Source organism: Sinohyriopsis cumingii, chromosome 16 (genome assembly GCF_028554795.1).
Source record: "Sinohyriopsis cumingii isolate HCF-2022 chromosome 16, ASM2855479v2, whole genome shotgun sequence".
NCBI classification, from domain to species: Eukaryota; Metazoa; Mollusca; class Bivalvia; order Unionida; family Unionidae; genus Sinohyriopsis; species Sinohyriopsis cumingii.
In genome coordinates this window covers 2,616,954-2,689,042 of record NC_142976.1, presented here as the reverse complement: position 1 = coordinate 2,689,042, position 72,089 = coordinate 2,616,954, and the positions used below count along the sequence as shown (strand labels likewise).

Here is a 72,089-nt window from a genome sequence, read left to right as displayed (position 1 = left end):
TGCGAAAATGCCTTTCTGAGTCTCGTTGCCCTTGTGGTACTGTTCTGTCTTGGGAAGTGATAAATTTCGTACACTTCTCACAGTTGGTATCCAATGTAAAGAGACTTTAACAATTCCACGCTGACCCACGTTCCCGTCAAGGCACGTTCTTCCTGAGTGTGCTGACAAGGCTAGTCTTGGTTGCAAGTTTCGGCACAAGTACGGCACAAGGGAAACATCAGTTTTCCTTGGCAATACTGAGGTAAAACGGGATTGTACAAGTCCGTGGGAGGCAGGACTTTGCACTTGATCAAAGCCTTCGTACTGTCGAATGTTGTCCAGGTCGATGTGTTCCGTCAGCAATTGCGAGTGCCCTGCAGTAAAGCGACACCAGTTGTAAACGTAAGGATACAGTGAACACAAGTCCAAGTATTTGATTTATTCTCATTTCTCTTCGTCAGCGTGGTACAGCAAACAGGTGGCATTTGTCCGTCATCCATACAAACTGTCTCGCGGTTTCAGTGGGTCTACCAACTTGTAACTTTCTACGATACGTTTAAACTCAGGATCGGTTTTAAAACGGTGATCGTACTCGTATTCCCATATTTCAACCACTTGGTATCCTTGCTGTTCTAACTTCAAGCGTCGCTGACAAGTGGTCTGGTACAAGTCTTCCATGGTCCGTTGCAAAAACTGATTTGTAGTGTCACGTTCAAGGTAGCAGAGGGGACATCCGTGAAATAAGCAATCGTTAAACTCGTACACGATCTTGAGGTTTTCTAAGTCCCAACCATCCACTGAATACGTTCCGATGGTCAGTTCGCCTCCTCTGTTTCGGGCGTGCTGGATCCATTTGTCTTCCTTGTCGCGCAAGTAATGTAACCAGCATAGGGCTTTGACCGAGTACTGACGTTTGACTAAGTTCGTCGTTTGAGGGCTAATAACAGCCAGGGTGTTTTCGGGTATGAATCGTTGGCGGTACACTAAGGAACACGCATTGGCAATGGTACAGGCTACTTTCAAAGGATCGACCCCTCCGTGTTCCATGAACATTTCTCGAAATTGTCCACAGCAACGCCGTAAAATGACGACGTCGGAAGACAATACTTTAACATTTCTTCCTGAAATTCGAATGGGTATGAGGCATGAGCCTGACACCAAGCGTAGTTAGCTTCTCATTGTTCGGTACGCATGTTGTCGGTGTCCTGGTCGTGAGCCTCAGCCAAATGGAGTAGAACGGCTTGTTGATTGGCTTCGGTACTGAAAAAGGGAGGAAAATAACCTTTGGCCATTTCTGTCATTCCAAACGTTTTAGGCATCGGACTCAAAGACATGGCCAAGTAGCACATCGAATCTTTAAACTGCACTTGGCCCACTTGCATTGAAATGATTTTCGCTCCGTTCAAAGTCACTTTCAGACGTTCGGTACCTTGTTCCGTATCGTATCTCAAAAGAAACTGTCCATCGTATCCAGAGAAATTGTGAGCCGTCACCGTGGCATTGTGATGACAATCTCCAGATCGTTCGATGTCCTCTCAGCTCCACGTCTCATCGATGGGGTCTAAAATCCATTGGGCGAAATCGGCTAGCGTGTTCGGCCCTCGGAAAATTTTTTCACGTCTTCCAGGAATCTTGCTGCGGTGAGGGCAATGACTAAAAATGGGCTCTTGGATGCACTTCTCGCACACTCGATGAGCCACACAGAAATTATGAATGTGAATGCTAGTCTCTTGCATGCATTCGAAATCGAAAAAGACGAAATTGCCTTTCTTGTGGTCATCGTCTTCCTCTAGATGTTTGGAATTGTATTTTTGAATGACGCATTCGTGTTCCATGTCCACGATTTGGTGACAAATGTGACATCGTTTCTTTCCTCGACACACGTGTACCTTGGCACTATTGGTACGTATGCCTTGTCCACAACTAGAGCACAATGTCAGCAGTTGACAAGCACTTTTCTGCTGTGAACCTTGCCTCTTCAGATGTTGTTGGTTACAGGCAGGGCTAACAAAAGTGCACAGACAGGCAGAGTAATGCACTCATGGTTGTCCTTTGTCCATACAGCGTTGAGAGGCCAAACATCCTGAGCATTTCGATCCACACTGCTTGTGTCGCTCTCGATTGTTATAGCCATAGTCACATTTATCGCAGCAATAACCATATCCCAGATATCCAGTGATACTGGTGATGCCATCAAAATGTTCATCGTGAAAATAGACGTGAATGTATTTTCCATCTTTGAAATCATTGCCACGAAACAACAAAGGTCCGCGCACTTCTTGAGGGTGTACTTTCAAGTTGTAACGTGGAGTTAGGACATCTTGCAATTTTTGCATTTCATGAATACCACAATGTGTGTCTTTGGTGTGTCTTTGGATAGTCCTGCTTGCTGTAACAGGAGTTCTGCTTCACTTCGTTGTTTGACTCGGTTCGATTTTCGAATGTTCTCCTAGTCTCTATTCCATCCTACTGTGTCATTCTTGTCGACACACGTTCGTCCCTTCACGATGGCCCTGGCTAAGCAAATCTGGTCTTAAGGATTTTTAATTTGGACGACGCTACTCTTGATGCTACGAAGGTCGTTCACCAATATCACTTTTCTGTGTTGTCCGGTCCCCTTGGAAAGAGAGACGTGGGTCATGAACAGTATGGCTTTTCCATCCGTGATGTGAAATTTGTCGTTGGATTGTTGAACGTGTTGAATCTTGTTGATGACTTTGGAAGGTTTCAATTCTGCTGGGCTGCTATACTCGATCCAAATGGGTGACTTTAGACTGTCGTGATGAATGGAAAGTCTCAAACGATCGTCTTATTTGGCTTGACATTGTCGTTTCAGAGTGGTTAACAAAGACTCCCACACCTCGGTGATGAAGCCCTCTGCTTTCTCCAGCGGTACGTTGGACTTGAAACTTTAACCTTCACCGTGTATGTGTAAGCCGTAGTTCAAAATTTTCTAGAGGAGCGCTTTTCCGTCTCTCGAATGTGCACTTTTCAGGGTTTACCAATGGTGGTGAACTTTGGCTGGGTGTAAACTCTCTGGGTCTGGATTCTGGCTCACTCATGTCATCTTCAAAATTACTTCCATGAATTTGTGCTAAGACTTCAGCAACTGTACGATGCGATAAATCACGTTTCTGCCGCTTACCTTTTTCTCCTTTCTCTACGAAACGATGCGATCGTTTCATCTTGAATGAGAAAAGTGAAATGACTACATTTTAAACGCCATGGGTCACTTTATATCCACGTCAAACCAGCTTATTCAAAGGATGTGTGTCTTCCCTTCCAATATTCATTTCACTCTCAAACTGAGCAGAGCGATGGAAGAGCCCACACAAATCGAACTTCTGATCAGAGCTTTGCGAGGTGTTATGAGAAAATTTTCTTCAGACAAGCCGATGAACTACTCCATTTCCTTTCGAGATTTAAGTCAAGATACTTGCTATATCTGTACGAAGAAAGGACATTGGTCTTCAGAGTGTCCAGACCGTCAAAAAAGCAGGACAGGTGCCAGGAGAGACAAAAGTCAAGATACCTGTTATCATTGTGAAGATAAAGAGCATTGATCTTCAGAATGACCTAAGAAACAACAGGAGCAAGAGGCTGAGGGCTGTTCCACACAGGAAGAAGAGGTATCCATCCCAAACGAAGTACCCAAATGCGTGCAGAAAGAAAAAAAAAGAGAAGAAACGAAGAGGAGGAGAAAGTGAGGAAGAAGAGGAGGAAAAAACTATGAAAGTGAAGAAATTAAAAAAAAAACAGAGTGAACAAAGACACATAAGAAGTCTATGAACTTTTCAAAGTCTTGTGTTGTGTTGTGAATTGGACTGATAAATTTGTACCAGAATAGATCAGGCATAAAACGTATGTGTCTTTTGGTTTTGATTGTTTAGAATATGGACCTACACTCACGCACTCACACACGTACATCATGGGTAAAAAAAGGTTTTTGAGTTTTAATTGATTCTGGCAATTGAAATACTATCTCTTTTCGAGAGAAGTGGGTGGCCCTGAAAAGGACCGTTGGGTATTTGTTTGTTTAAGAAACAAACTCAGGAACGGGACGTAATCATCTTTAACTGCCTTAAGCCTTTGCCACGGCCAAGGCCTATTTCTGGACTGGATCCTGTCGATGATGATTTGGTAGAGATCACTAGGGGTGGTATCGCATGCATAGTAGCAGGTCTGGGTTGTTTAGCTCGGGAAGGTCTTTTTCTTTTAGGTCGTAATAAACAAGCCTGATAGATTTGTTTCGGACTCCTTAACTCTGCTAAAATGTCTAAAAGTACCGTTACCGTTTGGCTTTCACTATTCTCCTTCTCTCCTAGGCCTCTTCCTCTTCTCGCTGTTGAAAAAAATGCTTGTTCTGCTTCTTTCTGCTGTTGTAATAAAAATTCTCCAGTTCTTCTTTTTGTCTCTGTTTAGAATCCTCGATGTGTGGTAAAGAATGAGAAGGCGGCGAAAGTACTGGTACCGGAACATATTCTTGCGAATCCCAATTAACATCGAGCTCTTCTTGAATTAAACCTGTTTTGACTTCGGTAGCCACTTCTATACCATCGCTTTTCGTCTCCACGGCCGGTGCACCCCAATTCATTGTCTCCTTAAATTTCGTCATGTTTGAAACTAGATCCTTATCGACAATTAAATCAGGTTTTTTTAAATATACGTGATGACTAACGTTGACAAAGGTTTGTTAGGGATTCAAAATGGCTGCCTAATGTGCGCGCGCGTTGCATTGTGGGTATTGGTGTACACAATCGTGACTTCTTTGAAAACAACTCATTGTTTTAATAGTTTGGAATAAAAAAGTTTTTACATAGGAGATTAGAAGTTTTTTTTGTTTTTGTTTTAATTAAGAACGAGAACTAGGTGAGAGGTAGGGGGTGAAACAGCGGTGGCAGTTTGGCCGTTAAACGTACCAGACCCCTAGTGGGAGTGATTTTCCCACCAGTAGCGGCCTATATCATTGTGAAGGGGCCCCCTGGATTTACGCGCGTGACCCCCATGGACACGGCATTTGAAAATAAACTTTTAAACAAGTTTAATATGACAATGAATTCAAAATTTCTCCCCTCGCTTTAAAATTATATTCTCCTTTCAAATATATTTTTAAAAATTACTAACGCGCGAGGACCCTGTGAGCGAGGGTCCTGATTGGGCCAAATTGGTCCAATCTGCCAAAGGCCGGTCCTCCTGCCTGCCACCTTTGTTCATTATGGTCTTATTTCATTTCAGCCCTAATCTGATTTACACTTCGGTGTTCTCTTTGTTCGTTCTTCTAGTATATAAACTATGCTTTATTTGGATTGTCAGCATATGATAATGCAGCACGGATTTAAGATTGATTATGTTCGGGATATGTACATGAGAGAGAGAGAGAGAGAGAGAGAGAGAGAGAGAGATGGGACACGGATGTATTCTGAGTTGTTCTGAGTTTATGAGGATTGTGCTTCTTTTTGAAGAATAAAAAGAAAAAATTTAAAGAAGAGAGACAAACATGTTCTTTGTTTCTTTTTATAGCGTTTGTTGTATATGCGTGGTATGGGATATGCTTGTTAGTATATTTTCTGTTTCAGTCCTTCCGTTTCTTGTTGTATCAGTGTATGATTTAATATGTCTTCTTTGTTATTAAACTCTCTTCCTTACTTTACCCAATTACATGGCTATGTGATGTCTTAACTCCCTCCTTAATATGGGTCATAGTTCCCTGTCCTTTGTGTAGTTTTAGTTTGTACTTATTAGTGTCATGATTATTTTAGTAGTTCGTTCACCTTTTGTTATTGCTGTGTTTTAATGATGTGTGTTGGGATGGGTCGAGGATTTTATTTCTCTTATTTCGTTACTTAATTCTCTGTATTTTCATGCTATACACATATCTTGGCAAATACATAAATTAAATAAGTTTTGAATTTGTATCTATTTTCTGTTTATATTTTATATCTTGATGCTCTTTAAATTTCCTTGAATTGTTGTCCGTTATTTTAATAATTGAATCTGCTATTTCTGATGTGACCGAGATATAGCAGAGTTTAAATTTTTCATTATCTATTAATAATGTCTAATATTATTTCTTCTCTTTTTTTTCGTCGATTTTACAGTCTGTTTAAATGTGATTTTGTGAATTGTGCATTTATGCGGTCAAAATATTCGGGTATGAATGAAAAAATATTTGTCCTTTCTGCTACTTCTCCTGTTAACTATGATTTTATTTAAGTATAGGTATATTTGATATATTTTGTTTTTGTTCACATAGTTCACATATTTCTGTCCAATTAAATTGCGATATTTTTGGGGGTTTTTTTACGTATTTTTCCATATTTATATTTTATAGCAATTTATATATTCCTCGCACCGATTTAATTAGGTTCACTAAATCTAAAATCAACTCTTTACATTCGCTGTGATATGTAGGTACTTTCATAGCTTTTATATGTTTATTAATATGGTATATATATATATTGTTTCCATTTTAGACTATAACAAATATATATATAATGTGTGTGTGTCTGTGTGTGTGTGAAGTAAATATTTGTCCTATCTCACATTTATTCGATTTATTAGATCCACTTCCATGTTGGTTGAGCTGTCTTAAGAACAGATGACACAATGGGCTATCTACTTTAATATATATATATATATATATATATATATATATATATATATATATATATATATATATATATATATATATATATATAAAGTCTAGCACCGAATCGAAACATATTTAAATGTTCCACGTAACATAATTGAGTCAGGGCATATACTCTCTTTTCGATTCAGAAGACAGAGGGCACTTGACGTCACTTTTAATATATATGCGCACCAGAGTTCCTACGATTTACTTTTGCGGAACAGTTTAAGTACAGTATCAGCGGCTGAAACGAAGGCAATGCATTTTGGCGTATCTTCAGTGGATAGATCGTACTACTACTGTAGCCAGTATTCTTCCAGGAGAGGATGACACCATTTTAGCTTTAGCTGAATTCCTATCGTGTCAGCAAGAATGCTTGCTTGCGGTGGTATTACCACATTCACAACCTTCTCTGTCATTACCAGTGTATCCTTATTTCGAAAGAAACAGAAGGATGAGTTTAAGATTTTTCGCAACGTTAAAACAGCAACAAAAGAGAGGGTAAACAGGAAACGGGAAGAAGAAGAGAAGAGGAAAACTTTGAACAGTGAACAATAGGAAGAGAATGAAAAAAAAATGAAAAAAAAAGTGAATTTGTTACAAGAGATTTTGGCGGTGTTAAAGTACCTAAGCGAAATGTATCAGACTTCTTGAGTTCAACGTAAGAGAAAGATATATTCATGATTCAGGACTTAAACCTCTATGCCACATTAACGCACTCCACCACTGAGACGCCAGCAACAGCAGCAAGCAGTTGCCATTACTAAGCAGCAACACCAGCAGGAGTAGGACTTGGCCCTGAAAAACTATTAAGACAGTTAAAGCCGATGATATCAAGTTCATGGGAAGATATTGCTAAGTCCTTCTTAAATTTGTAAATCTCGATGAGCTAGTGGTATATAGAGCGGTTTGTGAGGTCTTGAATAAGATTTATTGGTAGGTACACACCCGCCATCACGTTTGTTACAAGATCGTGCGCATCGCTTTCGCTAGCAGAGCGGTAAGGTCGTGCTGCATCGTTTTCGATAGTAGAGGAGCGGCAAGATCGCAGGGTACGCATCACCCTGGGCGTAATCCACATCATCGCACTCGAATTCATTGAATTTGACCTTCTCAGTGGGTCGCTCGCTCATCTGCTAAGTCGAATTGTTGTCGTTATAGATGAAAGTATGTTGTATTCAGAAATTGGACTTGCAGTCTCAATGGACCCCTTGTTGCTGTGTTGAATTCATGTTGCTAAGTCTGCGTTTGAATTCTCAATTATCTTTTCTCTTGGAACGCTCTCCTTTTTAATACTGATGATCGATGCCATTCGCAAGATACCGTATTATAATAGGTGGAGAGATCAAAGAAAGGTAACGAGAGCATGAGGCCATTTAGCATTTTGCATGATGACTGTATAGTCCATACGAATCGTTACACCATAACTGAAACACTGTTCCAAGGAGTCGAATAACGTTCTGGATAAAGAGTTGCGAGCGGGTAATCAATTAATATATTTAGGTCACTTTTTAAACTTGTTCAATAGACTGGCACAATCACAATGGTCAGGTAAGATCTCATGAAATTTGTATTCTTTGAAATTGAAGTCCGCATTGGGTCAATAACACTGTTGCTGTGTATCATTCGTCATCATGCTCATTGAGTGTCTGTACTCAAAATGGTTGTTCTGTCTTGGAACACTCTTCTACTAACATTCGTTTTCCATAAGGTGTTGCAATCTGGAAGTCGTACTCGTTTATGATAGAGAATTTTATATACTTTTTAAAAGGGTCGCTTTTGTGAGGATCAAGCGTTTTCCTGAGATCATGTTCTGGCTTTCAGGCTTCTTCTAACAATTCAAAGTTAACCACTTGGCCAGGATGATAGCCGAGTGTCAGTATTGTGACTTTTACCACGTCAAGGTGACCACTTGAATAGAACGATAGTTGAGTGTCAGTATTGTGACTTATAACACGTCAAAGTTGCAATGATGACAATTCCAAACTCGTCGGTGTGTGTGTGTGTGTGTGTGTGTACAGACTCTGCGACTTCTTCGTAATTTACCAAAATTAAATCTTTACGTAGGATCTCTACTTTTTCTATACGTTTTCCTTGTCCTCGACGAGTTGAAAGGAGCGACTTGAATCGGCCAAGTATTCCGTTTCTGGTATTTTCTGAATTTCACTCAATTATCTCCACAAACAATTCAACTTGACCTTTGCAAAAATTGCATTCCTTCGTTCTTTTTCACGTGTTTCAAAGATATGCCTCCTAAGGATCGGTACCGTTCCTTGAATGTCTCTTTGTCTCTTGAAGTCAGATACCAAGAATTACATCAACAAGCTTCCTGCTTCAGTTTTAGAAACTCGTTGATGAAGTCTGCGCAGGTTTCTTCAAGGTGTCGTTCTATAGTAGGAAGGTGCCAGATTTCGAACGCTATTAACAGACGGTATCCGCGATCGAAACCATGAAACAATTTGACATTTACCCACGTCCCTGACGAAACGCATTCTTGATCATTGTGGCAACAATGCTGGCCGTGATTACACGTTTCAGCACACCTATGGGATAAAGGAAACACTATTTTCCTAAAATTGATACGGTAAAACAGGAACTGCTTGTTTTCAAAATTCCAATTATCCACAGAAAGGTTTCCAATTTTCTTTTATCAACCATTTCTAGCATGCAGTACCCACTTGTCTTCAGTTTCACACAAGTAATTGGTCAAGTGTAACGTTTTGGCAGATCATAGGATGCTGATAGAAAGATAGTACTAAGCTGTATGATAGCAAGTTTGTTCTCATGTATGAACATTTTAGATAGACTAATCCATATGGTATCACGGTACCAATTGTTTTTCCATATACCTCAATGCTAATGTTTTGTGAAATAAATATACTTTCTGTCCTACTTGGGCATGCATGTCACACACTGTCATATAGAACAATGCTAGATTGTCAATTTGACAATGACATAACCAGGTACTCCATTGCATTTAAGAGAGATAGCTCTACTGGAACTAGACAGGGGTAAGAGTTATCTAGTCACAACAAGCACATTTTCAGCCATGTGTACCATATTTTAAAAAAATCATAAAAAATACAAAATATGATCTAGATAGAAATTAACAGAAACTCACATGTTGCCAAGAGGCTCAACTTTATTTTAAGTCAAACAGAAAGTACAACTCTTACATAATGCACCAATCACAGCTAGTGTTGTTCTTTAATTCTGAATACAATGTTCCATACACCTTAAGCTCCACCCACCTGGACTTGCGCAATTGGTACCGTTATACCTATAGCAAACCTTAATTTTTCCAATAATCTGTGAAATAGTTCGGGGCTGTATAAGTAACAAATATACTTAGTCTCACTTGTGAAAAACAATTTGATGAGGTACTAACCTATGTCTTATATGAATGTGTATAGAAATGTCATTGAGCTGTTTGAACTATTGTTTTCTAACTTTTGCTTCACCATCAAAACCATCTTTTGAAATAAAATGAATTCTTTCAACTATGAGTTGTATCTTATTCATATCAGCACTTATTGAACTTCACATAGGTGATATGGGATAAATCACATTATGTCATATTATGTAATAACTAGGTCAAAGGTCAATGTACCAAATAGTATGTACCTGTCCTACTTCAAAATGTACAATTCACCTAAAAGAAAGGAATTTATATTTGTTTGGTAGGTGCAGAACTTAACATCAGAGACAGGTGGACATGACCCAATCTTATTATAAAGTATAAGCTTTGACCACTTTACACTATCTGCAGATACAACAGGTCACTAACCATCAGTCCTCACACAAAGGTCCACCTACCCATCCTCTTTGTAACACAAATAGTAAGCTTTCCTCCTTTGTAATGTGAATAAAATTGTTTCAATAAGCCAATCAGTCACCAAATATGGTAAATCACAGCTTCTAAGTGGTTATGTTGGATTGGGGGGTGAAATTAGGGGAATAAAATACAGAAAAATGCCAAATATTAACACTAAGTATAGCACATCAAATGGAGTTAAAAACAGGAGGAAAGTGTTTATCTAAAAGGGAGAGGTAGCTTATGATAAAGGAATTAAAGGAGGCAAAATCAGCAATGCAAAAAATGAGAAGTGAAAGTTTGATGACCTTACCTTGGACAAATATATGGGGCAGGACCCAACAGGTCCAAAGACAGCCCAAAGGCAACTGTGCTATAACATCCCTTACAGGTACCCAAATTTCAAGTGAAGTTGTGTTCATTTCCATCTAATATAAAAGGGTGAATCATTTAGATAATATAGATACATATAAAGTATATTTCTTTTACATAAGAATTTAATAATAACTGGCATAAGACAGAGCGAAACTTATCTCAGATCCAAGCAGAACATACCTTATCAGTTTTTAAACTTGCAAACTTTACTGTGAGAAATTATTAAATTGATTCTACTTACATTTGCATCAAGACTGAGGGCTAATATAATACTTCACAAATCTTCTCTTTATTTTCATAACCAGTCACTGAAAATGTGAGATTTTATTTCCTTGAAATGTTATGACTGGTGTAAGGGAGATAACTGAATGATATACATAAGGTGTGGTAACCTCTAATACGTTATCCATGTAATATAGATGAGTTCATCAACAACCTGTATTAACTTCACTGCAATTAAATTATCTCAAAATACATTACTGATAAAGTGAGAACCTAACATTTAGGCTCCTATATTTAGTGGAGACCTCAAGAGTCATGTAATTTTAATTTCTAAGATGACGCAGCTCTTTCATATCACATAGTTCATATTTTCTACAATGCCGGCATGTAGAGTGCAGCCTTCCATAACCATACAGATATCATCTCATGCCAATTTGGATTCTTGTGATGGGATGCAAAGTTTCAAGAACAGTGTGGATTTTAATGGAATGAATACACACTGTGTGACTAAAATGGTTATCATTCTGTAACGTTGGACCAAACATGGAAATTCCACATGAGCAGCTTGACAGAAAGAAATAGGATTAATTGAAAGTCAATAGTAGATTATAATTGGGCTTATGCAAGTGCCAATGGGAAATGCTGACTTAAGGAAACTGTTCTTGTTTGTTGGTGTTCACTGCTACTTCAACAAAGGGAATGCAAGAGAACTGAGCTAACTACATGAACAATTTCAAAGTAGGAAAGTGTATAATAAAAAAGGGACAATTAGAGCAGGACAATTCAAATCAAAGTGGGAAGGGATACCATATCCTTAATAAATTACCTAAAAATTACTCATGCCAGAACATCCCACATGGTACAAGTGATCTATCTACAAGTGTACTTAGAGTGTTCTCTATCCTTGTTTATGGCATCCCTTACAAGAACAAGATAGCTGTTTTGTACACATGATTTTTCATTTTTTTTCAGGTAGAATAGCCAATATTTGGCCAAAATCAACTATATTATGTTTACATAACTTATTTTGTTGCATGCATTCCAATCTAGGAGGTAACAGCACATACATAAAGGCATCAGGTAACACAAGTCTATATATATCATAGCTATAGTTATCAGAAGTCCGCATCCAAAGCCATCTTGTGCTATTTTCTGAAGATTTCATACATTTTATTCTTAAAGAACTTTCAATATTTGACCAAAACTGTTCAGCACACATTTGTTTTCCTACATCAAACTAGTATAGTTCATAAATGCCGCCCACATGTATGCGTTTCTATGGATACACTGTGAGGCTATTCTTTCCTTTAGGTATCACGGTACCAATTGTTTTTCCATATACCTCAATGCTAATGTTTTGTGAAATAAATATACTTTCTGTCCTACTTGGGCATGCATGTCACACACTGTCATATAGAACAATGCTAGATTGTCAATTTGACAATGACATAACCAGGTACTCCATTGCATTTAAGAGAGATAGCTCTACTGGAACTAGACAGGGGTAAGAGTTATCTAGTCACAACAAGCACATTTTCAGCCATGTGTACCATATTTTAAAAAAATCATAAAAAATACAAAATATGATCTAGATAGAAATTAACAGAAACTCACATGTTGCCAAGAGGCTCAACTTTATTTTAAGTCAAACAGAAAGTACAACTCTTACATAATGCACCAATCACAGCTAGTGTTGTTCTTTAATTCTGAATACAATGTTCCATACACCTTAAGCTCCACCCACCTGGACTTGCGCAATTGGTACCGTTATACCTATAGCAAACCTTAATTTTTCCAGTAATCTGTGAAATAGTTCGGGGCTGTATAAGTAACAAATATACTTAGTCTCACTTGTGAAAAACAATTTGATGAGGTACTAACCTATGTCTTATATGAATGTGTATAGAAATGTCATTGAGCTGTTTGAACTATTGTTTTCTAACTTTTGCTTCACCATCAAAACCATCTTTTGAAATAAAATGAATTCTTTCAACTATGAGTTGTATCTTATTCATATCAGCACTTATTGAACTTCACATAGGTGATATGGGATAAATCACATTATGTCATATTATGTAATAACTAGGTCAAAGGTCAATGTACCAAATAGTATGTACCTGTCCTACTTCAAAATGTACAATTCACCTAAAAGAAAGGAATTTATATTTGTTTGGTAGGTGCAGAACTTAACATCAGAGACAGGTGGACATGACCCAATCTTATTATAAAGTATAAGCTTTGACCACTTTACACTATCTGCAGATACAACAGGTCACTAACCATCAGTCCTCACACAAAGGTCCACCTACCCATCCTCTTTGTAACACAAATAGTAAGCTTTCCTCCTTTGTAATGTGAATAAAATTGTTTCAATAAGCCAATCAGTCACCAAATATGGTAAATCACAGCTTCTAAGTGGTTATGTTGGATTGGGGGGTGAAATTAGGGGAATAAAATACAGAAAAATGCCAAATATTAACACTAAGTATAGCACATCAAATGGAGTTAAAAACAGGAGGAAAGTGTTTATCTAAAAGGGAGAGGTAGCTTATGATAAAGGAATTAAAGGAGGCAAAATCAGCAATGCAAAAAATGAGAAGTGAAAGTTTGATGACCTTACCTTGGACAAATATATGGGGCAGGACCCAACAGGTCCAAAGACAGCCCAAAGGCAACTGTGCTATAACATCCCTTACAGGTACCCAAATTTCAAGTGAAGTTGTGTTCATTTCCATCTAATATAAAAGGGTGAATCATTTAGATAATATAGATACATATAAAGTATATTTCTTTTACATAAGAATTTAATAATAACTGGCATAAGACAGAGCGAAACTTATCTCAGATCCAAGCAGAACATACCTTATCAGTTTTTAAACTTGCAAACTTTACTGTGAGAAATTATTAAATTGATTCTACTTACATTTGCATCAAGACTGAGGGCTAATATAATACTTCACAAATCTTCTCTTTATTTTCATAACCAGTCACTGAAAATGTGAGATTTTATTTCCTTGAAATGTTATGACTGGTGTAAGGGAGATAACTGAATGATATACATAAGGTGTGGTAACCTCTAATACGTTATCCATGTAATATAGATGAGTTCATCAACAACCTGTATTAACTTCACTGCAATTAAATTATCTCAAAATACATTACTGATAAAGTGAGAACCTAACATTTAGGCTCCTATATTTAGTGGAGACCTCAAGAGTCATGTAATTTTAATTTCTAAGATGACGCAGCTCTTTCATATCACATAGTTCATATTTTCTACAATGCCGGCATGTAGAGTGCAGCCTTCCATAACCATACAGATATCATCTCATGCCAATTTGGATTCTTGTGATGGGATGCAAAGTTTCAAGAACAGTGTGGATTTTAATGGAATGAATACACACTGTGTGACTAAAATGGTTATCATTCTGTAACGTTGGACCAAACATGGAAATTCCACATGAGCAGCTTGACAGAAAGAAATAGGATTAATTGAAAGTCAATAGTAGATTATAATTGGGCTTATGCAAGTGCCAATGGGAAATGCTGACTTAAGGAAACTGTTCTTGTTTGTTGGTGTTCACTGCTACTTCAACAAAGGGAATGCAAGAGAACTGAGCTAACTACATGAACAATTTCAAAGTAGGAAAGTGTATAATAAAAAAGGGACAATTAGAGCAGGACAATTCAAATCAAAGTGGGAAGGGATACCATATCCTTAATAAATTACCTAAAAATTACTCATGCCAGAACATCCCACATGGTACAAGTGATCTATCTACAAGTGTACTTAGAGTGTTCTCTATCCTTGTTTATGGCATCCCTTACAAGAACAAGATAGCTGTTTTGTACACATGATTTTTCATTTTTTTTCAGGTAGAATAGCCAATATTTGGCCAAAATCAACTATATTATGTTTACATAACTTATTTTGTTGCATGCATTCCAATCTAGGAGGTAACAGCACATACATAAAGGCATCAGGTAACACAAGTCTATATATATCATAGCTATAGTTATCAGAAGTCCGCATCCAAAGCCATCTTGTGCTATTTTCTGAAGATTTCATACATTTTATTCTTAAAGAACTTTCAATATTTGACCAAAACTGTTCAGCACACATTTGTTTTCCTACATCAAACTAGTATAGTTCATAAATGCCGCCCACATGTATGCGTTTCTATGGATACACTGTGAGGCTATTCTTTCCTTTAGGTATCACGGTACCAATTGTTTTTCCATATACCTCAATGCTAATGTTTTGTGAAATAAATATACTTTCTGTCCTACTTGGGCATGCATGTCACACACTGTCATATAGAACAATGCTAGATTGTCAATTTGACAATGACATAACCAGGTACTCCATTGCATTTAAGAGAGATAGCTCTACTGGAACTAGACAGGGGTAAGAGTTATCTAGTCACAACAAGCACATTTTCAGCCATGTGTACCATATTTTAAAAAAATCATAAAAAATACAAAATATGATCTAGATAGAAATTAACAGAAACTCACATGTTGCCAAGAGGCTCAACTTTATTTTAAGTCAAACAGAAAGTACAACTCTTACATAATGCACCAATCACAGCTAGTGTTGTTCTTTAATTCTGAATACAATGTTCCATACACCTTAAGCTCCACCCACCTGGACTTGCGCAATTGGTACCGTTATACCTATAGCAAACCTTAATTTTTCCAATAATCTGTGAAATAGTTCGGGGCTGTATAAGTAACAAATATACTTAGTCTCACTTGTGAAAAACAATTTGATGAGGTACTAACCTATGTCTTATATGAATGTGTATAGAAATGTCATTGAGCTGTTTGAACTATTGTTTTCTAACTTTTGCTTCACCATCAAAACCATCTTTTGAAATAAAATGAATTCTTTCAACTATGAGTTGTATCTTATTCATATCAGCACTTATTGAACTTCACATAGGTGATATGGGATAAATCACATTATGTCATATTATGTAATAACTAGGTCAAAGGTCAATGTACCAAATAGTATGTACCTGTCCTACTTCAAAATGTACAATTCACCTAAAAGAAAGGAATTTATATTTGTTTGGTAGGTGCAGAACTTAACATCAGAGACAGGTGGACATGACCCAATCTTATTATAAAGTATAAGCTTTGACCACTTTACACTATCTGCAGATACAACAGGTCACTAACCATCAGTCCTCACACAAAGGTCCACCTACCCATCCTCTTTGTAACACAAATAGTAAGCTTTCCTCCTTTGTAATGTGAATAAAATTGTTTCAATAAGCCAATCAGTCACCAAATATGGTAAATCACAGCTTCTAAGTGGTTATGTTGGATTGGGGGGTGAAATTAGGGGAATAAAATACAGAAAAATGCCAAATATTAACACTAAGTATAGCACATCAAATGGAGTTAAAAACAGGAGGAAAGTGTTTATCTAAAAGGGAGAGGTAGCTTATGATAAAGGAATTAAAGGAGGCAAAATCAGCAATGCAAAAAATGAGAAGTGAAAGTTTGATGACCTTACCTTGGACAAATATATGGGGCAGGACCCAACAGGTCCAAAGACAGCCCAAAGGCAACTGTGCTATAACATCCCTTACAGGTACCCAAATTTCAAGTGAAGTTGTGTTCATTTCCATCTAATATAAAAGGGTGAATCATTTAGATAATATAGATACATATAAAGTATATTTCTTTTACATAAGAATTTAATAATAACTGGCATAAGACAGAGCGAAACTTATCTCAGATCCAAGCAGAACATACCTTATCAGTTTTTAAACTTGCAAACTTTACTGTGAGAAATTATTAAATTGATTCTACTTACATTTGCATCAAGACTGAGGGCTAATATAATACTTCACAAATCTTCTCTTTATTTTCATAACCAGTCACTGAAAATGTGAGATTTTATTTCCTTGAAATGTTATGACTGGTGTAAGGGAGATAACTGAATGATATACATAAGGTGTGGTAACCTCTAATACGTTATCCATGTAATATAGATGAGTTCATCAACAACCTGTATTAACTTCACTGCAATTAAATTATCTCAAAATACATTACTGATAAAGTGAGAACCTAACATTTAGGCTCCTATATTTAGTGGAGACCTCAAGAGTCATGTAATTTTAATTTCTAAGATGACGCAGCTCTTTCATATCACATAGTTCATATTTTCTACAATGCCGGCATGTAGAGTGCAGCCTTCCATAACCATACAGATATCATCTCATGCCAATTTGGATTCTTGTGATGGGATGCAAAGTTTCAAGAACAGTGTGGATTTTAATGGAATGAATACACACTGTGTGACTAAAATGGTTATCATTCTGTAACGTTGGACCAAACATGGAAATTCCACATGAGCAGCTTGACAGAAAGAAATAGGATTAATTGAAAGTCAATAGTAGATTATAATTGGGCTTATGCAAGTGCCAATGGGAAATGCTGACTTAAGGAAACTGTTCTTGTTTGTTGGTGTTCACTGCTACTTCAACAAAGGGAATGCAAGAGAACTGAGCTAACTACATGAACAATTTCAAAGTAGGAAAGTGTATAATAAAAAAGGGACAATTAGAGCAGGACAATTCAAATCAAAGTGGGAAGGGATACCATATCCTTAATAAATTACCTAAAAATTACTCATGCCAGAACATCCCACATGGTACAAGTGATCTATCTACAAGTGTACTTAGAGTGTTCTCTATCCTTGTTTATGGCATCCCTTACAAGAACAAGATAGCTGTTTTGTACACATGATTTTTCATTTTTTTTCAGGTAGAATAGCCAATATTTGGCCAAAATCAACTATATTATGTTTACATAACTTATTTTGTTGCATGCATTCCAATCTAGGAGGTAACAGCACATACATAAAGGCATCAGGTAACACAAGTCTATATATATCATAGCTATAGTTATCAGAAGTCCGCATCCAAAGCCATCTTGTGCTATTTTCTGAAGATTTCATACATTTTATTCTTAAAGAACTTTCAATATTTGACCAAAACTGTTCAGCACACATTTGTTTTCCTACATCAAACTAGTATAGTTCATAAATGCCGCCCACATGTATGCGTTTCTATGGATACACTGTGAGGCTATTCTTTCCTTTAGGTATCACGGTACCAATTGTTTTTCCATATACCTCAATGCTAATGTTTTGTGAAATAAATATACTTTCTGTCCTACTTGGGCATGCATGTCACACACTGTCATATAGAACAATGCTAGATTGTCAATTTGACAATGACATAACCAGGTACTCCATTGCATTTAAGAGAGATAGCTCTACTGGAACTAGACAGGGGTAAGAGTTATCTAGTCACAACAAGCACATTTTCAGCCATGTGTACCATATTTTAAAAAAATCATAAAAAATACAAAATATGATCTAGATAGAAATTAACAGAAACTCACATGTTGCCAAGAGACTCAACTTTATTTTAAGTCAAACAGAAAGTACAACTCTTACATAATGCACCAATCACAGCTAGTGTTGTTCTTTAATTCTGAATACAATGTTCCATACACCTTAAGCTCCACCCACCTGGACTTGCGCAATTGGTACCGTTATACCTATAGCAAACCTTAATTTTTCCAGTAATCTGTGAAATAGTTCGGGGCTGTATAAGTAACAAATATACTTAGTCTCACTTGTGAAAAACAATTTGATGAGGTACTAACCTATGTCTTATATGAATGTGTATAGAAATGTCATTGAGCTGTTTGAACTATTGTTTTCTAACTTTTGCTTCACCATCAAAACCATCTTTTGAAATAAAATGAATTCTTTCAACTATGAGTTGTATCTTATTCATATCAGCACTTATTGAACTTCACATAGGTGATATGGGATAAATCACATTATGTCATATTATGTAATAACTAGGTCAAAGGTCAATGTACCAAATAGTATGTACCTGTCCTACTTCAAAATGTACAATTCACCTAAAAGAAAGGAATTTATATTTGTTTGGTAGGTGCAGAACTTAACATCAGAGACAGGTGGACATGACCCAATCTTATTATAAAGTATAAGCTTTGACCACTTTACACTATCTGCAGATACAACAGGTCACTAACCATCAGTCCTCACACAAAGGTCCACCTACCCATCCTCTTTGTAACACAAATAGTAAGCTTTCCTCCTTTGTAATGTGAATAAAATTGTTTCAATAAGCCAATCAGTCACCAAATATGGTAAATCACAGCTTCTAAGTGGTTATGTTGGATTGGGGGGTGAAATTAGGGGAATAAAATACAGAAAAATGCCAAATATTAACACTAAGTATAGCACATCAAATGGAGTTAAAAACAGGAGGAAAGTGTTTATCTAAAAGGGAGAGGTAGCTTATGATAAAGGAATTAAAGGAGGCAAAATCAGCAATGCAAAAAATGAGAAGTGAAAGTTTGATGACCTTACCTTGGACAAATATATGGGGCAGGACCCAACAGGTCCAAAGACAGCCCAAAGGCAACTGTGCTATAACATCCCTTACAGGTACCCAAATTTCAAGTGAAGTTGTGTTCATTTCCATCTAATATAAAAGGGTGAATCATTTAGATAATATAGATACATATAAAGTATATTTCTTTTACATAAGAATTTAATAATAACTGGCATAAGACAGAGCGAAACTTATCTCAGATCCAAGCAGAACATACCTTATCAGTTTTTAAACTTGCAAACTTTACTGTGAGAAATTATTAAATTGATTCTACTTACATTTGCATCAAGACTGAGGGCTAATATAATACTTCACAAATCTTCTCTTTATTTTCATAACCAGTCACTGAAAATGTGAGATTTTATTTCCTTGAAATGTTATGACTGGTGTAAGGGAGATAACTGAATGATATACATAAGGTGTGGTAACCTCTAATACGTTATCCATGTAATATAGATGAGTTCATCAACAACCTGTATTAACTTCACTGCAATTAAATTATCTCAAAATACATTACTGATAAAGTGAGAACCTAACATTTAGGCTCCTATATTTAGTGAAGACCTCAAGAGTCATGTAATTTTAATTTCTAAGATGACGCAGCTCTTTCATATCACATAGTTCATATTTTCTACAATGCCGGCATGTAGAGTGCAGCCTTCCATAACCATACAGATATCATCTCATGCCAATTTGGATTCTTGTGATGGGATGCAAAGTTTCAAGAACAGTGTGGATTTTAATGGAATGAATACACACTGTGTGACTAAAATGGTTATCATTCTGTAACGTTGGACCAAACATGGAAATTCCACATGAGCAGCTTGACAGAAAGAAATAGGATTAATTGAAAGTCAATAGTAGATTATAATTGGGCTTATGCAAGTGCCAATGGGAAATGCTGACTTAAGGAAACTGTTCTTGTTTGTTGGTGTTCACTGCTACTTCAACAAAGGGAATGCAAGAGAACTGAGCTAACTACATGAACAATTTCAAAGTAGGAAAGTGTATAATAAAAAAGGGACAATTAGAGCAGGACAATTCAAATCAAAGTGGGAAGGGATACCATATCCTTAATAAATTACCTAAAAATTACTCATGCCAGAACATCCCACATGGTACAAGTGATCTATCTACAAGTGTACTTAGAGTGTTCTCTATCCTTGTTTATGGCATCCCTTACAAGAACAAGATAGCTGTTTTGTACACATGATTTTTCATTTTTTTTCAGGTAGAATAGCCAATATTTGGCCAAAATCAACTATATTATGTTTACATAACTTATTTTGTTGCATGCATTCCAATCTAGGAGGTAACAGCACATACATAAAGGCATCAGGTAACACAAGTCTATATATATCATAGCTATAGTTATCAGAAGTCCGCATCCAAAGCCATCTTGTGCTATTTTCTGAAGATTTCATACATTTTATTCTTAAAGAACTTTCAATATTTGACCAAAACTGTTCAGCACACATTTGTTTTCCTACATCAAACTAGTATAGTTCATAAATGCCGCCCACATGTATGCGTTTCTATGGATACACTGTGAGGCTATTCTTTCCTTTAGGTATCACGGTACCAATTGTTTTTCCATATACCTCAATGCTAATGTTTTGTGAAATAAATATACTTTCTGTCCTACTTGGGCATGCATGTCACACACTGTCATATAGAACAATGCTAGATTGTCAATTTGACAATGACATAACCAGGTACTCCATTGCATTTAAGAGAGATAGCTCTACTGGAACTAGACAGGGGTAAGAGTTATCTAGTCACAACAAGCACATTTTCAGCCATGTGTACCATATTTTAAAAAAATCATAAAAAATACAAAATATGATCTAGATAGAAATTAACAGAAACTCACATGTTGCCAAGAGGCTCAACTTTATTTTAAGCCAAACAGAAAGTACAGCTCTTACATAATGCACCAATCACAGCTAGTGTTGTTCTTTAATTCTGAATACAATGTTCCATACACCTTAAGCTCCACCCACCTGGACTTGCGCAATTGGTACCGTTATACCATATGCTTTAGCGTTGGTAGCAGCTTTCTTGAAAGGATTGATGCCTGTGTGGTTCAGAATGTTGTCCAAAATAATGTATTTTCCACCACAACATCTTAAATTAGCTACGCAAAAATTAATGACGCGAATTCTATTATGTTTTGAACATTCAAAGTAAAACAATTACAATTCTCCTGTTTCGTTGTGTTCTTGTTCTGTTCTTCCTTTAATTCCTAAAGTTAATTGTCATTTTTTAAAACGTAACAATGATGATTGAAGTCCACGATTTGGTCATAAAAACGGCAACTTTTTTTTTACAGGTAAAACGTGAGCCTTTTAATTATTGTCTCAATAATTTGGACGCGCTTTTCTGTTATTGTAAAACGATGTTGTTTGTCATCTATCTCCGCAATGAATATGTTAATTCATATTGCAAAATCTTTGGTCATATTTCTCGCAATAAGATCCGTATCTAAAACATCTAATGATACTTGTAATGGCATCGAAATATTCTCGATGGACGTGATGTATTTTTCGTCTGGTAAATTAGGTTCTCGAAACACGGCAGCTACATGAACGACTTGAGGGTAATTGTTTTAATTTTAACGAGGTGCCAACACGTCTTAAAGTTTCTGCATTTCAGGGATTTCACACACAGTCTCTTTATAAATGTTTGCTTGCTGCAAAAGGAGTTCTGCTTCTATTAGTTGTTTACCTTTATCTGATCGTCAAATAACGATTTCTGTACTGTTTTTCATATGTTATAGAAAATGATGATACGAGCTGAGTATATTTCATCATGTTCATTGTTAATCTGAACGCAACCTCCAATAAAATGTTTCTGTGTTGTCCATTACCTCTGGGATGAGAAGTGTGTAATGAGAATAGTGGCTTTTCCATCGATCGTATAAAATTCTGCAGGTGTACTAAACTCGATCCAGACAGAAGACTTAAAAACTGTCTTGCTTGATGAACAACTACAAATACTCGTCTTGTTTAGCTTTGTACTGTCGATGCAATGTCTCTAACAACGACTTCATTAAATCTTGTGAAAACCGATGCTTTATCGTGTGACCCTTGAGGCCTAACTTGGTCTTCATATAGAGGTATAGGGTACTGGTTCAAGATGATTATTGTCAGCTTTAAAATCACTTGCATGCACTTGTGATAACATTTCACTTAGCGTAGCATCGTCTCTCGACTTCTTTTGAGTTTTCAAAACAAGGTGCGATAGTTCCATTTTATATCACAAATTTGATTTTACTAAGCTTGTCACTTTATATATATATATATATATATATATATATATATATATATATATATATATATATATATATATATATATATATATATATTCTCACCCTAAATGAATATCTTCATTCAGCTTTGATCTTTGAAGATAGAAGAGTCATAAGAGAACGGCCTTCTTGTCATAGCGTAGCTGAGTCATTCAAGGGTGTACTTATAATAAGACTACATAAGGCCTAACTGTGCGATGAAGTTTAGGCCATAAAATAGCCAAGAGCTGTCCTTTAACAAAACCCAACGACCAATTTCAGGGCCACGCAGATCTCTAGAAATGAGAGACACCACTAAACATTATTGCCGATCTGTGTTTTATGATTACATTCTATGTATATCTATGTTTGTGATAGTATGATTGTCTATGGATACATTATTTATAAATAGACATGACGGCTTGAGTGCTAGTATAGTATGTTTGTGGGAATTATACAATAGCTATACATAAACTAGACGTGTGTCTATAAACACTCATTTCCTTACCTGCTTTGCGATAGTATATCATGTTTGTTTGAGTATAGAGTGTCTGTCACTCATCCCCCTTTAATAGTATGTTTTTTATGTTTGCAAGTCTAGCGCATGTCTAAATACTCGGACCCTTTTTGTTGGATTGCAATAATACAATTTTAATATTATATTTCTAGTAGGTATCCGAATATTTTTCAAGATTGAAATGGCCTATAACAAGCCACATCTCAAACTTACCTGTGACGACCCCGCACCTATATACAATTTTAACAGGATTTCCTATAGGTGCCCATGCTTTCTTCAACATGGAAACGGAATAGAAAGTTCTCAAGGTTAACATTACATTTCGCGTACGTTCCTCTAGAGACCCCCGGATACTAAACATATGGTAAATTGTAACAGGATTTTCCGTATGCACTAATACTAATACCGTCCGCACATGTAAAACAGACAGAGTAATGTTAACTCATGTACATAACGTTCAATCGCCACGCATTATTGCTGTCAAATTTCCCGAAGTTGAAAGGACAAAAGCTCAAACGTCGAGGTCAAATAGACAACACTACAAAATGACCATACATTTTGTTTGCCATTAAAAAAGCATAACCATCACACTTTGTGCACAAGTTCCATGAGGTCTTGGATGACTATTTCCGCGGCTTAAAGAAATACGGTCAAGGTCTCACTGAAACAATAGTCGTAATTAAAATTCTTTTTTGTTTCTTATTCAGAAGAAAAGAATAGTATGATACGTGAGATTAGTAAAAATGACAATAAGAAGAAGGAATGATAGTAATATCATATAGCTTTATTCAGAAGAAAAGGACAGTATTGTACTTTAGATGAGTCAGATATGACAATGAAGATCAATGCAAGTAGTATCCTGTACTTCATGAGTCAGTTGTATTTACTGAATTCTTACAGTTCAAAGTAGCACGATGCACGGTCAAAGCACTTCAGCTCAGAAGTAATGACATTACAATATCTGAAATGATATGTCAGGCTTGAGGAAATTGCTAAAGATATGTAAAGATTACGGATTAAAGAATGATCACATATATAATACACAAAAATCGGTAAGGCATGTTTTTCTTTTCTTCAGTCCACTTCTTTAAAACGACCAGCCTACCGTACTTCTCAACGGCCATGACCTTGCACATCTCAATAGTTATCTTCAATTTGGTCATATTTTAAAATCCGATGATCACAATATGATGTCCCATTACAGATTTTCTGGAAAGTACAAATATACATTTAGAAAGTGTTCCTTGGAACATCAAAATTCGATTATTAAAATCTGCACAACGTGTTGTATGACTCTGTGAACAAAATGTTGTCAGTGTATAAAATGAAAATTAGTTATTTCTATAACAATAGTCTTTATTTATTATTAAGCTTTCAAAGAAGGAACAGTGTCTCTATCATGCTTATAAATTAAAAGGCATTTTGTTTTGAGGAATTAGTGTGTGTGTGTGTGTGTGTGCGTGTGTGTGTGACTAGGATTTTTAACGTAACTTTAACAATTTTTCAGTCATATCGCTACGATGTCTGGAGTGTGACAGTTTATAATGATGTGTAGCACTGGGGCATCATGCAGCAGACATGTAGCATGATGTCCCACCCAGTCATATTATCCTGACACCAAGCCGACCAGTCCTCTTAATGCTTAGCGCCAAGCGAGGCAGCTGTTAGTATAATTTTTGTAAGTCTTTGGTATGACTCGACCGGGGATCGAACCCGCGACCTCCCGCATCCGAGGCGCAAGCTCTTACCACTAGGCCACCGGAGCGGTTTGAGGAATTAATGAGAAAGTATGTTTTTTCAATGATGAGAATACTATCCAGTAGTAAGAACTGTATATTGAAATCTAAGTGGAACTATGACATTCATTTTATATTCTGAGTATTGCTCGATGGAAAGAATTATTCTTTAAAACTTGCATATCGTTTTGTTCTTATGAATTACATCAATGACAGACACATTCAGTAGCTGTATGTGTTTCCCTGTTGATTATTCTACAAAACGTTTTTCGCTTCTAGCAACTTTTCCGCATTAAATATTTCTGCAAATTTTGAAAGATTTTAATAAAATGAGATATGGTTGTTTTTGAGTTTTGAGTGAAAGAATCCGTGTCAGTTTTTGATGGATGAAAGTCTCCGTGTCAGTTTTTGATGGATGCGCTAAATATTAATCGCTGTCCTCGGTGTTACTTTTGTAATTCCGGTATTTCATGTTGAACACTGTGAGATGCTCTTAAAGTGAAGTCAAACGGTACATGAAAGTATATTCACACTAAATTTTGTAACGTCAACACAATGTATTACAATTTTTACCACTCAACATCTCTTCTAAAGTACAAAAGGCACGTCATACAAACATTATCAACAAATACTTTATAATTTCCTTATATATATATATATATATATATATATATATATATATATATATATATATTGATAAACTATCGTGCCGACTTTCTGAAAGATAATCTTTCCGTTCTTAACTAATGTATATTAATATGAGATGGTACAGATATGATATGAGTATTTAATACATTAATTTTAAAATTTACTATTAGAAACTGTTATGTGGGCTCAAACGTGTCCTCTGCGGTCGATAACTCTAACCATATTGGAATGACAGTTTATAAGTTATTGTGCTGATTATGAATAGATCATTTGAGATGTTATAAGCCACTGAATTTGACATATTCCAGGCAAAATACGTGTTTTGAATTATTATCGGAACATTTGTATTGATTTCTTAAATTTAATAATTTACATTTAATTTCATAATATTTAACCCAATTCGATGTCTTCGTGTAAATTCCTATAATCGGTTTTTAGCTAAACGTATTTGCTATCATCTACAGTTATTAAACATTCTTCATGGAAAATGCTTAACACGTGTTAGCAATTGCCATAAATAAGTTGCCAATGAGATAGGCTAAAATGTTCTGCCTGTTCTTATTAGTTAAACCAACAGATTTCGCGTGGTAACGTACACATGAAATTAGGAACTGTTAAAAAAAATATCTCCGAAATACGCCTTAGTTGTATGAATCATTTTCATCTATATTTAAGAACAAATATTTATGTCTCGCCTGCTAACTATGCTATGATGCCACTCTAAAAAAAAAGACTTCCAGAAAACTTAAATACAAAAGTTTCTCACAAAATCTTATGTTGACGTCTATTCCGTCGATGCCGGACAGAGACTAACTGCTAACAACGACAGAACCAAGAAAGTTTGACATTTTAGTACATATAAGTGTATTAACAGAACATCAGCTAAGGTAAAAACACAAATCTATAAGTAAATAAACAAGCAATTAAAGTAAGACTTGAACGTGTATAATTATGTGAGAGTGGTTATCTGGACAAAAAGAAATTTGACTATTGAATTTTGAATAATTCAAGGTCAAGCTGTTTTTATCTTCTTCCGAAAATTCCCAACAAATGAAAAGGGAAGTTCCGCCTTGAATGCCCATTGTTTAACATAGTTAAAGGCAGACCGAGCGTATTGCCGTACGGATATATTTATATTAAACCCTTTGGCTGAGAAACAGTTTTCATATGTTGAAGATAAAAAGGAATCCATGAAGAAAAAAACTGAGTAAAATTAAACCCCTTAAATATGCATTCTCGTTACACAGAGAGTCATAGCCTTTATGCTAACATACCATCATTGCGGTAAAAGGAGATATTTATAGCCTTTGTACTAAGTACTAACATTATGGTTACAGGATATATTGACAGTGTTCATACTAACATTATGGTTACAGAATATATTGATAATCTTTATACTAACATTATGGTTACAAAATATATTTATAGCCTTTGTACTAACATTATGGTCATAGAACATATTGGTAGCCTTTATGCTAACATTATGGTTACAGGATATATAGATAGACTTTCTACTAGCATTAAGGTCACGGGGTATATTGATAGACTTTGTACTAACATTATGGTCACAGATCATACTCATTGACCTTCTAGTAATAGTATGGTCACAGATCATATTCATAGACTTTCTATCAACATTATGGTCAAAGATTATAATCATAGAATTTCTGCTAAAATTATGGTCACCGATTATACTCATATCCATTTTTCATAATGTTATGGTCACAGATCATACTGATAGCCTTTCTAATAATGTTATGCTCACAGATCATACTCGTAGACTTACTACTAACGTTATGGTCACAAATCATACTCAGAGCCTTTCTACTAACGTTATCACATCATATCCATAGCCTTTCTACTAACGTTATGGACACAGATCATATCCATAGCCTTTCTGTAACGTTGTGGTCACATATCATACCCGTAGCCTTTCTACTAACGTTATGGTCACAGATCATACTCAGTCTTTGTACTAACACTGTGGTCACCGATCATATCCATAGCCTTTCTATAACGTTGTGGTCACAGATCATACCCATAGCCTTTCTACTAACGTTATGGTCACAGATCATATCCATAGCCTTTCTATAACGTTGTGGTCACATATAATACCCATAGTCTTTCTACTAACGTTATGGTCACAGATCATACTCATAGTCTTTGTACTAACATTGTGGTCACAGATCATATTCATAGACTTTCTACTAACATTATGGTCACATATCATACCCATAGCCTTTCTACTAACGTTATGGTCGCAGATCATACCCATAGCCTTTCTACTAACATTGTGGTCACAGATCATACTCATAGCCTTTCTACTAACGTTATGATCGCAGATCATACCCATAGCCTTTCTACTAACGTTATGGTCGCAGATCATACCCATAGCCTTTCTACTAACATTGTGGTCACAGATCATACTCATAGCCTTTCTACTAACATTGTGGTCAGAGATCACACCCATAGCCTTTCTACTAACATTGTGGTCACAGATCACACCAGTGCCCTTCTACTAACATTGTGGTCACAGATCATACACATAGCCTTTCTACTAACATTGTGGTCACATATCACACTCATAGCATTTCTCCTAGCATTTAGCATGATTATGGTTAGGCTGCTTGCAGAAAGGTAATGCTTGATAATCCTGATCCAAGTCGACCGATGATCCCAGTTTTAAGAATGACTTTACTTTTGATTTTAAAATAAATATCTGTAGAGAAAAGGTACAACTATGGGGAAGCAGTTGCCACCAACTTATGCAAGCATGTATGCAACAAGTTCTTTGAGACAGCTTACATTTCCGCCTGTACTAATTAGTAAGATCAGAAGTGTCCACGTGTACACGTACATTGAGAAATTAGAAAACGTAAACAAAGAAGCTATTTCCTAAATAAAGGAAGGGCGTATACGCATAAATTTTATAAATAAATTACATCTGCATTTTTAAACAATTGTTTATGTCTCGCCTGCGAATTCTGTTACGACGTACATCCCTCTCCTCTCCATATTGACTACCAAAAATTTCGATACAAAAACTTCACACATTCTTGCTGTTGACGTTACTATCGGACAGATATACCTACTGGTGACGTCGCTGTTGGACAGATATACTTACTGTTAACATGTGCGAAGCAAATATTGGCTGGAAATTAAGTGTATCAATAGAGCAGCTAAAATGTACACTTTATACACAGACACAAATGTATTGGTAAATCAATCAATAAATAAACAAACGGAAGGAAAGATACTCTAATAAAGTGGTATGTTAACCATTTGTGCAACTGTGGCACTAATGAAATAAAGATAGGTTGGTAATAGGGCATGTAAAGTCCAGAATGTTATAGGTAGATGGATTTAATTAGATCAGTCTCAACAGTCACGCACAAAGCTTCGTACACACACACACACGCGCGCGCGCGCGAGCACGCAAACACACCCACATAATAAAAAGATAATATTTAAAAAACCAAAGATTTTTAAAGCTCACCTTCCCCCAGTGCACATAATTATCTTGAGATGTAATAATTGTTACGAATCTATGGTCTTAAACTACGTAACAGAAAAGTGCGGAAACCAAGTTTTGTAAAATTCACCAAAGAATTTATTTCCTTAAAATAGAAAGTAAAAATTTCAAAAGAACCTTCAGTATTGTGAATTAAATCCCAAATGGTCCTAAACGTTATATCACAGGTCCAAATGTATAGAGTTCCAATTGAATTAAGTGGTGTTCCAAATAAATTCCAATACTGAATATGTTGATGTGCCTATAGTCTCAAAGTGCTAATGTCACAATGGCCTGGAATGTGATGATGTACTACAGTCTTACGATGTATCACAATAATATAATCTAAAAATTGAACCCAGCGATAAGACTCATTCAGCTTCAAATGTTAAGGTAGGTATAAATAATCTTTAAGTTAGCAGGTACATATTCCTTTCTACTTGACCTAGGTCGCAATTACCATTTTCTGGAAATACTCTGTTAACTTAACGGAGAATTTCTTTTCTGGAATTTTCTAAGGTCAAAATCAAGAATTAATCGTAAACTCAAACTGAAGTAAACATATTTACAATTAATAAAGATCTTTATATTTTATCTGTAATCACAGAGAAATAACGCATATGTATAATGCTGTTTACCCCCCCCCCAAAAAAATGACATAAATGCATGACACATAATCTTTGAAAAATAAATAAATAAATAAATAAATAAATAAATAAATAATAATAACAATAATAATAATAATAATAATAAATAACAACAACAACAACATAAATAACTTTTTTTGGAGGATAATACGTTTCGTTCTAAATCAGTTCGCAAATCTTACATGTAGTCCTCAATACGTGAAATATTAAAACTTTAAATGATATTTTCCGTGATTTGTAGCTACTGGGAATGAATCAACTTTGTGGGCAGTTTGGAATGAATGCTTTTCTCTGAAACATGATTGGGAGTTTTATAAAATAAATTTCTTCAAAAATCGGCGAAGGTGAAAGGATATGAGCTTTTAAAATTAGATAATGTTGGCAAAATGGATATAGATCGATACTTGTTTGCTGAAGATCTATCAGCTTGTTTAAGGGCTGGGTAGGCTTTGGTTAATTTCAGAGTAGTTGGAAAGATTCTTATATCAATACTTGTATTTATCAAGCTAGGAATTGAAGGGACAGCTTCTTGAGCTGATAGTTTGAATATTTTTTGATATTTCTACTAGTGATATTGAGTTGGTGACATTTAATTTCTGTGATCAACAGTGAACGCGCATGCGGCTCCAGAGTCCAAGTTCCGATGCACACAGGCGGTTGCAGGTGGGGCATGTGACACCGGTGGTTGGGGATGGCTGGGTTACAGCTCTAAGACGTTTTTCACGAGCTGCAGCAAGACGCTGGCGGCGGTCAGCCTCGAAAGTGGAACAGGCATTTCTGGTCAGGGAACGCCAGTGGCTTCTATATAAGGCAGCGAGCTTGAGCTGGTGAGGATGAAGGTTTGTCCATTTGATGTGCGTTTTGAGATTGTCTTTGTACCTCTTGCCAGGGTGGCCCTGGAATCAGTTGCAATGGGCTAGCTCGCCAAAGAACAGCTGCTTTGGGATTCTGTTTTGATCCATGCGGATGACATGGCTAGTCCAACGAAGCTGGGCCTGGATTAGTTTGGCTTCGATGCTTGTTGTGTTGGCTCTATCAAGGACTTCCTGGTTGGTGATTCAGTCCTGCCACTTGATATGCAGGATGGATCTCAAGGGGCGCTGGTGGAATTGTTCCAACTGATTGATATGCCTGCGGTAGAAAGTCTACGTTTCACAGCCATGCAAGAGAGACGTGAGGATTACTGTATTGTACACCTTTATCTTTGTTAACAGGCGTATGTCCTTGTGCTGCAAAACCTTGGTTCGGAGTCGGCCGAGGGCTTGATTGGCTTTTTGGATCCTCGCAGTTATTGTGTTGCCAAGGTATTATAAACTGTCCACATGCTTCAGCTGCGTGTCGCCATTGGTGATGCAGGGTTGTGAAGAGACAGTGTTTGGGAGAGGTTACAAGAAGATGTATGTCTTTCTGAGGCTAACTTTAAGTCCAAATAGGTTGGAGACTTCAGAGAACCTGTCCACGATTGCCTGTAGGTGAGACTCTTCATGGGTCATGAGGGCACATTCATCTGCAAAGAATGCTTTAAAGATGAGTCTTTTTAGCGTCTTGGTTTCAGTAGCTAGGCGACGGAGATCAAACACTGATCCATCCAGGCGATATCTAACGTAGACACCAAGGTCAAGGTCATGGATGGCATGGAACAGTACCTGTGTGAAGAAGAGGTTGAAGAGTACGGGAGCGAGTACACATTCTTGTTTGACGCCGTTAGATATGGGGAATTTCTCAGAGGGTTCACCGTTTGAAAGAATCTCTCCAGTCCTGTCATCGTTTAAGAACCGGATGAGGTTGGTAAACTTGTGAGGACAACCAAGCTTCTTGAGTACTACCCACAGTTGACCCTGTTGGCTGTATCGAAAGTCTTTATCAGGTCCACGAAGACGGCATACAGATTATTGTTCTGATCAAGGCACTTCTCTTGGACTTTTCTCACTGCGATGATCACGGGCAAAAACCACACTGAGACTCGGGGAGGTTATCTCCTGACACTTCCGCAATAAGTCTGTTGAGAATGATGCGACCAAGCATTTTGCCAGCTATGGGGAGCAAGGAGATGTCTCTGTAGTTACTGAAGTCCACACGTGTGCCTTTATTCTTATAGGAGGTCAAAATTTATGAGTCGCGGAGGTCGTCTGGCATTTCTTCTTCCGTCCAGATGCTAATTAGCACATCGTGGAATGCCTCCAGAGTCTGTTCACTGAGAGCCTTGCACACCTCCACTGGGATACCATCCTTTCCAGGTACCCTGCCACAGTTCATTTGTTTAATGGCTGTGCTCAACTCATCTATCGTTGGCGGAAATCCAGTTGGTCTTGCGTTGGTTGTTGAGGTATTTGGTCAAGAACATATTTGCTGACCAATGAGGGAAGGTTAAGGAGATGACTAAAGTGTTCTTTCCATCTGTACTTAATGCCAGCCTTGTCCTTTGTTAGTGTACTGCCATCTACAGCAAGCAAGGGAGCATATCCAGACTTTGAAGGGTTGAAGATTGACTTGATGGCGTTGTAGAACTCTTTGGAGTTGTTAGTTTCGGCATAGCGTTGCACTTCATCAGCTTTCCTTTCCCACCAATGATCATTTTTTTGCGGATTTATCTTTGAGCCTCAGCTTGATAGGATTTGAAGCGGTCTGTTTGGGGGATGGAGTCTGTGTCATTCTCCCAGTCCATGAATGCTTTGTTCTTTCTGGCTACCATATCTTCAATGGCACCGTTGTTCTATATAATTTATAGCATATGAATTCCTAGTACGTAATCATGATAATCATAATTGCACTATCAATTTCTCGCTAAGTCGGAAACTGTTCCAAGGTATTTCGAACGTGGCTTACAAAATGTTTATGCGCTACCGTGATAGCACAACTGAATTTGACATGTTTCACTTCAAAATAGTCTCGTGAACACAGAATAACACTTAAGTCCTTGAAAGTTTTAAATGATCTAAATGTAATTAGCTAAATATTAAATTCTGGAAAATGCTGACTGTTTTAATCAAAGATTTATCCACTCTGCTCTATATAATGAACAAATAATTATAAATCAATAAAATAAGTGGTACGTAGGTCATTATATAATGTCCATTTATGTTTTCAAATAAAGAATCTCTGACTCACAATAATGACTAAAATAATTTGAATCCTATTTATTCTCTTTCACAATAGGCTTTGTCGTCAACATACAAAAACAGACCCATTCTGACCTTCAGATCTCATTGAATCATTCAAATGGTAGAGCGCGATTATTAACTCTTAATAGGGCAACTGTACTTTGAATTACATGCTTTTTTTACGGACCCCCATTCACGTCATGAAGATGGAGGAATCAGAGACATTTGTGTGTCCATTAGCTTACATTAGTACTTGACAATACTAAAGTATCAGCAAACCAATACATGGTTTAGCAAATCGTTAACGTGTTTGCACGACCACGCGTAATAACTTCAGTCTAATTCATGATAAAAGCTGAAGGAAATATAATAACTGATGATTGAAAAATAACTGGTCGTATTGTTTTTCATAATATAAATGGTTCTGATGAACCTAAATTTTACTTCTTAACGGCACGCAAGTCTTAATGTTACTTACTGATTTATTATGGTTGGTTATTACAGCGGATGGAGTCAATTAATAACAGTATTCAACGATAAACCCGGTGAATGAGTAATAATAAGTACCGAACCTCCGAAAGGTACTAAATCTTTCGAATTTTCACGTTTATCCGGCTGGCTGCTTAACCATCTTTGGCGATTACGTTTAAAATCAGATTTATTACATAAGTGATGGATTCTGACCGCGGTGGAGAGGTTGTGGAATCTACCAACGGGATGTTGCTTCACTTTCATGGATTGTTAAATATAATAATGCACGGGTAAGGCTAAAAATGTGGTTTGCTTGCTAAATAAGAAACAAATCATGGGGACAGAGGCTGTTTTCTAGAAGTATAAATACATTTCCAAACCCACCTACTACTATGTGCATAATAACATACTTTCTGCAACAGTTAGTTTTAATTTCACATCAGTGCATGTGGATGAACCTACGTAGGAAAAATAATTAAAATCTAGCTGACTTTTGTTGGACATTATATCATAGACTGGCGCTCTAGCAATATCATAGATTTGCATAGAAATGATATCAGGTGTGAAAACATTTTTTTTGATAAGTAGTTACATTTGTTATATATATATTGTAAGCGACCTCTACTTCTTATCTGCTAGGGAGGGTTCGTTGAAGAAGTTCCACTCAACAGTAAAGTCAACCAAAAATGTTTAATGAAAATAACACAACTAAGGAACTGGAAAGCTGTCACCAGCACATAATGTTCATTGGAAGAAGACAAATATACTCATGCAAGGAAACATTCGTTGATTTCACTCTTGTATTGTAACAACTAGATACTGACATTAAGTTTCAATGTCTTGTACCTGAATCGTTTCAATAAAATGTCTCAGCACATAATATTCTGTTTCAATGTTAAATAAATTAAATAATGATTGGAAATCATAGAGTGACCCCAACAGACGAGAGTTGAAGATTTGCTTTGTACTCGCTTAACCCAGGTTGCCAATGTGGTGGGAGATAACTGCACGATAATGTAGAAGATTAATTTACTTACTCAAACATTTCCTACGCAATTTTCCAAAAGGTTGGCCTCTACATATTGTTAAAAATACGGACGTTCAGATGTTCAAAGTATTGCTTATTTTACTTGCTTTTCACCTAATTAATGTCCAGATAATTCAGAGTATATTATTACTTTGTCAGTGCTATACTATTAATATTATTATTTATTATTATTATTATTATTATTATTATTATTATTTAGCAATTTATATATGTCATTACCTAAAAGAGGTGTTGAACTTCACCGGTATTAGTTCTGGTTTGGATTTGACCGTGCTCTGCAGTTATCTGACAAGTACTGTCTTCCACTACAATATATATCCTTCGAATTTATACCACGTGACAGTACTGAACCAATCAGAATTGGCAGACCGAATCCGCCAATGTATCAGATGTGGCAACCTGACAAACCTTAGTCTAGCGCAAATCTTGCGATATCAACCACATATGAATAAGGTTCAATATATTTCAGCATATTCTTATGTCACTTGTTTAGGCTCCAATAAACAGTAACACAAGAAAGAGTGAAAACAACAAGCTTTGAAAAATACAATAATTTATTTCCCTGGAAAAATTCTGTATAAATGAAGAAAGAAAATATAAACTTACGGTTTTATAGAATCAAATCCAAAAATAATCCAAAAATAATCCGAGAATAAAATAATCCTATAATAACAAAATGCTCTTCTGATTTCACGTTCGAATCTCGACGAAGAATCCAAGCTGGAAGCCGATGACGTATGCTACAATCTGTAGTGTCGAAGTCTACAGTTCCTTGTAGAAATAAGAATTATCACTCCGGTTTCTGATAGCTGAATAAATTGTTATAAAAATACTGTCCTTGTTCCACAATATTACATGAGCACACATATTTTCCTGAAAAAATAACAGAATTAATTCGTTTGAATCCAAGTGATTTGAAATAACTCCAAACCAAGTAATTTGAAATAACTCCAAACAGCACAATATACAACTAACAATTTAACAGCCCAAATTCTACTGAGAATAATTCTCCAAAACATGGGTTATATGGGCTTTCTAAAACGTAAGCAAGGGTCAGGTGATCATTTTCTAGAAGTTTATAGAAGCAAGTACTTGTTACAAATCACGTTTACCCAATGTGATCCTGACGAAAACCATTTTTACTCTAAAAATAAAAAAAAATTGTTTATGTCTCAAAGACAAGGTACCATCATGACCTTGGAAGCAAACAATCATTTAAAATAAAATAGAACATGTTTACAAAGGTTACTACAAATTCTGAAACAAGGTCAGGATTTAGATGAACACCTGGTGTTTATAAACTAGCTGTCAAGGTCAAACTATTTTCTAAAAAGTATCATCTCTAGTGAATAAATTTACATTACAATATCATGTAATGAAAAATATTTTTTAAAACTGACAAACAATTAAATTGAAATAAATATATATTAAATCAGATATAAATAAATCAACTATACATAACACATATAAAACATTCTCACATCTTATATCTTATTCTGCACAAAACCCGGGGATAATAAGTCTGTATCCTAATTTGTCTATATAGTTTTCAGTAGCAAAACAACAGTTTTCGAATGGATAAACTGTGGCAAACCAATGACAAATTATAATGATACAAAAATAATTGCCAGATAGGTTGCAACTATGCACAAAACAAATTGCATTACTCAATAAATCTAACAGTTTTTATATAAAGTCAGTATATTTAAGATATTACTTACGGCAATAAGTTCACTGTGACTTCATCTGAGTGTAAATGTATGCGAATTACATACCTGTAATATCGAACCATCGAGCTCATGGGTCACAAACGATCAAAAATGGCGTCTATAAGAACTTGACTCGATCGTTGAAAAGTTCGTTTACCGCGAAACACGAACAACGTGAAACTTCATGTTTAGTACACGTATCGTGATGTTCCCATCAAGCAACCACATAATGGAGAAACACATTAGGGATTAAATGAGGTAACACAAGCATGTAATTTGTGCAAGAAACAGTGCTGAATGTAAAATGTCAAACCTGGACAAGCCAAGTGTAATATAATGATCAACATGGTAATAGCTAAAACGTATTGACAGAGATTTCCTACAGGCATAATAAATATGGGACTACCCAGTTAGTAATTCAGTATAATTTGACTCCATGGACCGCAGGAATATGCCTATGAAGTGGCGCATTATCGAAAATTGGGAGGAATTATACGTAAAAACTCATTTAGCCACAAAGCAACTAATTTTCCACAACAACATGTTTTTGTACTGCCCAAGGTCCAATGAGCTAAACATGTAACACTAATATCTTAAAAGAAACATCTCTAATAACATATGGAGAATTCACATGCAGCAGTAAATATCCACCACAACCCTATTACGGTGTACAGCTGGCTAATCCTGAGTCTATGACAATATATTGAAGAGTTTGCGAATAGCTTAAGACGTCATTTAAGAAGAATTATTATTCCTAACAAAGATCTGTAGCACAATAACAAACCCTTAAAGACTATAGCGCTATATAAATCTTGCTTGCTCACTTAATTCTTGTAACGTATTTTCTAATACGTTCCCAATTTTCTCCCCTGTTGGCGTCAGTTGAAATATCAAATCAAAACAGTTTAGGAGAGTGCTAAAAGTTAGGGCTTATCATAATTTTCCTTCAAAATTCCATAACGCTATTAAATCTAGAAGAGCATTTATATTGTTAGCGAAGAGCATCTGTCAAAAGGTAAAAAGAAGCAATATTCCAAAGGCAGATATGTTCTCCATTACGCCTTCAAGAAGAATTATATCAGAGCAACATCAATCCCCAAATGCCCTTTGGTAATTCTTACAAACGTCTTCCAAATCTTTTCCCCATATCGGGTCAGTTGACATATTACCTCAAAACTCTTCAACGTTGATTCTTAGAATAACGCTTTTGAAATGCTCTTGAAATGCTTTTGAAATGTTCTTAGCTTCAGAAGAGCATTGGAACAGCTTGCGAAGAGCTTTAGTAGTTGTTTAAGAAGAATTAATATTGCTAAGGAAGATCTGTTTGCCGTTACAATTTTCAAGTGTTTAAATGATTGGAAGTTATAGTGGAGCTACAGCATAATAACAAACTCTTAAAGACGATAGCTGCATAAAAATTTTGCGTGAATCACTTAATTTTTGTAACGTACTCGCTAACACGTTTCCAATGTTCACCCCTATTGGAGTCAGTAGAAATATCAAATGAAAACAGTTCAGAAATGGGACAAAAGTTAGGACTTATCATAATGTTCTTCCAGAATTCCCTAACGCTCGTTAATCTTGAAGAGCAATTATGTAGTTAGCGAAGAGCATTTGCCAATAGGTTATAAATTCACTGGATGTATTATATCAGAGCAACATCAATCTCCAATACGGTTTGGTAATTCTTACTAAATTCTTCCAATTCTCCTCCCAAATCGGGTCAGTTGACATATTACTATAAAACACTACAGGCATAAGACGAACGTTGGTTCTTATGCTACAGCTTTTGAAATGCTCTTGAAATATTCCGAAATCCAGAAGAGCATTGGAAGTGTTTACGAACTCATTTATTCGTCATTTAAGAAGAATTTTTCATCTTAAGGAAAATCTGTATCATCGTACAATTTTCAAGTGTTAAAACGATTGGAAGAGTTATCGTGGGGTATACCATGATAAAAAACCTTTAAAGACGATAGCGGAAAATAAATCTTGCTTGGTTCACTTAATTCTTGCAGCGTATTGGCTAATACGTTTCAAATGATATCGCCTATTTGCGTCAGTTGAAATATGATATCAAAGGTATGTGACAAAATTTAGGACTTTTCCTAATGTTCTTGCAAAATTCCCTATCCCCTATTTGCGTCAGTTGAAATATGATATCAAAGGTATGTGACAAAATTTAGGACTTTTCCTAATGTTCTTGCAAAATTCCCTAACGCTCGTAAATCTTGAAGAGCATTTATATTGTTAGCGAAGAGCGGTTGCAAATACGTTAACAGAAGTAAGATTCCAAATGAAGATATGTATCTCCCTTACTCTTTAAAAGATAAATGCAATGGAAGAATTATATCAGAGCAACAGCAATCCCCAAATGCCCTTTGGTAGTTCTTACAAACGTTCTTCGAATCGATTCAATATCGGGTCAGTTGACCTATTACCTCAATACTCTTCAGAAATTAGACGAACGTTGATTCTTATGCTAAAGCTTTTGAAATGCTCTTGAAATTCTATTAACCCCAGAAGAGCATTGGAAGAGTTTGGGATGAGCTTTTGTCGTCATTTAAGAAGAATTAATATTGCTAAGGAAGATCTGCATACCGCTAAAATGTTCAAGTTTTAGAATGATTTGAAGAGTTATAGTGGAGCTACAGCATGCTAACAAACTCTTAAAGACGATAGCTGTATATAAATCTTGCTTTCCTCACATAATACTTGTAACGTATTGGCTAAAACATTTCCAGTGATGTTCCGTGTTGGTGTCAGTTAAATATCAAATCAAAGCAGTTCAGTTATGTGACAAAAGTTAGGACTTATTCTAATGTTCTTTAAAAGTGCCCTAAGGCGCTCTAGATCTTGAATAGCATTTATATATTTAACGAACATATTTTGCCAATATGATACGGGAAGTAAAATATCAAATGATTGTATATAACTCCTTTAGGTATTCAATATATAAATGCACTAAAATAATTAAAGCAGAGCAATAGCAATTCTCAAATGCACTTTGGTAATTCTCACAAAAGCCTTCCAAGTCTCTTCCCACAACGGGTCAGTTTGACATATTACCCCAAAACTCTTTTGGGTAGAAGACGAACGTTTGTTCTTATGGAAAAGCTTGGGAAATACTCTTGAAAGGGGATAATGTCCAATGTCCAGAAAAGCACTGGAAGAGTTTGCTAAGAGCTTTAGTCGTCATTAAAGACGAATTATTATTCCTAACGAAGGTTTGTAATTCGCTAAAAGTTTCAAATGTAATAATGATAGGAAAAGTTATATTGTAGCTACAGCATCATAACAAACACTTAAAGACGATATAGGTATATAAACCTTGTTTGCTTCACTTTATTCTTGCAAAGTACTGGCCAATACGTTTCGAATGGTATCCACTATAGAAGCCGGTTGAAATATCAAATCAAAATAGTTCAGGAATGTTACAAAAGGTAGGATTTATCCTAATTTTCCTGCAAACTGCCTAACGCTCGTAAATCTATAAGAGTATATATGAAGTTAGAAAAGAGCATTTGCTATATGGTTAAAAGAAGTGAGATTCCAAAAGTAGATATGGACCTCGTTTACGTCTTCAAAAGATAAATTCACTGGACGAATTATATCAGCAGCCGCAATACCCAAATTGACCTTGTTAATTCTTACAAAAGTCTTCCTAACCTGTTCCCAACTCGGGTCAGTTGACATATTACCTCAAAATTCTTCAGGCATAAGACGATGGTTGATTCTTATGCTAATGCTTTTGAAATGCTCTTGAAATGTTCTTAGCTCCAGAAAAGAACTGGAAGAGTTTGCGAAGAGCTTTAGTCGCCATTTAAGAAGAAATATTTGTGTTAAGGACGTTCAGTATCCCAATAACATTTTCAGGTGTTAAAATGATTGAAAGAGGTATAGTGGAGCTATAGCATAATAACAAACACTTAAAGACGATAGCGGCATAGAAATAGCGCGTGCTGTACTTAATTCTTGCAACGCATTGACTAATACGTTTCAAATGACCATCTATATAGGAGCCGGTTGAAATATCAAATCAAAACAGTTCATGAATGTGACAAAACTTAGTACATTTCCTAATCTTCTTCCAACAATCCCTAACGGTCGTAAATCTTGAAGATCATTTATATTGTTAGCGAAGAGCATTTTGCAACAGGTTACAAAATGTACGATTCCAAAGGAAGATTAGCATATTCTCTACGTCTTCAAGAGATATTGCACTGAAAGTGTTATAGCAAGGCAACATCAATCCCCAAATGAACTTTGGTAATTCTAACAAAAGCCATCCAATTCTGTTCTAACTTCTGGTCAGTCGACATATTACCTAAACATTATTTAGGCATAAGACAAACATTTGTTCTTATGCAAAATCTTCTGAGTTGCTCTTGCAATGCTATAACCTCTAGAAGAGTATTGGAAGAGCTATAGTCATCATTTAAGAAAAAGCATTATTCCTAACGAAGATCTTTATCCCGCTAAAATTTTAAGTGTTATAAGGATTGTAACAGTTATAGTGGATCTACAGCTTTATAACAAACCCATAAAGACGATAGCGGTAGATAAATCGAGTTTGTTGCACTTAATTCTTGTAACGTATTAGGTAATATGTTTCCAAAGACACCCCGTATTGGCGTGAGTTGAAATATCAAATCAAAACAGTTTCGGAATGTGACTAAAGTTAGGATGTATCCTAAATTTCCTCCAGAATCATGAAGAGCATTTATATAGTTAGCGAAGAGCATCTGCCAAAAGGTTAAAAGAAGCAAGATTCCAAAGGAAGATATTTATCTCATTTACGTTTTCAAGATATGAATGCACTGGAAGAATTACATCAGAGGAACAACAATCCTCTAATGACCTTTGGTAATTATTACAAAAGTCTTCCAATTTTTTTTCCCAATTCTAGTCAGTTGACATATTGCTTCAAAACTCTTCAGGCATAAGACGAACGTTGATTCTTATTCTACAGCTTTTGAACTGCTCTTGAAATTCTCCTAACTCTAGAAGAGCATTGGAAGAGTTTCCTTTAGTCGTCATTTAAGACGAATTCTTATTACTACGGACTATCTGTATCACGAAAAAAAACAGTATTTAAATGATTAGCAGAGATATTATAACGCTAGAGCATAATAAATAACCATTAAAGACGATAACGGTGTACAAATCTTGCTTGCTTCACTTCTTGTAACTTATTTGTGAATACGTTTCCAATGCTATCTCCTTTAGGAGTCAGTTGAAATATCAGATCAGCACAGTTCAAGTATGTGATAACAGTTATTACTTATCCTAATTTTCTTCCAAACTTCCCTAACGCTCGTAAACCTTGAAGAGCATTTATATTGTTAGCAAAGAGCATTTGCCAATAGGTAAAAGGAAGTAAGATTCCAAAGAAGATATGTATCTCCATTACGTCTTCAAGAGATAAATGCACTAAAAGAATTATAGCAGAGCAATATCAATCCCCAAATGAGCTTTGGTAATTGTAACAAAAGTCTTACAATTCTCTTCCAAATTCTGGTCAGTTGACATGTTACTTCAAAACTCTTTAGGCATAAGACGAACGTCTGTTCTTATGTTAAAGCTTTTGAAATGCTCTTGAAATTCTCTTAACTCCATAGAGCATTGGAAGAGTTTGAGGATAGCTTTTTTCGTCATTTTAGAAGAATAACAATTCATAACGAAGATTTGTATACCTTTAAAACTTTTAACTGTTATAATGATAGGATTAGTTATATTGTTGCTATAGCATAATAACAAACACTTAAAGACGATTGCGGTAGATAAATCTTGCTTGCGTCACCGAATTCTTTTACTGTATTGGCTAATACGTTTCCAATGCTATCCAGATTAGGAACTGGTTGAAATAGCAAATCAAAACTGTTCAGAAATGTAACAAAAGTTAGGAATTATCCAAAGTTTCTTCTAAAATTATTCCCTAATGCTCGTAAATCTTGAAGATCATTTATATAGTTAGCGAACTGCATTTGCCAATAGGTTACAAGAAGTAAGACTCCAAATAAAAATATGTATATCCTTTACGTCTTCACGAGATCTTGCACTGAAAGAATTGTAAAAGACCAACATCAATCTCCAAATGCATTTTGATAATTATGACAAAAGTAATCCAATTCTCTTCCAAATTCTGTTCACTTTATATATTACTTCAAAACTCTCCAGGCATAAGACGACCGTTGGTTCTTATGCTACAGCATTTGAAATGCTCTTGAAATGCTCTTAACTCCAGAAGAGCATTGGAAAGGTTTGCGAAGAGGTTTAAACGTCATTTAAGGAGAATTATTATTCCAAACGACGGTTTGTATCATGGTAACCTTTTCAAGTGTGATAATGGTTGGAAGAGATATAGTGGAGATACAGCGTAATAACAAAACCTTAAAGACGAATACGGTATATAAATATTGATTGCTTCTCTTAATTTTCTTGTAACGTGTAGATAATACGTTTCCAATCACCTCCCCTATTGACGTCAATTGAAATAACAACTCAAAACAGTTCAGGAATGGGACAAAAGTTTGAACGTATGCTAAATTTTCTCAAATATTCTCGAACGCTCGTAAATCTTGAAGAGCATTTATATATTTAGCGAAGAGCATTTGACAGTAGGTTACGAGAAGTAAGATTTCACAGGAAATAACTGCACTAAAACAATTACTGGAGAGCAACGTAAATCCTAAAATCTCCTTTGATAAATCTTACAAAAGTCTTCCGATTCTTTTCACACATCGGGTCATTTGACAAATCACCTAAACAAATTCAGGCATAAGACGAACGTTTCTTCTTATGCCAAAGCGTTTGAATTGTTCTTGAAATGCTCTTAAATCCAGAAGAGCATTGAAGAGCTTGGAATTGCTTAAGCCATCATTTAAAAAGAGTTATTATTCCTAACGAAGGTCCGTATCCCGCTGAAATTTACAAGTCTTATAATGATAGGATTAGTTATATTGGAACTACAGCATAATAACAAACACTTAAAGACGATAACGGAATATAAATCTTGCTTGCTTCACTTAATTCTTGTAATGTATTGGCTAATACGTCTCCAGTGATCTCCCCTACTGGAGTCAGTTGAAATATCAAATCAAAACAGTTCAGGTTTGTGAGAAAAATTAGGCCTTATCCTAATGTTCCTCCAAAATTCCCTAACGCTTGCAAATCTTGAAGAGCATTTATATATTTAGCGAAGAGCATCTGCCAAAAGGTTACGAGAAATAAGATTCCTATGTAAGAAATGTATCTCCTTTACGTCTTCAAGAGATCATTGCACTAAAAGAAATATAGCAGAACAACAGCAGTCCTCAAATGCCCTTTGGCATCCTTGAAGAGTATTTATATAGTCAGCGAAGAACATTTGCCTATATGTTATAAGATTCCAAGATTTCCAAAGATTCCGCATTGGAAACGTATTAGCCAATACGTTAAGATTCCAAGGGAAGATATGTATAACTTTTACGTCTACAAGAGATATTGCACTGAAAGAATTATAGCAGAGCAACATCAATCCCCGAATGGAATTTGATAAGTATTATACAAATATTCAAATTCTCCTCCCATTTCTGGTCAGTAGACATATTACTTCAAAATTCGTCATGGAATAAGGAGAACTTTGTTTCGTATGCCATAGCTTTTGAAACGCTCATGAAATGCTCGTAACCCCACAAGAGCATTGGAAGAGTTTGCGAAGAGATTTATTGGTCATTTAAGTAGAATCATTATTCCTAACGAAGATCTGCATGCCGAAAAAATTGTCAAGTTTTATAATGATTGGAAGAGTTATGGTGAAGCTACAGCATAATAACAAACCCTTAAAGACACTTGCTTGCTCCCTTAATGTGTCTCCTTTACGTCTTTAAGAGATAAATTCATTGTAAGGATTCTATCAGAGCAATGGCAATCCCCAAATACCCTTTGGCAATTCGTACAAAAGTCTTCCGAATCTCTTCCAAAATCGGGTCAGTTGACATATTACCTTTGCGAAGTGCTTTAGTCGTCGTGTAAGAAGAATCACTTTTGCTAAGGAAGATCTGTATGTCGCTAAAATTATAAAGTGTTCAAATGATTGGAAGAGTTTTAGTAGATAGGATAGTAACAACCCCTTAAAGACGACAACGGTCTTGCTTGCTAAACTTAATTCTTGTAACACTTTGGCTAATACGTTTCGAGTTATTGTAAATATTGAAGAGCATTTATATAGTTAGCGAAGAGCAATATATTACAAGAAGTAAGTTTCAGAAGGAAGATATGTATATCCTTAACGTCTTCAACAGATAAATGCACTGAAAGAATAATAGCAGAGCAACATAAATCCCCACAATGTACTTTGGTAATTCTTACAAAAGTCTTCAAATTCTCTTCCAAGATCTGGTCAGTTGATATATTATATCAAAACTCTTATGGGAAAGCTTTTGAAATGATCTTTAAACGATTTTGAATCTAGAAGAGCCTTGGAACGGTTTCCGAAGAGATTTGGTCGTCATTTAAGAAGAATTATTTATCAAAACAGTTCATTTATGTGACAAAAGTTTTGATCACTTTTTGTTCCAATGGGTAACTTTAACATTGTAAAATGTTTAAGACAAATCTTGCTTACTCATTTAATTATTTTAAGGTATTGGCAAATACATTTCCAATGATCTCCCCTATTGAAGTCAGTTGAAATTTAATGTCACAAACATGTCAAAAGATAAGACGTTTTCTAATTTTCTTCCAAAATTGTCTAACTCTCGTAAATCTTGAAGAGCATTTCTATACTGAGCGACAAGCACTTGACAATAGGTTATAAGAAGCAAGATTCCAAGGGAAGATATGTATCTCCTTTACCTCTTTAAGAGATGAATAATCTGGAATAATTATTTCAGAGTAAGGTCAATCCCCAAAAGCACTTTTGTAATTCGTACAAACATCTTCAAATTGCATATCCTATTCGGGTCAGTTGATTCAAAACTCTTCCGGTATAAGACGAACGTTGGTTCTTATGCTACCACTTTAAAAATGATCTTGAAATGCTCTTAACTCCAGAAGAATATTGAAATAGTTTGCAAAACATTTTAGTGGATATTTAAAACGAAGTGTTGTTCATAAGGAAGATCTGTATCATCGTGTAATTTTCAAGTGTTAAAATGATTGGAAGAGTTATAGTGGATTTACTTCATAATAACTAACCATTAAAGATGATAACGGTATATAAATCTTGCTTGCTTCGCTTAATTCTTGTAACGTATTGACTACTACGTCTCCAATGATCTCCCCATAATGGCTTCAGTTGAGATATCAAATTAAAACAGTTCAGGAATGTGACAAAGGTAAGAAAAAAATTGTTTTAGTCGATTATATAAATTAGGTGTTGTATATGTTTTATATGTCTATGTCTATATACCGCCAGTCTCATCCCTGCCAAGTGTTGTTTTATTGGTATAGCTTATGAACTAAAAGAACTTTCCCGCCACATGATACCCGCTGAACTAGCTGAACTTACCCGCCACCCGTTGAACTAGCTGAACTTACCCGCCACCAGCTAACCGCTGAACTTACCCGCTACCCGCTATCTTATATAACAACCCAACTTTACCTTGTCGCTCTGCAGACCCAATATTCCCCACGTTCGATTCCCTTGATGCTAAATGTTCCCAGGGCGTACTAAAAAGTCTTGTCGCTAAACGTTCCCAAGTGGGGTCTGTAATGTATTTTCCCATTGTCACTAGAAGTCTTTTCGCTAAACGTACCCAAGGGGGATCTGTAATGTATTTTGCCATTGTCGCCAAAGTATCCCACATTACTACTGGTTGGCTGGTTGGAGATGCCTTCCAATTCTACTGTCATGTGTGTCAGTACTTGAAGTTGATGCAGAAACAAAAGCTGCATTAAATTAACTTAAGATTGTGATCAAAGGTGTTCAAGTTCTTTATATATATATATATATATATATATATATATATATATATATATATATATATATATAAGCCATTTAATGTATCTAAAAGTACCTAAGTAGTTTAAATTATAACATGTGAAATGAATTACATGTAGATATGTTTAGCTAAATTTAATGACGCTGACCTGAAAATTTACTGAGCTACAGATAGGGTACAATTCACGATGTTGTGTGGAACTAATAATGATAGAAAACACTGTTCCAGTCACACAGACTATACATATCACTGACTACCAAAACTACCAACTTCGACATCAACAACAACCGACATAACGACAAACTATATGTACGTACTGTAAGTTCTATCACTGTATTCACAGCCACTGGACTAGCTTTTCTTATCTACGAGTTTCTGGGCTTATACGTCTACACTCGTTACAGTGTTACACACTTTGCACTTAGCAATCAACAACTGTACGTTACTCACAGTACAACCAGTCACTGCTAATATCACACACAGTGACGATGACCTGAAAATTTACCGAGCTACAGATAGGGTAAAATTCGCGATGCTATTTGGAACTAATAAAGACAGAAAACACTGTTCCAGTCACACATACTATACATATCATTGACTACCAAAAATAATGAGAAATCAAATCTCTCTCAAGAGCTGACCTTTCTGTAGAGTGAGAAACAATAATAAAACCGGATGAATAATACTGTGCTTCGAATCTTTAACTAAATTGCAAAGTGCATGAGTATTTTAGTTTAATTGGAAAACATTGGGTGATAAATATATGTCAGTGTTTATAGCAAAGCAAGGAAATCCCATTCTCGGATTTACATTTCTTTCCTACCGCCCTAGGCAGAGATTTTCATACCTCTCCACTATCCCCTGTTATGAGTTTTGAATTTGCATTGTATGTAATTTTTCTTTTATTGCATTATATGATGTGGGTTCTGTAAAACTGCATCTGGTAGCTGACCTTGTTCAAAATCAAGTGCACTGACTACATGACTAGAATCATTGATAAAAAAAAACAACTGATGCATAGCCAATATTTTCTCTGTGTGTGTATGTTTAATATTCGAACAATTATCACTGAAAGTAGGACATGCAGTTTTGTCATCCATAAAGCTCAGACAGTATAAAGAAGTTTTACGTCTTTACTGTTGAAAACTAATTAAAGAACAATTTCACATTATTAAATACACTATCATTAGAAAATCCTTCAATAGAAGCCACTTTCACTTATAACACTGACATCTTGTAGCTGACCTTGTTCAAGGTCAAGTTCATTGACTACATGACCAGAATCATCGATTTAAAAAACAACTGATGCACAGCCAATATTTTCTCTGTGTGTGCATCTTTAATATTAGAATCATTATCATTGAAAGTAGGATATACAGTTTCGTCCCCCAAAAAGCTCAGTCAGTATAAAATGTGTTACGTCTCTACCGTTGAAAACTAATTAAAGACTAATTTCACATTAGTAAACACACTATCATTAGAAAAGCCTTCACTATAAACCACTCTCAGTTATAACGCTGGACATATGTATGACTCCCATGTACAGTGTTATCAAAAATCCATGGTTATAAAAACCCATAAGCCCCATAACATCCCTCATTATAAAACCCCGTCTCTTATAACAAGGGTTACTGGTGTGGCGTCCATATACATTTTTATATTTAACCTCTTTATAAAACGCAATCACTTATAACACAGGAGAAGAACACAGGCCACTTGTGTGGCTCTTATGTACAGTATTATCATAACATCCCTCAATACAAAGTCCCATCACTTATAACACAGGTCACTTGTATCGCTACCATATACAGTGTTATAGAGATTATAGTTAGAAAATAAATATTTGTCAACATAATTTTTACCTATCATGAGTTTACTTCTCTGCTTTAACCCCTTGATCTTGTTTTATTAGTGTACAACAGAAACCTGCAAGCTATTAATACAATTTGATCATTTTACACTGACACAGTAATTGATATATCAATCGTCATCATAAATAGTATCATCCTAGATTCACTGCATTGAAAAGTTATCGGAAGTATAGAAAATAGTTGTTTTATTATCCACGTATTTCTCTGCAAAGTGAATCAGACGTGTTTCCATCAGTATCCTCCATTATAAAACGCACTTATGGAGCTGATGCTAAACCGGACACTGGGTATATTTACATCGATTCGTACGTCACACAATTTACTGACAAAGATCGTAACAAATTGTGATTCCGAATTTTTCCGCTATTCCAAGTTGAAACCCAAGATGTGTAAAGATTTTAGCATTCACATGATGACCTTGAGGACCCACTGTACTAATTCAGTTACAACAATAACCCGTTGCAAACACCACGATATCAAAAATTCAATAACTTCAAATTCCTGAGTGCCCATGATCAAACCTATCTTTATGAGAATATATGCATCCTGGATGACAGATGTTATTTAGAAATAACCATATCAGCTGCTGTATTTTGTACAATTGTTTGAAAGATGTGCTTTCAATTCCGTACCAAAGAGTCAGGTGCTAATTTGTGAGTGCCCCAAACTCAAGTCTGTCAAAGAACAGAAATTCCATCAAAAAAAAAACAATGTCTCAAGTTTCCTCACTTACAACTAGGATAAGCCCTAAATGATTCTTTTTTATATGAATTGCTGTCTTTGTTGCTGTTGTATGTTGATTGGTTTCGGTTTTCATCGTATCAATTCACACAAAGTTATATATTATTATCCTGTAGACTAATTTAGTGTGAAAAATTAATGTAACTGTATGTATACAACAAACACACGTACATGATATAATGAGTAACAATGCAAAACAATGTGAATATATTTATTAAACACGTTCTAATATATATATAAGGAAATTCAATATTTATAGGAGAATTATTTTATAGAACAAAATAAACGTAACTGGAGTTCACCATGTATTCTTGTGCCTAAATCAGAAGATACATACAGCATGTGTAATCACTATAGAAAAGTCAACAGTGACACCAAAACAGATTTGTGTCCAATGCCAAGAAAATATAATTTCAATTACAAAATGGGAAATGGGAAATATGTCACCATGTTTAACTTTTTAAAAGAATTCTGGTAAATTCCACTCATGGAAATAACAAAGGATTGGATTTAAAAATTCTCCAGCAACATTCGAATAACTTATGAACGTGTTAACATCTGGTCTATGATGCATAGATCGATGATGTCATCACCTGACACATGGAAAGATCACATGGAAGCCATTCAGAAATTCTTCAATCGACTCTGCAATTCAAATCTGATGGTTAATTCATATAAAAGTGACTTTTGCTAATGTTTCCGGTAGCATATTTAGGACATATTCTGTAATAAGGTCAAGACTCTGATATATTGTGTATGTGTACTGACTATGGAAAAGTCAATAGTGTCAACAAAATGGATTCATTTCCAATGTCAAGCCAAGAATATTGCAATTACATAATTGGAAATGTAAATATATCACCAATTTTGACCTTTCAAAGAATTCTGGCAAATTCCCCTCATGGAAAGTACAAAAGAAAGTTCAACAATTGCAACTCCAGATGGGCTTTATCAGTATAAAGAGGGGTGCCTTGGAAAGAAAATTTCTCCAAGAACATTTTAACATCTAATTAACATAATAACATCTGGTCTACATAGTTGTGATGATGTCATCATCTACACACCAGTTTTTTCTCATGTTCTTTGTTCAACGGTTATGTTGACCATCATGTATAGCCTATCATACACTGAAAAATGACGTTAAACCCTAATACACAATAAAACAAACCTAAATAGACAAAAGTGGTAAAATACATGTTCATCTCTAATATTACGATCCCTTTGACACTTCCCTAAAGTACTCATGTTAAAAATATGGGCTATTGTTAAATTCCCTGTGTACCCCAAGCATAATTTGTGTCATTTTGTATCTCAAGTGTACAACTAGGCCACTTAGGTATTCTCTTGTGCTTATTCGGGTTTCCACATATTTATTGAATATTTCATTCCACACATCAAAGTTAATTTTATTTTGCTTTCAGATCAGGGCTTGGTGTAGGGATTGCTTAGTTCTAAATCAGAGATGTTTCTAAACTGTTTTTAGCTGCACTTGTACCTCTCACCACATGTACGTAGTTCACATCATGTTACACATTACTGGAAGAAGATTTTTCCCCAGTATATGTCCTCATGTTTATCACTAGTTGTCAACCCCGAGGAAACATTTCACTACATGCTGCACAATTAAATGTTATTTCCCAGTATGTATCCTCATATGCCAAGTCAAACATCCACTGTCACTAAACCTTTTTTTACATACCCCACAATTAAATGGTTTTTCTCCAGTATTTATCCTCATGTGCCAAGTCAAATATCCACTGTCACTAAACCTTTTATTACATACCCCACAATTAAATGGCTTTTCTCCAGTATGTATCCTCATGTGCCAAGTCAAATATCCACTGTCACTAAACCTTTTATTACATACCCCACAATTAAATGGCTTTTCTCCAGTATGTATCCTCATGTGCCAAGTCAAATATCCACTGTCACTAAACCTTGTATTACATACCCCACAATTAAACGGTTTTTCTCCAGTATGTATCCTCATGTGCCAAGTCAAATATCCACTGTCACTAAACCTTTTATTACATACCCCAAAATTAAACGGTTTTTCTCCAGTATGTATCCTCATGTGCCAAGTCAAATATCCACTGTCACTAAACCTTTTATTACATACCCCACACTTAGATGGCTTTTCTCCAGTATGCATCCTCATGTGACTATAGGGATGTCCAATGACACAAAACCTTTTATTACATACTTTACATTTAAATGGTCTTTCTCCAGTATGTGTCCTCATGTGCATGCATAGATGTCCACCCTGACTAAACATTTTACTACACATTTCGCAATGAAATTGATTTTCTCCAGTATGTATCATTGTATGGCTACGTTTTACTAATAAAGTACAATGAACTATATATATATATATATATATATATATATATATATATATATATATATATATATATATATATATATATATATGCTGTGTACTCTAGCTATCTAATTATTTCATATTTGTTAGTGAAAAAGTTATTTATTTAATCTGATTTTTCCATTTTATTGCATAATTTTGTCAAATATTTGTAAGAAGTTTGCATGTTGGCACAATTGATATCAACACCAGCCTGAAGCCCACATTTCACCTTGAGCTACAACAGAATACAGGAACTAACCTGGCTAAGGTGAGCGAGCATATCAAAAAATTTACTTCTAAAAATCACATGACCAAGAAGTTTTCATTTTCCAAAGTGAAGTTTACATTTTTTAGGTGACATAGTCACCCAGTTCGCCTGGTAATGTGACCCCTGCATTATGCGGACCAAGATCAAATTAAAACTAGAAGGTCAAGGCTATAAAACTAGAAGGTCATGGCTTTCTCTGAATTCCCAATGCCAAAAAGGAAAAACCACTAATGTGATTTTTAGGTGAAGCTGGATGTTATCGGAAATTTTGCTCAAATGTTCACTTAATTGCTACGGTGGTTTGGCTAATGACACTGTGAAAAAGCTTGCCAGTAGCTTCCCATGGGTTGAAGTTTCTTACTGGGGTTTTCCTCATGTTCTTTATCCAAAAGTTACACTTGCCATCATGTATAATCTATCATGCAATAAAAATGGCATTAAACTCCAATAAACAACAAAACAAACATTTTAATATAAAAGGGATAAATCACATGTTCATCTTTAATATTACCATCAGCTCGACACTGTCCATGGTGACATACGGTACTCATGTTAAATCTATGGTGTATTGTTAAATTCCCTCAGGTGTCATTTTTGTACCTCATGTGCAAAACGATGGTAATAACGTATCTTCTTGTGCCTCTTCAGACTACCACTATATAGAGGATATTTGCTTGAAACGAGTGAATAACGGATATATTTCATCGAATGGATGACAAACTCATTATTTTCACGAGTGGCGAAGCCACGAGTGAAAATACTAGAGTTTTTCACCCACGAGATGAAATGTATCCGTTATTCACTCGTTTCAAGCAAATATTCTTTTTATTTTATGCTCACATACGTTGGCGACCTAAAGTTTGTGACACAGTGAATTAGCAGATTTCTTACGGTAATGTCAGCTGTTTACCGTACATGTTCTGCTGTGCTATGTGTACCTGCGCACAAAATTAGTTCACATCAGATTGATAAAAATTAACTGATATTTCCAGAATAACAAACAACAAGTTTTAAGGATAACAGACAGTGATTATTAATAAGAAATCAACCACTACGTAAGGAAAAAGTAGCTCACTGACAGAAATCAAAGGGAGGTAAGTAAGTTCTGACCCAAAAAGTAGTTCCAGTAGTGAAAAAATATTGTTATTTTTTCACTACAGTGAAACATCAATATTATTTTAATTAGAAAATCAAGTAATTCACTGCTGAGCATAAAATAATACTATATATTTCATTGCACACTTCACATTTAAAGTTTTTGTTCTCCAATATGTAACCTTGTGTGTACCAGTAGCTTTTCATCCTCACTAAACATTTCATTATATAATTCACATTTAAATGGTTTTTGTCGAGCATGTATCCTCATTTAAATATACCCCGTCACTAAACCTTTTATTACATACTTCACATTGAAATGGTTTTTCACCAGTATATATCATCATGTGCTTCTTCTGTCTACCACTATTACTATATATTTCACTGCACATTTCACATTTAAATGTTTTCTTTCCAGTATGTAACCTCATCTGTATCAATAGATTTTCATCCTGCCAAAACATTTTATTACATACTTCACATTTAAATAGTTTTTCTCCAACATGTATCCTCATGTGCTCATTTGAATATCCCTGGTCACTAAACATTTTATTACAGCCTTCACATTTAAATGGCTTTTCTCCAGTACGTATCCTCATGTGGCTATTGCGATGTTCACTGATGCAAAACCTTTTATGACATACTTTACATTTAAATGGTTTATCTACAGTATATATCCCTGTGTCCCCCATTCAAATCTCCAGTCCCACAAAACCTTTTATTACATAGTTCATATTTATATCGTTTTTCTCCAGTATGTATTCTTAGGTACCTATTCATTTCGTACCTAAGCCATTTCGTAGCCAAATGAGTCGTTTCGTACCCAAAGTAAAGGTCATTCCATACCCAAGGTGCTGGTCGTTTCCTACCCACTGCTATAGTCGTTTCATACCTAAAGTACAAATGTAACCACCAATATCATAAAAAGATATTTCAGCAGATTAAACTATTTCTATCTTGCTTTTTTCTCTCTTTGTGATAGATAGATATACATACATAGAGGTATACAAAATAACAAAGGTAATTACACAACCAATCAATGGTAAAATGAATCTACATGTTAATGAAGTAACGGTGTGTGTGTGTGTGTGTGATTTGGATTTTTAAAGTAGCATTAACAAGTTTTCAGTCATATCACTACGATGTCTGCAGTGTGGCAGTTTATAGCAATGTCTAGCACTGGGGCATCATGTCGCAGACATGTAGCATGATGTCCCACCCAGTAACATTATCCTGACACCAGGCCGACCAGTCCTAACACTAACCTCTTAATGCTGAGCGCCAAGCGAGGCAGCTGTTAGTACCATTTTTGTAAGTCTTTGCTATGACTCGGCCGGGGATCGAACCCACGACCTCCCTCATCCGAGGCGGATGCTCTAACCACTAGGCAACCGGAGCGGTCTTGTTGTTGTTGTTGTTGTGGGCTTTAACGCCATTTTTCAGCACATGATAGGCTATACATGGCGGCCAGTATTAATGGTGGAGGAAGAACCCGGGAAAACCCCAGAAAGAACCACCGACCCACGAGAAGCTACTGGCAAGCTTTCTAACCGGAGCGGTCTATTGAAGTAACGGCTATATATAAATTAATAATAATAATAATAATAATAGTAATAATAATAATAAAGGGATAATATTATATGAATTCTGCATGACGTTGTATACTTTAACCAGACGCATAACTGAAATGTTATCAAATGTAAAAATTCATGGATATCTGGCAAGTTGAAGCTTTCAAGCTTAATTCAGTTTCACACGTTTGATTATTTATTTGTTTTAGTTTTACTTTTAAATAATTGAACGAGGTCTCTGTTTTTCAGTAGTCTTTTGATTCATAAAATTCCGTGTCAATAATTATTTGATATTAATACTATATTTACCTCACTTGTTTACTGGGAATTTACTTTTATCCTCGGAGATTTAAATTTGTTTTACTCAGGCACTTATGATTTAACTTGGAGTTATATACAATGAATTAAAAATTATCATTAAGCCAAAAAGAATCAGTTAGGAAATTCATTCAATAGTTCTCATGGATGCATACGCTGTTACTAATTGTCCCTGATTCTAACTCTCCTTTGTCGGTTACAATTGGCATATGTTCCACCCCTAATTGTTTGTCATCAGGTATTGTACAATTTATATTTTATTTCTATCTCAGTTTATTTTAATGTTGTTCTATCTATTTATATCACAAAATGAATCCACATTTATAATGCTTTTGTGCAAAAACATTTGACAAGAAAACGCAATACAGATATAAATAGCTGAGTTGGTTTTAAAAAATAAAGTGTTGTAAGAAATAACCAGACATCAGCACACACAGGCAAATACAAGCAAGCAAGAAATGGTCAACTGTGTAGTTTGTTGCCAAAGAGTAAGACCACATCAATATGCTTTACAATGTATCGCTTGCCAAAAGTGGCAACATTCTTACATGTGAAACAGGTAGGTATAATGATATTATTATTATTATTTTTAATTTTAATAGTGTGTATGTGTGTGTGTGTCTGTTTTTTTTAAAATATATTTTTAACGTAGCTTTAACAATTTTGCGGTCACATCGCCACGATGTCTGCAGTGTGGCAGTTTATAGTGATGTCTAGCACTGGGGCATCGTGCCGCAGACTTGTAGCATTATGTCCCACCCAGTCACATTATCTTGACACCAGGCCGACCAGTCCTAACACTAGCCTCTTAATGCTGAGCGCCTAGCAAGGCAGCTGTTAGTATTATTTTTTTAAAAGTCTTTGGTATGACTTGGTCTGGGTTCAAACCCACGACCTCCTGTATCCAAGGTAGACGCGGTACCACTAGGCCACCGGAGCGGTAATGTTAACAGTAGTAGAAGCAACAGTAGCACCAGTAGTAAAAATACTGCTGCTGGTTGTGGAAATAATATTAATATTACTGCTGTAGATATTATGCTGATGTTGTTGGTTTTCTTCTTAGGCATATTACAGACACTGTATAGGCAATTATCTCGTGGTGATGAGACGCTAAGTGGCTGGTGTTGCAATGACTGTTCCCGACTTCCTCCACCATTGATTTCGACAGATGACAGTCTCGACAATATGTTAAAATTTTGCCAATAGCATAGTACGCATCTGACTGCTGATGAAAGACACAATGTCCATGACCCTACATATGGTGATCTTTTAGACAAGGCAATGAATGCTGACGTCAGTGTCGATGATTCTGACATGCGGATCAACAACTCTTCAGTCCAGTAAGATATATATATCCTTTAATTTCGTCGTAATTTAATAAATCTTAACGAAAGAAACAAATTCGTAATAAATGTGCAGCGTTTTCACATTAGGTAACCACGGAAATATTGTTTTCCAGACTGCTACCAGATGTTAGTTCTCATATCTGGACAGCATCCCAATATACAGAAGTGACATGCACATTTAAAAGACGCGTCCTTCCAAGTCGCAGAAAATCAAGAAGAGTAGGTTTATTCTTTAATAATCTTTGAGAATTGTATTATGTTGTTATGTAAATTTCCGTTCAATACAATAAAATTAAAATGGTATAGATGGGAAATTAATGAGATTACATGTAATGGTTAGCTACCTTGTGTTTTGGAGAAAAACATAATATACAAGACCCTGAACAGCACTGTATCCAAAACGTACCACATGTTCGATTTAAATATCCTTTATTCACAAAATCGAATATTAATCTTTATATACAGGTCCATACAGGATGCGCCGTTACAGCTCAGACTAAACCAAGTACATCAACCAGGCTTTCAGATCGCTCTTCCTGGTTCCAAGATGTCGCGTCCAAAACTTGTGGAGGCTGATGGATATTCATACACTGTCAAGGTTAGTAGTAATATTGATAATTGTCATAATGTCATCATCATTATTAGTCATAGTAGTAGAGGTGTTGGTGTTGGTAGCCGTGACATTCACACATTTGATTTTTTAAAAATCTTTCTTGTGGTGTAAAAGGGCAGGCGTAACCTACTGGTGGTGTTCTGTCCACTTTAAAAAGATGCGATGCCCAGCCACCACAATACAATGTGGGGATTGTTATGAGAGAGGACAACACTGTCATGTGCATAGCATCGATCCAAGGATCGTCTCGAAGTTAAGGTGTCATCAAAATCTTAGTAATTTCATAATACACAATCGCTGATTACCCCACACCTGTCAATGTTCATTGTTTCTAAGAGGAAAATAATCGTACGTGTAAGTAATCTTTGATATACACATCATTAATAGATAATGTCCCACTATATGCTCTTTATTTATTTATTTATTAGTAACGCTCACATATTCAATAATATATTCCATAGGTGAAGAGTGTAGTGAAACAGAATAAATATAAGTCAGTTGAAATGATCGTCAATAGGGTTATAGTGTGTGTGTGTGATTTGTATTTTTAACGTAGCTTTAACAATTTTTCAGTCATATCGCTATGATGTCTGCAGTGTGACAGTTTACAGTGATGTCTAGTACTGGGGCATCATGTTGCAGACATGTAGCATTATGTCCCACCCACTCACTTTATCCTGACACCAGGCTGACCAGTCCTAACACTAACCTCTTAATGCTGAGCGCCAAGCAAGGCAGCTGTTAGTACCATATTTGTAAGTCTTTGGTATAACTTGGCCGGGGATTGAACCCATGACCTCCCACATCCGAGGCGGACGCTCTAACCACTAGGCCACCGGAGCAGTCGAGTCGTACAGGAATTAGTGCCAAAGGATGGTCACTTCCTACCTGAACCAGTGCTGTTAATTAGAGCTGCAATTAGGACCTGCTAGAAAATGCGGCCAAATGAGCCTAGCGACTTAGAATTTGTTGTAAGTAGCACGAGTCATTATGTATTAATATTTTGCTTTCTTACACCAGGTCCTTCAATATTTATTATTTCCTTGTTTTATTTCTTTCAATTGGATGAATCACAGTTTCCAAACAAATTTCTTTGAAAGGACATTCATGTTGGCAGTAAACATCACATTTTGTTGGCCACTGACAAACAACGAAAGTTTTGGGAAAAGCCAAGGTCTGGTACGTAGATGCCACCTTCAAAACAATCGTTAAGCAGTTGTTTTTCATGCACGCCTTTGTCAAGAATGACAAACATGAAACAAATCATCTGCAACTGGCGTTCGCTTTTATGTTAGGATGAAGAAAAAAGGATTACAAGAAGGTAAATATTCTTTTTTAAATTTTATAACGATTTACAAACAGATCGGATGTAAAGTCAATTATTGTTTCTTACAATGTTTTCCAAAGCATTCCTGCATATCATATCATCATCATCTAATGGAGATGATAATGATATTATTATCAGGTTTAACGCAATTTATTGTTACAATAATAATAATAATAATAATAGCAATAATAATAATACTTATTATTATTATTATTATTTCATGTTGTAATGTTGCATATTAAAGTAACTGACCATGGTCTTCTTTATTTGTAATTAGGTATTCAAAACGTTGAAGCGACTTCTCCCGTCTCCTCCCACTGTCAAAAAGATTGTTGCAGACTTTGAAGCAGGTTAGTACAGTAGTAGTAGTAGTAGTAGTGGTTTTAGTTGTTGTTGCTAGTCTCATAATATTAATATGGTTTTTTTAATATTCTTCTCCAGTTTTTAGCCAATAAATTATATTGTATTTTTATCAATGAACTATTTTTCTTGATTCTAGCTAGCTGTAGCCATTTTATACATTTGCGTACCCTCTTTTCATGCTAGCTTTCGGTATTATTTCATTACACCTTTAAACTGAAATATAGTTGCTAACACTTATTTATTTATATTACTTAACACACACATAGACTTCTTCATCATCACATTATTTTTTTCATTTATTTAGGTATCTGGCTAGCTTTCCAGCGTGTGTATCCAGGAGTGCCTATCCACGGCTGTGCATTTCACCTGGGGCAAGCCATGTGGTGATAACTGCAGGAATTGGGGTTGAGAACAACCTACATTCAAGAAAAGAGTGTTCATCAGTTTTGCAGGAAGGTAATAATTAATACTGGCACTCTAATGAATTTGCTAATCTGTATTTTTAATGATATCTTTGTCATTGGTTTTGTAACTTTTCATTGTATTATCTCCCATGTTTAAAGCTTCCTTATTTTTTTATAAAACTTATAATGTGTTATCTTATGAAAAAGTTGCTTTTATTATGTGTCTCTTTTTCAGGTGATGGCACTACCATTTTTGCCTGCAGAACACATAGCTCCTGCCTTTGTCCATCTTAAGGAACAGTCCACAAAGATTCCCCTGTTACACGGTTGGGTTGACTGTGGAGTCAACCTGGATTACGAACACCACATTCCCAGTCGAATCATGGTCTGTGTTCAGAAAATCCTTTCTATGTGCTAGTTAGCCTCTTACACGACGAAGCCACTTCAGTTGTTACACAGATTCAACTGGTATCAGAAAAAAAAAGCTGAGAAGATACCAGATAAAGAAAAAAAAACATTAAAAAAATGCAGGCAAGAATATTCTTGTGTGGGAAGAATACCAGAACGACGTTATCTCCTCCTCAAAATTTACTGAAACATTGCAGCAGCATATACCATTCTATATGGCCTGACAACTGACTGACAAGGCAAATTAAATGCATTAATATACAATGATTTTCAAATTTGAAAACAGAAATGCATATAATAATTATGCTTTCTTCATGTATGTAATACAAGTCTGGAATGTACAGTTCAGAATAATGTTGTTAGTCTTTTGTTTTTTAAGAAATCTGTCTGAGCTAATCTTTCGTCTTACTGAGATTTCGCCTTCAATCATTCATTGGATTGTAATTTTTACTGTTCTATTCTGAAAAAATATATGCCATATTATGCCATATTACATGGGGTGCTGTATTATAAAGGTTTCAATACTGGCAGAATCAAAGCATGCATACATATCTTCAATTATTTAAATAATTAAATCAGTTTTAAAACACATCAGTAAATATATATATGTAAAATGCAGTGTCAAGTTAAATCATCCCCTCTCTCTCTCTGTGTGCAATTATTTATGTGCAATATATTTAGGAGGATAATAAAATAAAATAGATTATGCCAAACAATGAAAACATATTTTCACTTGCCATGAAAAAATATTAATATTTATACTTAGTTGAAAACAGAGAGAAATTCAATTATGCCACTAACTTGTTAGTTTCTTGTGATCAGTGAAAGTGTCCAAAACTTTCCACAAGTACACTTATGTGTCCAGCAGTTTACCAACAAATGGCTTGGCGGCCCGTATAGTATATCACGTTCAACACCTTTAAAAGCAAGCGAAAAAAATTGAAATTAACACCAGTATTGGTCCTTGGAGAAGAGAAACTTAATCAAGCAACACTGTTTTATCTGCATTCAGCCTCATTATTAAAAGATCGCAGAATTTCTTGTTGTTTTGAGAGGATAAACATTCATAATTTTTTCAGTCACAGTAGTCATTACTAAATAATACCAAGAAATATGACAATGTTTGTTAATTTGAACGATAGAAAAAGGAATGGACTTATTCAGTTATTTAAATCTGGCCAACATTTTCTTTCTCTTTTTACTGCCAATGTGAATTTGTATTACTTCTTTTTAGTACACAGATGCTATTATACAGTGAAAACAATACAATTACTGTAATTATTTGTGTTTGGTAAATTTGTTTGGCCTGGATATGCTTTGCTCATGCTTAGGAAAAAGATAAGGCCTAGAGAGAGAGCGGTAAATATGACAATACTTTATGTTTGACCTTGTAAATTAATGGTGCGAAAAGACCACCAACTTGGGTATGGAACAACCAGCACATCAGGTACAAAACAATTAGCACCTTGGATACGAAACAACCAATTTTCAGTGGGTACGAAACAATTTGGGTATGGCCATGAGCCATATTCTCACATGCTGATTCCAATCTCCACTTACACTAAACTTTTTATTGCATGCTTCACACTTAAATGGGTTTTCTCCAAATGCCATATCAAATTTCCATTCAAACTAAACCTTTTATTACACACTTCACATTTAAATGGTTCTTCTCTAGTATGTACCCTCGTGTGCTGATTCAAACGTCCGAGGTCACTAAACCTTTTATTACACACTTTACATTTATATGCTTATTCCATGTATATACCCTCATGTGTTGATTCAACTTTCCATACTTCACACATAACTGTTTTTTCTCCAGTATGCATCCTTATGTGCTGATTCAAAGGTTCCTACTAAGCCTTTTATTACACACTTCACATTCAAATGGTTTTTCTCCAGTATTTGTCCTATTGTGCAAATTCAAATGTTCAGTTACTAAATCTTTTATTACACACTTAACATTTAAATGGCTTTTCTCCAGTCTGTATCCTCATGTGTCAATTCAAATGTCCACTCTCATTAAACCATTTATTACATACTTCACATTTAAATGTTTTTCTCCAATATGTATCCTGATGTGCTGATTAAATCTCCACAAAAACTTTTATTGCATACTTCACAATTAAATGTTTTTTCCCCCAGTATGCATCCTCATGTGCTGATTCAAATCTCCATGCAAACGAAACAATTCACTACATACTTCACATTTAAATGGCTTTTTGACAGTGTGTATCCTCATGTGCCGATTCAAATTTCCACTCCGAAAAAAACTTTTATTACACACTTCACATTTAAATGGTTTTTCTCCTGTGTGTATCCTCATGTGCTCATTCAAATGTCCACTATAGATAAACATTTTATTACATACTTCACACCTAAATGGTTTTTCTCCAGTATGTATCCTCATGTGCTGATTCACCTTTCCACTTTGCCTAAACATTTTATTACATACTTCACATTTAAATGGTTTGTCTCCTGTATGTATGCTCATGTGCCAAGTCAAAGGTCCACTGTCACTAAACCTTCTATTACACACTTCACACTTAAATGGTTTTTCTCCAGTATGTACCCTCATGTGGTGATTCAAATTTCCACTGGCACAAAAACATTTACTACATACTTCACATTTAAATGGTTTTTCTCCTGTGTGTATCCTCATGTGCTCATTCAAATGTCCACTCTCACTAAAACTTTTATAACACACTTCACACTGAAATGGTTTTTCTCCAGTATGTATCCTCATGTGCCGATTCAATTCTCCACTCACACTAAACATTTTATTGCATACTTCACACTTAAATGGTTTTTCTCCAGTGTGTACTCTCATGTGTTGATTCAACTTTCCACTCACAGCAAACCTTTTACTGCATACTTCACATTTAAATGGTTTTTCTCCAGTGTGTATCATCATGTGCTGATTAAAAACTCCTTTAAAACGAAATCTTTTATTACAGACTCGACATTTAAATGGCTTTTCTCCAGTATGTATCCTTGAGTGCTGATTCAATCCTCCACTGGCAACAAACCTTTTACTGCATACTTCACACTTAAATGGTTTTTCTCCAGTATGTATCCTCATGTGCCGATTCAAAACTCCACTGGCACCAAACCTTTTACCACATACTTCACAGTTAAATGGTTTTTCTCCAGTATGTATCCTCATGTGCTGATTCAAATTTCCACTGGCACCAAACCTTTTACTACATACTTCACACTTAAATGGTTTTTCTCCAGTTTGTATCTTCATGTGTTCATTCAGGGTTCCACTGTCATAAAATCTTTTGTCTGATACTTCACACTTAAGTGTTTTTTCTCCAGTATCTTCCATTATCTGCTAACTCAGATTTCCACTAAAGAATTGACCTAAACCTATCATCACATACTTCACTTTTAAATGGTTCCTCTCAGTGACTCATCTTTCTTTGTAAATTAAATCACAGGAGTCTGACGTTTTATGAATAAAGTACGATGAAATCTCTGACAACACGAACTTATCGGTATTGGGCTCCAACTTGGAATAGTCAAATGCATGCACCAACGTGGAATTCCAAATTGTTTTTCTCTTTCTCGAGAAATTGTAAGGTCGTTGTCTCCAACTTTGGATAGCCATTACTCCGGAAATTGCACGCAACAACTTAGAATTCCAAATTAGTCGGTGGTTTTCAAACATTTATAATTTTCATTTAATATCTGTTTATTTATTTAATCTGATTTTTCTTTTTTTTATGGCATTTTTTAAAAAAATACTTGAAATATGTTTTTAAAAAATATTTGTATTTGAAATATATCTTTGAAAAAATGTAAGTACTTGAAATATATATTTGTAAAATATTTAATAAAATAATATATTTCAATTTTAATTTATTTATTTATTATTTATTTAACCACTAATATTATCTCTTTGTATCATATTTGTAATAAATTTGAGTTTCATTTGCTGGATAAGGCTGATTCAAAACATTTAATTTGAATGTCGTACAGAACTATTTTCAAAATAGATAGTCAGTGAGGAAACTGTTCATCTGATGGTAGGGAAATATTGCACAGTAATGAAGGTTACACCTATCTGTTCAATGATGCTTTTATAGAAATTTTCTGACTTTACTCCTGAAAGAAAAGCTTGAATGTAGGAAAGATCTAATTAGACCATTGCCAAGTTTCACCAATATGAAAACTACTACAAACTGTTGCTTATGTCCGAAAAAGAGTAGTTTCATGAAAAGTATTTCTGGAATGTAAAAAAATATCTAAAGGGATTATACTATCTCCCAAAGAGTTATATTAACAAAGAATTATGGAAATGTAGGAAAGATCTAATTGGACCATTGCCAAGTTTCACCATTATGAAACCTACTACAAACTGTTGAATGATGTCCTAAAGTGAGTAGTTTCATGAAAGGTATTTCTGGAATGTAAAAAAGATCTAAAGGGATTGTTACTATCCCCCAATTCTTTGCACAGTTACACAGATTTTCTCCAAGCTGTTGCGTTATGCCTGCATGCCATTTTAAAAAAAAAATGTAATCATTGAAAGACCATTTTTAAGATAAGAAAAGTTATTCATGGGATTAGATACAGAGAAAGAATATATGGAGGATATAACAAGTCTACAGGGATTTTCAAAACTGCCCTATATAGATATATTTCGCTGTTACGGGGGTTATTCAAAGTTGTTGCATTATGCTTGTGTGCCATAATGGAATTTAGTCCTAGAAAAGAATATTTTAAAGGTGAGAGAGGTCTTGAGGGTAGTTCTTGTATAATATGAATATATGATAGATATTAAACTTCTAAAGGTATTTTTTTCACTATTAGCGCACATTTATGAGGGTTATTCTATGTTGCTGCACAACGCATGCGCGCCATGTTTGGAAATTTAATAATGTTCAAGCCATTGTAAAGGCAGGAAAGGTCTTCAAGGGAGTTGTTGCAGGAAAAGAACATTTGGAATATATTAAAGAATATATTGTCCCACAGAACTTATTGGAGTTATTCCAAGTTATTGCATGATGCTTGCATGCAACATTTTCGAATATAGTCCTGGAAAGATTGATTTAAATGTAGGAAAGGTCTTAAGGGGAGATGTAAAACAAAATGAATATTTGGAACATATTACATATCTTAACGGACTATTACTGTTGCCCCGTACGGTTTTATTTCACAGCCTATAGTGTTTATTCCAAGGTTTTGCATTATGTTGGCATACCTTTTTTAAAAAATCGTTCGAAAAACACTATTTTCAAGGTAGGAGAGACCTAGATGGGCGATGTTGCATAACATGAATATAGGAAGATATTATATGTCCAAAGTGAATTTTACTATTGCCACAGACTTGTATTTTACACGTAAGGGTTTTATTCCAGTGGATGTTGTATGATGCATACATGCCATTAAAAAAAAAATTACTCATTTTAAATAATATTTTAAAGCTAGGAAAAGTCTTCAAGGTAATTGTTGCAGCAAAAGAATATCTTTAAGATATTAAAGGTCTGTGTGCGTTGTTGCTATTACCTTACAGAGTTATTTTTCTCGATGGCGATTATTCCAAGTTGCTGCATGCCATATTTTGGAATTCAGTAGAGCTACTAAAGTATACATGTAGATATGCCAAGAAATTGAAATAGAAATTTGTGTTTTTTTAGATATCTTCCTTACATGATTTGTACAACAAATGAGCATACCATCTTCATGGTAGTAGAAGGTATGACACCTATTCTTGCAAAGGGTTAAAGCTTAGAAATGTTTAAAAGAAATCTTACGCTGGATTAAAGGTATTGTCATTTCATATGCGGTGAAAATGATAACGCAACAACTATGTGATGATTTGAAGAATTTTGTTTGTGTTATTATTTACAGTTTTATAAATATCAAACAAACAAGAAATCCACATATTAAAAACTAATTCTGTGTTGACAACTTTCCAGTAAGATGACCGCTGCCTCAAGATGGGGATGCCTTCAACATCTTCTATCATATATATCAGTGCATTGAAGGTGATCAAGAAATAAAAGCTACTATAAAATATTTTATCAAACATGAGAAGGTGATCTCAGGCGTCCAAGTACTTCATTCAATATATATATATATATATATATATATATATATATATATATATATATATATATATCTACCAAGATGTACTGTTAGGACTCTATAGTCTTGAATTCAGTAACATAAAGTGTTACGTGTCTATGCTCTTAAAATAAGTAACAGAAAAGAGTGAAAGACAATAAGCTTTGTACAATTTAACAAATTTATTTCCCTAGAATACAAAGAGAAAATGAGAAAAGGGAACTTACAGTATTGCGAATTAAATCCCAAAATAATCCAAGAATTATATACACAAGTCCTAGTTATTTAAAGCCCTGAATAAAACTCAGTAGAAGTGTGTCAACAATCTTTCGTTGAATTACAGAAATGTAATTCTAGGTTTTAATTCTCTATAAATTCCAGTGAATGTCTCTGCCCAAGAATGTTATTTGAGCACTTTTGAATTTCCAGAGAAAATAATTACTTCAATTTAAAAATTTGACGAAATATAATTCCCCACAACTGGACACAACATAATATATAACTTGCAAGTCCTATGTCCTATGTCCATTCAGTTTCAATATTATATTGTTCTACACATGACTTCAGGTCACAATTAACATTTTCTAAAACAAATTACCTAACGGAAAATAACCTTCCAGAACGATCCTGTTGTTTACAAAACGATAACCTGGATTATCCATAATTCACCTATCAAATTCCAAAACCTAGACCCAAATAAACATATTTACGTCTTCTAATAATAATAATACTGATTTTAAACCCATGCACATGGAGAATAATGTAGCTATGTATGAGTTGATGACACAGACAAATGATTCTATTTGTGTCAAGCAGAAATGAACTAATCATTGAAAGACCATTTTTAAGATAAGAAAAGTTATTCATGGGATTAGATACAGAGAAAGAATATATGGAGGATATAACAAGTCTACAGGGATTTTCAAAACTGCCCTATATAGATATATTTCACTGTTACGGGGGTTATTCAAAGTTGTTGCATTATGCTTGTGTGCAATAATGGAATTTAGTCCTAGAAAAGAATATTTTAAAGGTGAGAGAGGTCTTGAGGGTAGTTCTTGTATAATATGAATATATGATAGATATTAAACTTCTAAAGGTATTTTTTTACTATTAGCGCACATTTATGAGGGTTATTCTATGTTGCTGCACAACGCATGCGTGCCATGTTTGGAAATTTAATAATGTTCAAGCCATTGTAAAGGCAGGAAAGGTCTTCAAAGGAGTTGTTGCAGGAAAAGAACATTTGGAATATATCGGAGTTATTCGAAGTTATTGCATGATGCTTGCATGCAACATTTTCGAATTTAGTCCTGGAAAGATTGATTTAAATGTAGGAAAGGTCTTAAGGGGAGATGTAACACAAAATGAATATTTGGAACATATTACATATCTTAACGGACTATTACTGTTGCCCCGTACGGTTTTATTTCACAGTCTATGGTGTTTATTCCAAGGTTTTGCATTATGTTGGCATACCTTTTTTTAAAAATAATCGTTCGAAAAACACTATTTTCAAGGTAGGAGAGACCTAGATGGGAGATGTTGCATAACATGAATATAGGAAGATATTATATGTCCAAAGTGAATTTTACTATTGCCACAGACTTGTATTTTACACGTAAGGGTTTTATTCCAGTGGATGTTGTATGATGCATACATGCCATTAAAAAAAATACTCATTTTAAATAATATTTTAAAGCTAGGAAAAGTCTTCAAGGTAACCGTTGCAGCAAAAGAATATCTTTAAGATATTAAAGGTCTGTATGCGTTGTTGCTATTACCTTACAGAGTTATTTTTCTCGACGGCGATTATTCCAAGTTGCTGCATGCCATATTTTGGAATTCAGTAGAGCTAATAAAGTATACATGTAGACATACCAAGAAATTGAAATAGAAATTTGTGTTTTTTTAGATATCTTCCTTACATGACTTGTACAACAAATGAGCATAACATCTTCATGGTAGTAGAAGGTATGACACCTATTCTTGCAAAGGGTTAAAGCTTAGAAATGTTTAAAAGAAATCTTACGCTGGATTAAAGGTATTGTCATTTCATATGCGGTGAAAATGATAACGCAACAACTATGTGATGATTTGAAGAATTTTGTTTGTGTTATTATTTACAGTTTTATAAATATCAAACAAACAAGAAATCCACATATTAAAATCTAATTCTGTGTTGACAACTTTCCAGTAAGATGACCGCTGCCTCAAGATGGGTATGCCTTCAACATCTTCTATCATATATATCAGTGCATTGAAGGTGATGAAGAAATAAAAGCTACTATAAAATATTTTATCAAACATGAGAAGGTGATCTCAGGCGTCCAAGTACTTCATTCAGTATATATATATATATATATATATATATATATATATATATATATATATATATATATATATATATACCAAGATGTACTGTTAGGACTCTATAGTCTTGAATTCAGTAACATAAAGTGTTACGTGTCTATGCTCTTAAAATAAGTAACAGAATAGAGTGAAAGACAATAAGCTTTATACAATTTAACAAATTTATTTCCCTAGAATACAAAGTGAAAATGAGAAAAGGGAACTTACAGTATTGCGAATTAAATCCCAAAATAATCCAAGAATTATATACACAAGTCCTAGCTATTTAAAGCCCTGAATAAAACTCAGTACAAGTGTGTCAACAATCTTTCGTTGAATTACAGAAATATAATTCTAGGTTTTAATTCTCTATAAATTCCAGTGAATGTCTCTGCCCAAGAATGTTATTTGAGCACTTTTGAATTTCCAGAGAAAATAATTACTTCAATTTAAAAATCTGACGAAATATAATTCCCCACAACTGGACACAACATAATATATAACTTGCATGTCCTATGTCCTATGTCCATTCAGTTTCAAGATTATATTGTTCTACACATGACTTCAGGTCACAATTAGCATTTTCTAAAACAAATTACCTAACGGAAAATAACCTTCCAGAATGATCATGTTGTTTGCAAAACGATAATCTGGATTATCCATAATTCACCTATCAAATTTCAAAACCTAGACCCAAATAAACATATTTACGACTTCTAATAATAATAATACTGATTTTAAACCCATACACATGGAGAATAATGTAGCTATGTATGAGTTGATGACACAGACAAATAATTCTATTTGGGTCAAGCAGAAATGAACTCTGTTTAGGACAAGGTCAAGTCCAATATACAATGTTAGCATGTAATGAAATAAAATTGAAAATTAACTAACAAACAAAGCAAATTAAATATACATAACGCTATATACTCTTCAAAGGAGTTCTTGCATTCGACGAACATATGAAGATATTAACTGCCTAAAATGGTTGTTACTATTTCTCCACCATATTGTATTTCACACCTATGAGGGTTATTCCAAATTTTGAAATTTACTATTAATACACTATTTTAAGGTAGGAAATGTATTTATGGTAGTTCTTGCATGAAATCAATGTTAAAGGTCAGACAGGAGTATATGTATTGGCCTACAGTGATATTTCACATGGGGGTGGGGGTGGCTATTCTAAGTTGTTGAATAGAGCTTGCACACCATGATTGGAAATTTAATCATGTCAAGACTGTTGAAAAAGTAGGAAACACCTTCAAGGGAAATATTGCGGAAATAATATTTGGAAAAAAATAAAGGTCTAAAAGTGTTGTTCCTATTGCCTCAAAAGTTATATTTCACAGCTTTGAGCTTATTTTAAGTTGGCTCATTATGCTTTCATGTGATATTTTGGAATTTAGTTCTATAAAGACTGATATCAAAGAAGGACAAGTCTGGAAGGGAGTTTCTGCAGTGTTGGGAACATAGTTAAACAAATCTAAAGTTACTGTTACTATTATCCCATAGTTTATATTTCATGGTTATGACGATTCTTCAAAGCTGTTGCATTATGCTTGCATGATAGTCTTGGAATTTAGTCTTAGAAAACTGATTGAAAGAAAGGAAAACAAGCCATGTTTAAAGGGATAAACATATTTTCATTCCACGAGTTTTATATGAACATGGAGAAAACAATTTGATCATAACCGTAAGAGTACTCCTTAAAAATACATTCATCAAACAATCTACAGTCATATATTGTTACTGTGACCCACTAAACTTCCACAGACACTATTTTTTAGTGACCAAATTATGTACACTGGAGTAACAACGAATTTCAAATCAATACATTTATTTCAAAAGCAGTGATATTAACCATGACAGAAATCAATGTATATTTCAGGCCAGTAGAACCAAAAACCAGTCTTACAAATCATCAAGTGATCATATACATTTTCTAATAATTCGAGATCAACTAATTCTTACCCCCAAAGGCCCCATTGTGAATTTAGTTACGTAAAATTTAGTGGTTCTGAATCGGGTCATTCTGGGAAAGCCATTCAATATACCGCAGGCAGTTCTTTAAATTCAGTTCTCCTTTACCAGCTGCAAATTGAAGTGAACAGTGAACAAGAGATGGCGGCTCTAACAAGAGATATTGATAACACATTGTTGTTTCGGGAGAAAAACACTCAGCTGGAAGCTCCATCCGATAAACTTCTCTGCCGACAAGCTTGATGAGGGCAGTGATAAGAAGGTAATATTCATAATGAGGGAAAATCACTCAAGAAAACTGCAAAATGGATGGTCCAACAAATAAAAGTATCATAGAAAACATGACTAGTTTAACAAATACCAGCCAGTAAAAGATAGACATGACAAGCATGCTGAATAACTTTCAAATATGAAGGTAAAAGGTGAATTGCTGGGAAAAACCATTGTAAACTACTGAATGAAGTAAGACATTTCTATTTAAAAAATTCCACTTAACATAATTATTTTATCTTTGTAATATCAACTGAGAAATTTTAAAACTTATGTAAATTATTGCAGCAAAGAAATTAACAGGCTTAGATATTATTGGAATATGTCTCATGAGGGTTGCAACATATATAATATGTGACAGCAATGCTTACACATGTAATCTAATCATATCCAACGCAGTGTTTACGCATACATAGAAATTGGTAATAGTTACCTCCAATCACAAGTCTGGCAGTACAGGTGTCAACAACTAACACTCCATAACTGAGTCTGTGATCGAGTTAATATAGCATTGTCATTTAATATGTAGTACTAATGAAAAAAACAACTAAGTTATTATTTCAAGCATTTTATTTTTGTTATTACTTACAGGTCCATAAACTTGGGGGAAAAACCCCAAGAAATGCACATATTAAGAACAAATTGTTTGCTGACAATTGCCTTGTATGAGAACATCAGCCTCATGGTGGGGATTCCTTCAACAGTTGCGAGACTTGAAAAGGTAATCTAAGGTATAGTTCTTTATTTAATATATATTATATACATGCCACGATGTACAGTGAACTATCATTCCCCACCCCCACCCCCACCAATGCAATGTAATGTTTTTATAGGTAATGGGAAGCTGACCACAAAATGATTGAAATGGCAAGGACCGTGGTGAAAATCAATTATACCAGAAATGGTCTTGAAATACCATTAAACAATGCATTAACAAATTGCTTCCAATAAATGTGTTTCATTCTTTGTAGGTGTAGGAAAAAGATTAAATATAATTGCTTGCTTTTTGTCTTCTTTACCTCTGGAAATAGCACTTAGTCGATTATTTTGGTATTAATTGGGTTTAGAAGCAATTCCTCTATGAACTTTCGCATGGCTGTAACCTGAAAACAAAACAAATTGTATCATTTACTTCAGTTCAATCTTGTTACAAAAAGGTAAGTAAGTGAAAATCATGAAACTACTTCTGAAACGCATTTTTCCCATCCTGAAGAATGAATAGTCAGTACGATTAGTCACGTACTGATAGGTAAAAGCTATTATCTCATTACTGTACATGGATGATTCTTGTCATCGATCATGACTTTCTCATACATAATCTTTACTCAGACTTTGTTAAAGCAAGGTGTTACATTCGGGTTCAAAGAACACACAAACACCAAGTAAGGGTTCTACAACTTTATATGAAATAAAGCTAAAATCTTCACAAAAACTATATAAAAAAGATAGTGTTGCTTACAGTGCCAAGCACAACTAAAAACCTGCCTGCTATACCACTCTGCTCTCGTTTTAGTAAGGGTTAGAGATAAGAGATCTTAATTAAATTAACATTTGAGCCTTATCAAGGCTCAGTTAGCCATGGGAAGATAAATAACAGCACTGAACCTGTTGACAGTCTCTGGTATCAAATATCCAGAATGCTGGGAATAATGTTCTGGTGTCACTACTAACAGTTAGAATCTGAGAATCTGATACAAGCAGCAGCAGGGAGGGCGAATCCTACAACTTTTTATAGGGTTCCAAATGTCGAAATAACCCCTCCAAAAAAAGGTTTTCAACCAGAAATAACCAGTCAACTACGTTTCGTGAGGAACTCTCGGAGAGACTCCCAGGGGGTCCTCCTGAGTTAGTCTAAATACGGTTTCTGGTTGAAAAACTCATTAATGGCGCTTCGATTAAAAAAAAAAATGAACCGATTCGTTGTCGTCGCCCTCCCTGCTGCTCTGAATTAAAAAATTGCTATACCAAATAATGGTACACTCGGAATCTTACACAGCTAGACTAGCTAGAGAGCGAGAAGAAACACTTAAAAAATATATTCCTGTAAAAGAGGATTTCAAAAGAAAATGTGCAATCGCGGCAGGAAGCACAAGTTGAGTACGCAGCGGAAACGAAACAGTTGTTTAAACCTATTACCGCGATTACTGGAGATGTTTTAACTGCTATCAGGGGACCTAAAAAGGAACCAGGTGAGAAACAAGAAAGTCTTATTCAGGTATTAAAAGAAACTGCTGAAAAAATGGCTGCGGTCCAACCTCAACCTGAAGGTGCTGTTGGAAAACCAAAAAAGGGAAAAGGGGGAGTTGATTTTAGGGAGAAATTTACTAAGGAGGGTATAAAAGAAATTCAAGATTATAAATTAAAAACCCACTGGGATATAATCAAATTTGGTGAGTTTGCTGCCGAAAGATTTAATACCAGAGGTGATATTTTAAAACCAGAACATATCAAAGTAGATAAAAAAACGTGGGCTGATTGGTTGGATAAAATAAATCGAAATGATGAAAAAATAAACCGGGATAGTACTGAATATAAAATTTATTCGCAGGGAATAACAGATTATAATAGGAATCAAAAAGAACGAGAAGAAGAAGAAAGAGAACAAAGGCTGAAAAAAGTAAAAGAGAAACGAGAACAAAGGA

At 35.1% G+C, this 72,089-nt stretch overlaps 1 protein-coding gene and 1 long non-coding RNA gene across 3 annotated transcripts; one reads left to right on the top strand and one right to left on the bottom strand.

Annotated features, from left to right (window-relative positions):
* Positions 1–24,043: 24,043 nt before the first annotated feature.
* On the bottom strand, positions 24,044–62,431 carry LOC149779826 (uncharacterized). The gene is made up of 2 exons (XM_089936489.1): positions 59,566–62,431; positions 24,044–24,489 (listed from the first exon to the last, which is right to left on the bottom strand). The coding sequence occupies exon 1, from the start codon at positions 62,093–62,095 to the stop codon at positions 60,890–60,892; it is 1,206 nt and encodes a 401-aa protein (XP_089792615.1). The 5' UTR covers positions 62,096–62,431; the 3' UTR covers positions 24,044–24,489; positions 59,566–60,889.
* LOC149779827 (uncharacterized) lies at positions 55,264–59,619 on the top strand. Of its 2 annotated transcripts, XR_016414937.1 has the most exons (4): positions 55,264–55,643; positions 56,115–57,583; positions 57,867–57,939; positions 58,257–59,619. It is a non-coding gene; the product is annotated as an uncharacterized LOC149779827 (long non-coding RNA). The 2 variants fall into 2 exon arrangements; XR_016414936.1 differs by having other exon boundaries at positions 56,115–58,408; positions 58,592–59,619.
* Positions 62,432–72,089: the final 9,658 nt, after the last annotated feature.

Excerpts from the sequence above, each read along its gene's own strand:
- LOC149779826 (XM_089936489.1), bottom strand. The coding sequence starts at position 62,095 with ATGGAAGATACTGGAGAAAAAACACTTAAGTGTGAAGTATCAGACAAA.